The sequence below is a fragment of the Macrosteles quadrilineatus genome, unplaced genomic scaffold, assembly GCF_028750875.1.
Source record: "Macrosteles quadrilineatus isolate MER2022 unplaced genomic scaffold, UCM_ALF_1.0 Scaffold_3__2_contigs__length_128488019, whole genome shotgun sequence".
NCBI lineage: Eukaryota > Metazoa > Arthropoda > Insecta > Hemiptera > Cicadellidae > Macrosteles > Macrosteles quadrilineatus.
The window spans coordinates 68,745,268-68,806,215 of record NW_026542596.1 but is presented as its reverse complement, the minus strand read 5'-3'; the positions used below and the strand labels follow the sequence as shown (position 1 = coordinate 68,806,215).

Below are 60,948 nucleotides of genomic sequence, written 5' to 3'. Positions count from 1 at the left end.
TAAAACTCACCGTGCATGTTTTCTTTTCACAATGTTCTTAACAAATTTCATATCAGCTTGGAAAACGGGTCGAACAGTTAACTCGAAGCGCACAGTTCAAATGTCAAATGGAAAAGAAAACCTTGATTTTTCTGGATGTGTTCGAGTGTAATTTCCTTAATGACTCTCGGCGTTGGAGGTTAAAAACTAAACATTTCTCAGGGGAACACGATTAATGTTCTCGTTGCAGTCGGGAATACAGACGTGTTTAAAGGAAGCAGCTTAGTGCAGAGGAGTTGGAATATTATACAATGTTTTGTTTCTAGTGTGGGTTGTTGTCTGGCTGGTAGGGGGTTGTTGGGTTGTTGGGGTGGTTGTTGGGAGAACATACCCTCAGTCCGTGCCCGTCCCTCCTCAGGTATGAACTCAAGTGGTCCAAGTTGTTTTCAACTCACGTGATTGTAATCATGCTGTTTGGCATCACGTTTATAGTACAATGTAAGTGTTTGTTATCAGATTAAACTTATATTATTGGTATTATATGTAACTTAGGAGTAATTTATTGTGACAGGATTTACTCGAGTATCTCATTTTAAACTTAGTTCTAATATACAATCTACTTTTATGTAGTAGTTTTTTGTAGTTTAATCCATCTAAATTTTTATATTCAAACATTTGTATCAAAAGGATACAAAGACACAATGTCTTTAAACTTGTGATGAATAACTCTTTTTGGAAAAAATAACTTGAAATATGTTGAAATCGATTTGTCAGATTATAAGTATATGTTGATATCAGCCATTTAAAATAAACGTTATCAGCATTCTGACACATATTTTCTCCCATAAGTTTGTCAACAATCTTTATCATGTGTAAGCGGTGAGAGTAAATATGATATTTTATAGTTTAAAATCACTGAAGTTGCAATAACTTTTTAACCGTAATATTGTTACAGCAATGGATTGTTGTACTATTTTTTGTAGAATTATAAGGACCATAACATATTAATTTTGATCAAAACCAGCCTTTCCCAAAAAATCGTTTTTTAATTTTATTTTATGGTTTTTTTATGGGAAAATAACAAATAAATAAGTTACAACTACTTTTGAACCGTAATTTTTTACGGAAGTGGGATTTTTACCGTTTTGTTTAGAATTTAAAGGACTATAACATACTAAAGTTTTAAGAAAATCGTTCTGGATATTTTTGAGAAAATCCGAGTTTTCGTTATTTTATGGGGTTTTATGGGAAAATAACATAACTTATAATAACTTGTGAACCGTAATTTTTACAGAAATGAAATATGTACCATTTTGTTTAAAATGTAAAGGGCTACAACATACTAAAATTTTATCAAAATCGTTCGGGCCATTTTTGAGAAAACCCGATTTTCCGTAATTTTATGGGTTTTATAGGAAAATCAACATTGAAAATTAAAATTTCAAAAAAGTGAAAAAAAACTCCTGGAGATACCATGGATTAAAACCTAAACAACAAAAATCATCGAAATCGGGCCACAGGTGTAGTCCCTAGCTCTGTACACATCCAGACAAACACACACAGACATCACTTTGAAAACCACTTTTTTGGGTTCAGGGGGACCCAAAACAAATATATCCACTCAAAACTCAAACTCGAAAATTTTTACGAAACAATACTTTTTCCATATTATGGTGTAGGTGGAGAAAGTAAAAATATACTGGGAAATACAATTAATGTCTGATTTGTTGTAGGCTTCAGTAGGCTGTATTCTTTGACTTTGCATTTGTATAATTTACCTGTAAATACTTAAATTAGGCAAAAAAAAACTCATCTCAGTATTGATAATTAAGAGTTTATATTTAATATCAGTAGGTTACCTTAACAATTTATGCCTCTAAACAATTTTAATTGCCCTTCTAACAAATTGCTTGCAAAGCATACTTGACAAACATAAAAACACATTCTTTAGTATGAATTAATGGAATGATTTGTATACACTGTGATATACTGTGATTTACTGTATATACAGCAAAGGCCATTTTACAATAGTGTGTTGAAATCAGTACGAACTGGTAACTTAACAAAAATTGAAATAGCTTGGCATTAATAATAATTGTGTGAAATAGTGTTTCATTGAATAAATATACAAAGATATTTGTCTAACATTAGTTGATCATTCATAAAACATTCAAAAGAGGTATTGTTAGGTGATAAAGAACTGATGAATAACCAAAAACAAATTAATTCAACCTGTTGAAGCTAGTGGAAGTGGAAGTAACCAAATCGTATGAACAGCATAATAACTCACTGTATTTGTTTGAAACAAAACATTAAAAGGAAACAGGTTACAATGGCTTGTGGTATTGTATGTTTAATTAGTCTGGTAGAAATACAGAGATGCTTTTGTTTACTTTAGCTCTTGCAAAATTACAAACACAACTCGGTTTATTCTTTATGTGTAAAGCGTACTTCATTTGCGGTAAGCAATAATAGGTAATAGGTAATAAGGTAATAGGTAATATTTGTAAACCTTTCTTTGTAATAAGGTAGAGAGTATATTCAATGGAGAGAATTGGCCTCAACTTATTTGTTATTTTACTGCCATAATGCAAACTTAATGTATGCTTTATGTAATTTAATTCATTATGATATTTCTTTTCATTTTTCTCTTCAACAATTATACTAACTTTACCGCTTTACTTGTTACTTTTAAAATATTAGGTGCAGATCACGTTCCTTGAAAATAAAATGTTCTTTAAGGAAAGAGAAGTTATTTGGTGCTAACTTATTTTATTTTTAAAGTTGTTTAATTTAACTAGCTGTATTTATTTATTTATTTTATTTATAATCTACTGTATAATATAATATGTTAAATCATTATTTGAATGAGTTTTTTTACAAAATTAATTACATATCATGTACTCCTCTCATGTACAAAACAATAATAGACAAACTTTAATCAATATGTAAATTGGCAGGACACAATCTTCTTGAAAGCAATCCACTTTTAACATACAAAACATGCACTTGAATAATTGCTCAACCCACTCTGAAAAGAAAATTCTAACCATTCAATTTCTACTTCACAAAACAATATTTTTTGTATCAGAATTTAAAATTGTATAAAAACGGTATAGCATAAAATGGACATTTTCTAAATAGTATTGTTCTAAGTAAAATATCCCTTATAATTCATAAATCATTACATCTTAACAAATTATTTATGATGAATGCTCCTTAGACTCGGTAAACTAACTACCTGATTTTTTACTATCTATAAATATTCAATGAGTGTTTCAATCTTCTTTAAGGTAGAATGAAAGCAATTTAAATGCAATTAAAAGTTATAAATTGTAATTAATATTGAAGTAGTTGACCCTACCAGTTTGCACTGTATCTGTTTTCTTGACAGAAATTCTTACTTTTCGCAATAATAAGACAAATAGTGAGATTATATCTTGTTAAATAAAATATTCAAACAAATTTCATAGTAGGATATAAAAGTAAAGTAAAAAGGAAATGTCAATTATAGTCTATCCAATGTGTTTAAGGTGACACAGTACTCTCTATCCCGCCCATGTTAAAATGACAGTTTTTAGATACACATAACTTTTAAAAATATTAACCTATCAACTTGAAATTTTTGTACGAAGTTTAAATACATTATTACCAACAATAATATGAAGCAAAAAATGTTTTTGAGCAAAATTAAATTGTTAGTATGATTTTAAAAATTTTATAAAATATTTTGTAATTTTTAACATAAAATATTTTTTTATTTCAAAGGTTTTTGGTTGTCATGGAAACTGATTCGTATTATTGTTCCTTATCATATGAGGAACACACACACCAATTTTTATTGAAATTGGATAATAATTGAGGAAGAAAAGTGTACCTGACTAAAAACCACTTGACTTTCGGAAAACGACAAAAGTACCCCCTGTCACGGGTAGTAGTAGGACCCTTGGGCTTGCTAAAGTAAGAGTGTATAAAAGTCGCTGAAAAGCTTAAACAAATTTTTCCTTCCATAATATTTGGTATGTTCGTGTTCAGGAAAGTGTGTTCTACAAAACTAAATAATAAAAAATGTTTAAAAAAATTTAATATTTGACGGCGTACCCTCTGCGTCTTGATTAGTAGTAGGACCTTGGACATGCTAAATTAGGCTGCAATAGTTTTTAAAAGTAGCTGAAAATTAAAAAAAAAATTTCTTCCTTAATTTTTATTATCTACGTGATCAGAAAAGTCTGTTCTACAAAACTAAATAATAAAATTTTTTTTTTAAATTTTATATTTGAGTACTGTGTTACCTTAATGTTTAATACCACGGGAATTAAATGATTCTAATCTTCAATATCAATTTTAAGGGCGGAATGCCAAGTGTAGAATTTTTTAAATGGCTATCATGTTACATCTCTGGGTTCATATGTTATGTGGTCAGACAATTATATGTATTTTAAATAAATTTACATTAATACTCAAATTGTTAAGTATAGTGAAAGTCATGTTAGCGCTATTATTTTTTATTTGTGTTTCAATCCCCTGTGTGTAATTGATGTTCCCAGAAAAAATATTGTTTACCACACAAGAAAATACTTTTCTGTTGGACTTAAACTAATAATTAATAGGTAAGTAAAACTTTACATTACAATACAGTATAACAAATTTTCTTTTCCATTTTAGGGTATGAAGATAAAGTTCTATGACACGGTTTGTTGTATTTTAGTCTTAAATAACAGAATTATGTTTCATAGGAGAATTTTTCTTAGGACTCTTGTAGGACATACGAGGTCTGTTAAAAAACATTCAACCTTGTTCAGGAAAAACATAATTCATTGATCAATTCGTTTTAACATGTGAGGTCCTTCAAAATAGACCTCTTGGGACTTCACACGCTTATTCCAGCGATCCTGCCACTTTTGGAAACAAGCCTGGAATTCTTCATTCTTATAAACTTCAGACGATCTGAATCTGCATCTGTTTCAGTACTTCATGTGGCAGACGCTGTCACTAATGACTCAGAAGTACAATGCAAGGATCGCTCTTATCTAGACAATTGTCTAAAGAAACTTCCCCCAATACTGGAGAAATCTGAGATGAGAGGCATCCCTAGCTCTAAAAAAGATGTCGATTCTTCGTGCAGGTAATTTATTTATACAGGGTGTCCCGTAAGTAAACAGCCAAACTACGGGAAATAGTTCTATGGGTCAAAATAAAGAGAAAATCAAGAATAACATTTTTTTCAAAATCGCTTCGTTAACCAGATATTCGCCATTATCTTTAAAGTTTTTCAACCGATCATTATGAAACTTGGTATGTATGTTAAGGTAATAAAGACCCATGTTAAAAAAAATCATCTTGATTCATCTTAACATTGAAAAATGGTGGCCATTTTAATTTTTCAAACCAAATTACTAAAAATTAAAATGGCCGCCGTTTTGAAATTTTATGATGAATCAAGTTGATTTTTTTTTTCTAACATGGGTCTCTATTACCTTAATATACATACCAAGTTTCATAATGATCGGTTGAAAAACTTTAAAGATAAAAATGTTAATGTGAAGAAAACAAAATGGCGAATATCTGGTTAACGAAGCAATTTTGAAAAAATTTTATTCTTGATTTTCTCTTTATTTTGACACATAGAACTATTTTCTGGAGTTTGGCTGTTTACTTACGGGACACCCTGTATATCCTAGCATAGGTAAATAAACTTTTGGATAATGTAGTAGATATGCCATCTATATGACCAGATGTAGCCAATTTTTTGTTCTGTATCTAAAATTAAACTTCCTAAAAACTTATAAATATCACATATATTTGTCTCAGCTCTGTCTCATCAAACAACACACAAACATAGAACACGAAAAAAATTCAGGTATAAACTATGTCTCAAACACCTCTGGTGGCCAATTACAATGAATTGCTTGAAATGTCTTATATTTCAGTGCTTTCAAGCTGGGGATGGGCTGTATGGATGCCTTCGCACAGAAATGTCTCTCCACTGCAGACAGACAGACTTTAGAAGCACATGTAATAGGAGCCAAACACACATTCAAATTCCTCTGTGATGACCCAGTTTTTCAAGCAGGTATAGTTTATATTCTGTTACCATTTTTTTAAAGAAAAATAAAAGAAATTAAATTTAAAAATTATGCAGCTGTAATTGTTTTGCATAACAACTTTGGTTCGTTAAGTATTTGAATGAGTATCCAACAAAAATATAGGGTTTTACATTAATAAGTATCCAACAAAAATGTAGGGGTTTACACATATAAAACTTGTTTTGGAAATAAATATGAATCCAGTGCAATACCCAGTTACTTTTTAAGATTATTTTTAGATCAGTTATTAGGTCACAAAGCTATTATTATCATCATTATCATGATCTTCAAAAATGGACTCTATGTGAGGGTGCAAATCCCAAATGAAACTACAGTACCTCTATTTGGCATTTGCAGGTCCGCTAGATAATAATCTTTAAAATGACACCTCATAATAGTAAAAATCTGTTAAGTAGGACGGCTTGAAAAGGAAAGTAGCAGAGACAAATCTTATTGTATTGAGTATATAGAGAGATTCTGTGTACTATGTTTTATGTATTAATTCTTATAGTAAATTATGATCACTGCTACTGCTTAAAACTGGAACCTGAAACAAAGGTGTTCTTTGAAAATAGTCTTCATACACTAAATAGATGCTATAAAAAAATAGGTACTTTATTTGTTACTTTTTTCCAAAATTTGAACAATTTTTGACAACATTACAATGAAATCATAAACCAATTTCTTCAAACAATTTCAAACATTCCTAGTGTTAAACCTTTACAATATTCTAAATGCTTTGACAGTATGTACAAGTTATTGTAAAATTAAATAGCCAAATGATTAATTAATTTGTTATTTTATTTTATTTATTTATTTCATGTTAGAATGAAAAATATAAAAAAATATTGTTCCTAGAAAAAGAAATCTCTCAATTATATGACTATGATAATAGTTTTTCTATTACTTCAAACATGCTGAGATCCTAATCCATATTGAAGTTTGCCATTTAGTCTATTGTGTCAACATAATTTAATGATAATGTTTCCAACATTTGTAGAATACCTCCAATATACATCATGCTACAAAGGCATCAGCAAAGACTGGGACAACTGTGCCAATAGATTTGTCAGCCTTGTCAGAGAAGAAGTGGCAAGGAAGAACACCACGATGGAAACTCGACTCCTGGAACTATGCTGGTGAGTAGTAAATGAACACTCTGGTGCTAAATGACACAAAATCCAGGGTTTTACACAGATATGTTTTGTAGATACAAGGACAAGAGGATGACATCTCTTAATAGTTCTACTAATTCAAATAAAAACCTCTTTCTAAGAAATTAATTTACTTGTAGAATAATGGAACTTTAAGAATCTATAAGTAACAACAATTTGAATATTAACAAGAACAAAACGCTCAAAATAAATAAGATTCTAATAAACACTAGCCGTTACCCACAGGCTTCACCCCGTTTGACTTGATCATAAGTATTAACAAAACTATTGATTGGTTAAGTTAAGCTGAAATAAACAAAACAGAATACAGCAATACAAACAAATAATGCACATTTGATTTTAATAAGGTAATAAATTGAAAGAATCTATACTTATTTAATACGCAAGCAGATTTTTTGTGACAATTACTCCTCCGAAACTACTGAACCGATTGTCATGTTTTTGGTGTCATGGAAAGAGCGTAACGTGAAGTTGTGCAGGAAACTTTCTTTTTGGGGAAATAATGAGAGAGTGAGGCCATGGAGCCCTTTAAAGTTTTGTATTTCTTCATAAGATTAACATTGGAAACAAAAATTGTTATGAAACTCCAGCTGTTGTCAGAAATCAAAAGTGAGAAGAAGAGCATATGTTAATTGTAAACAGTCAATAAGTTTGCTAATTTAACAGTTTGCTACAAACTTGCTGACTTGGTTGAAATTTGTTTTAAAATAACGCCTGTAATACTTAGCAATTGCTCGAATTCGAGCAACAGGGACACTAGTAACATACAAATGAGTACAGCTGAGGTATTTTTATGACAATTTATGAAATAATGGATAGTTTTGTTACGGATTTATATATGGATGACCTTACCAACCCCCTTTTTCCAAATTATTTTAAGTTCGTAAAAAGTGTCTATTAATGTAATCTATGTTGTAATATATGCTTTATTCTTCCTTTTTCTTGCAAAAATGTTACCTTCAACCACTTTTCACTCTTCAGTTGGGGGTTGTTTCTTCAATCACATGCTTTTGCCAATTGATAACGGAGGTAGTTCTGTGGTGCCACTATAATCAATTGTCTATTATACCGAATATTTTTCATTCCAAGACCTGCGGTTTGCATATTAAGAGATAATTGCGTCCCCCTTCCTCAGAGGAATTTTTCTTGCCTTTACCCCCCTGGACCCGGGCCCACCGAGCCTTTAATAAAGTGGCCCTGTTCATTCTCATAGATCCTGAACATATTTTGGAACCTGTATCTTTAGAAAGTTCTTATTTATAGATAGTCTGCTTTATGTTCTTCGGTTCATGATGAGTTGAGCAGGGCTAAAGTCAATTCCTCCTTGCAAAGTGGATTCCTGAGTTCTGATAAAGCTTGTTGAAAGTCCAGCCCATCTTGATGTGATTTTCTCAGAAGATTCATGAATATTGTTACTGCTGACTCTGCTTTGCCCACCAAGAGTATCAAAATGTGTGATCAGAAATACAATGCACAAAGAATCCACCTATTCAATCCACGTTTACCCAAAACGCCCACCTTTTATGGTAGAAACCTTCCACCAAGCTCTGCCGACATTATAACTAGACTAGACCTGACTTAGACAAGAGTTAAACCCTCCATCTAAAGTGTAACTTCCTGGTTATGGATGCAATGCCTTAGACCACTCAGCCATCGACCAACCAGCCAATGTCAGCTTAGTTGTTATTATCTTCAAGGTTGCAGCATAGTCAGGTATAGTTTACTATGTTATGTTGTAATTGCAAAAATTCAGTCATTTGTATGTGAATATTGTGAATGTTTAATTATGTCACTTGATAGCCAATATATTGGACTTAAATCATAAGGTATTTACCACTCAGTTTTTACAGCGATAAAATATTTTTCAGGAAACACCAATGTATCGTCTGCGCTTTCTTATCATGCTTTACTGTATTGAATTTCTCATCCTTTTTTTGGAAGGAGATGATAATAGTTTGAACTGATACAGCGCAAGACATGGATTCCTCAAGTGCGTCTACGTTGCCAGTCGTCTCAAATGCCGCAAGGAAGAAGCTTTGTTCATCAAGAAGATCGCTGATACTTTATCCAACATGAGAGTGTACTCAAAACATTGCCGCAACATTGACGTATCATACTGTAGCAACGCGACAACATCACATGAGATATTTATTTTTCTTATTGAATTAGTTTTGTGCTGGACGCTCATGGTTGTTATTAAATGATTTTTACTTTGTTCAAAGTGGTGTAGATATTTGTAAATAGTTTTAGAAGCCAATAAGAGTTTGTGTAGTAGAGGGTCCATATTTTTTGTAACTATCAAACTTCAATGTGACAAATTTCACCTTTCAAAATGTACGTATGAATTTTCACTCGAAATAAGCTTACAAACAAGAATTTTTTTTTATTTTCAAGACTTATGTAAGGTACAAAAAATTTCCAAAGCGGACTGCAGCTTTTTTCTACTTAAGGTAACGTATTATGTAGTCTGTCATCTATTATGAAGTAAAAGTGAAGGTGATATCAATCAATGACACAAATTATACAAATCTAAAAACCTGACACCTTATTTTTTTACCAAAAGAACTGTCTAAAAATGGTTATATAAAATTTAATGAGAGGCATATCTCAACTTGATACAAAATGGACCCCCTTAAAAAGTTATGTATATTTTATAATAATGTGTGACCTAAAATGTTTACTGGGTTTCTGCTGTCCATTAGAGATCTTTAATATACAGCATCATTCAACCAACACTGATATTCAAGCATTTGGACTGTCCCAAAATACACCATTTTGAGCAATACCCAAGTATATCTTGACTATAAAAACTAGAGTTATATGTCCAAGGTTTGTGTTTCTACAATAATTAATTTTATAACTATTCACTTGTGCAATCACACATCAATCAAAATTGTGTCATTTCGTACCAACATAGATTACTCTGGCTTTTGCTGTTTTATACATATAATAAGGCTCTAAAATGAAGTGTGATCTATTTTTAAATTGTATAACAAATATTTTAAGGAATTTTAAAAAGTCATTATTCTGTTAAAACACGATTTATAAAGTCTTTTTCTTGTAGATCCATTTAATTGTAACACATTTTGTAAATTGTTCAACTCAGTTTATGTAAAGGAAATATTTGGGGGGGGGATGAATTGTGCTAGTTACTAAAAAATACATTTAATTCTCATACAAAAGTTGTACTGGTAAAACATAAACCTTATTTTAAATTAAAATACAGGCAGTGTAATTAAAACAAACTAAATCAAGTCAGAAATGACTACCTTACATTCTCAAAAATGTATAACAAGTTCCAAGTAAGCAGGGAAATAGTTTTATGCAAGTTTTATCTACAATTACCTTTAAAAAAAAAAGTTTGAAAAGATGATTTAGTTAAAATGCTTGAATTATTCAAGTATTTTATAGTTAAATTGAATTATTAGTTTTACTTTTTTGGAAAAAGAATTCATCTGGATCAAGGAAGGATTTTGGGAAACTAAAATAGATGTTTGGTAGTCATTACGATAGAACTGGTTTAAAATGTTACCAAAGAGATAGATTGCATTTCAAACAGGAAACAAACCAATAAAGTGGAGTAAACAGAAATGTTCAACCACAAACTTAAAAGACATTATGATTATCCTGTGAAAAAATATGATATTTTCATTTATATGATTACAAATTAAATAACAACTGGCAATCTAACGTTTATTTAATCAAAATTTAATTAATCGTCGAACCTCGATTAAATTTAATAAATAATGTTTTTACTTTCACTTTGATGAGTACGTTCACACCTCCATCTTATCTAATTTTATCTACTCATATAACTAAAAAATAAACACAGCTTACAAAATATTATATGACTTGAATTCTACACAATTGAAGCAAAAGGTACTAAGTAATCTAATGTAATAATAAATCTAATAAATATGCACAAAAACATATACAGTACTAAACAAATGTGTCTGCAAAATTAGTTAAGTAAGCTAAATATGTAATTTTAACTATACCAGTAATAATATTAACTGTTGAATTAAACAACGTGAATTTGAGCTTAACATTTTTTTCAAAAATAATATATAGAATATATTAATTTCCTTTTTTTTTAAATCCAAGAGTCAATTTTTCTTCCTTTTTCACAAATTATTAGAATGGTTTCCTGATATTACTAAATAATTTTAGAATTGTAAAAAATTTGAGTTTAACATTGTTTCTATAATTATAGTTTAATTGTGTTTGGTAACCTCTTAGTCTATACCGGTACTTGGAAAGATCAGTTCTTTATCCTGAGTTGTTTTTTTCTCAGGTATAATTTGTTCATTTCCTCAAATCATTTTTCTTGAATGGCTGAATCAAGTAAGATGGTTAGTCAAAATAGCTAATAAAACCATAACCAAAGTTGATCCTCCTATCAGCCCCGACACTCCACTTGCGCACGTCAGACCATCTTGTCTAATGTCGACCTGGATGTTGTCAGGATAACGGCAGTTGTCATCTGTGGGAGGAAATTTGCCATAAAACAAATAAAAATACCAATCTTGGATACTATGCTACTTAAAATATTTTGGTTGTTGATTTTTTTCTGCATTTCAATTGAGTAAATAATACTGTAAATAATAATGAATTTACAATAATTTAAATAGTTTAAAATAAATAATTTATAAATTTGCAAATTTGTAAATTAATTCTTAATTTTGTACCGTCTTTTATCAAGGGACAAACCAATGTTAAATCTGGTTGTTCTTGATCGTTTGGCTTGATTGGTCGTGACCAACAAATTAAATTAGCCTAAGACAAAGAATCACAAATCAGAATCACAAAAAGAATCGTGGACAAAGATTCACTTCTATCATTCTACCACTAATTGTAATAACAATGATTATTATTATCATTATCAATTGAGTTGAGTTGAGTTGTCTATGTGGGTGTATTAACCCAAATATGAGTGAAGGATGAGTGTAGAATGGAATGAAATTTTTGAATACAAATATTTTGTATGATTTTATGTACGCCATTATCTTGGGTGTGAGACGTAAAAACTAATTCCAAAATACTAACCTGTGCAAGAATTTATTGCAGACGAAGTTGTTGGTACAACTGCAACGGAAAAGTAAATTGGTGAACAGCCTGCAATGTTGGTACCACTGCAAGCTCCATTGATGGTGATCTGATAAGCATCCGATGTTATTTGGCGACAAATGTCACTCTGTGAGTTGTTGCCAGGAAGTACGTTAACTCGAGATTGACAAATGTTCAACGTTCTACCAGTAGAACTGGATATCTGCAAAATACGGTTCATTTTGCATTTGAATTTCATACAAAGTAACAAAAGTACTGGTACACAAATGAGAAGAAACATTTTGCAAATGTGAAAGAACTAAAGGGACTGTGCACACCGTCGCTTACCACGTCTTCGGAATATGTCGCTGACGTAGCTCTTAATGTAAATACTTTTTCATTGGAACTCCCTGCTACTCAGTAACATACTTAATAATTATTAGTAAAAACAGTAAACTCAATTTGAATTCCATGAAATCCTTAAATCATGGTTTTGTCAAAAAAAAAAGGTGTCTTTGTACTCTGTTTATCTAAAAATATAAAGGATAGTTAAGAGCTACAGGCTTAAGCTTACCAACAATGGTACCTAGTATTTACTTAGTTGTAATCAATTTTGTATTTAGAGTATTACCTATTCAAGTTCATGTATAGTGACATTAATTAAATTGAATAAAGCATGTTTTTACTTTGACTTTGATGAGTACGTCCACACCTCCGTATTAATACACGAGTAAGGGAAGCAAAGTTTCTGCCGGTACGCCAGCAAGCTATAAGCGTCGCTCTCGTCACTGAATAGGAGTACACACATGCCCACTAGTGCCTTGGGCTGTCAACGTCACCTTCCCTCATAATTCATTAGGTCGTCCATTAGGTGGTGGAATTTGCGAAATTGATTTCTTCTTCGGTTAATTGGTATTATGGGTGAATCCATTTAAATCTTTGGGATGCTGAATATAAAAGCAAAATTTGGCATAACTATCACTGCCATCCATGGAATAGCATAGTAAATGAACAGTCCATGAGCGACGTTGAAATACCAGAAGAATGAAGATATCTGGCCACGTCGGTGTGATCAGTGCTTTAGAATGCAGTGTTATGGTGTTTCCAATCAGCAGAGCAAAGTGATCACATGAGATCTACTATCAGGTGAGTTGCCGATGTACTCTGGTCGTCCAGCCTGGAGGCTATAGGTTGAAATCCTGCTGATTGTCAATGTCAGTGTGTTACGTTAAATGTTTTAAGAACAGGACCCTTTTGCATAAGGCCTACGTTGGGCTGTAGGTTCAGGTTCGACTATCAAAAAAAATGGTATGTCCCTTTTTTAGGTTTTTTAGGATATGTATCTGTATTGGAGATCTGACCAAAAATCTATAATACTTAATTGATTTAGTGTTTGCAAATTAATTAAGAATTTGATCTTTAACAATATTCAAGAGATGATGCTGTAAAACTTCCTTAGATATTCTCCTGTTATATTGACATAAGTAAGACTACTACGGGAATTTTTTTCATCTTGAAAAATTACGCATATTCCAGCTTTGTTTACCAATGTTGGCAACAGTGTTCTCTTGTAACATTGCAACCCCTGTATATGGGGGTTGAGCCTATCAAGTGAAGCAAATAAGTGAGACAGTACAAGCCAAGAATAAACCATACTGATATTTTAATATTAATGGCATAAGGACATTGCTGCGGAATGAGCCACTAGCTACTGATCTGAAGCTATGGATTATTGACTAAATTTCAAACCAAAAAAAATTCTTATATTTCTGTGTCTGCCACACTTACTCTGATTGTTCCACTACTTGTGCCGTAGAAGTAGTTAGGATGTATTCTGTAGTATTGGACTCCTCCTACAGGCTCAATATACGTTCTCAACACAAGGTTAGATGTTGAAGTTCCCGATCCGTAGAATGACATGCAAGTTGGATTGATCAATCTCCTCGGCACTAGAAATTTGAAACATGTTCAAATAACAACTCCAGTTGATCTAGTTATGAGAGGATATATTGGGCGGGGCAATGAGACCACCAATATTTTTATTGCCTCTGTCACATGATAAATAATACAACAATGAACGAACAGCTGTGCTTATATATAAACTCAAATAAACTATGTCATTTTAGTAAACATAGTGCTAAGGAGTCATGGAACTGTGCTTTTGCTGTGGACGCTTTTGCAAATAGTGATTTTTTTCAATTGCTCAGAGATTGTTTGTATCAAATTTCCACATTTGTCCAAAGCTGCTGTTCCAGATCAGAAAACTATAGGAAACTGAGAACATTATTTATCTTCAATCCAAAAAAGAAGAAATACAGTGGAAGCCGCAAAATTGTTCAAAACAGTCGACCAACCAATAATGGCCACACTCAGAAATGTTTTTTTATAGTTGTTTGATCTTATGATTTGGAGACATAGGTACTTTGGCCAGCTCAATCTCAAATTATCCCAATAATTGGGCTATTTAAAGTTCAAAGTTCATAAAAGTTGTCCAAACAGAGATTTGCTTGAACTGATGGAAAGAATCGCCAAGGAAATACAAGCGATTCCTTAAGAAATTATGTAACAAATATTGTATGGATATTTCAAAGCAACTTGAGGAATGTTAAGTGATTCAAAGATGTCCCAAAAAACAACGACATTGTTTTTTAGAAATAAAGAGAGAATTACTATAAAATTAAAATGACATATGATAAACTTGATTTGGATGTAATATTAATGTTTTCCTACAGTTACCTAACAATGTACATGTTCTCTCACTGATTTGAGAAAGCAAAGTGGCCAATTCGCTCATCAGTGAGACAATGTTAACATTGTCCCACTCTAATTACTTTGTCTCACTCCAGATTTGCAACGTGAAGGCACGAAATAGTGAGCGCATAACATGCAGGCAACGTTGTATGCGCGCGAAATACGTTGGCAGCACTGGCTGCAAATCAGCTGGTCAGCTGTTGTACTGTTGTATTTGTCACTTCACATTAAATGTTATATTAAAAGTTCACTTCTGTGTAAAAATAGGTTATGTTTCTTCACCAATTTATTAGTTTTATAGTAACTGTAGGAAAAGTATAATGTGCCACTCGAGTTCAAAGTACAATTGCCTCACTCGAGAAACCATTCCTCACTCGCGGAATGGTCACCTACGGCTCGTGAGTAAGGATTTCTCTCGAGTGAGTCAATTGTTCACTTTTCTCACTAGTTGCACAAATAACTATTATAGGGTTCATAGAATTACATTTGTACTATTTAATTGTGGTGTTTGCATTGCCTCACTGTGTACCTTCGATCTGAAAGTAGCTCTAAATTGTATTTAATTATTATTCAACCGATAAGAATTACCTTGTTTCAAGCGAGCAACAACAGCGTCAACGGATGTCGGAATATCAGTCAGAGTAAGTGTGAGAATGTCCTTAGAAGAATCTTGTACATATGAAGCAAATTTGTCCTTGGATCCTGGGTTTAAAAACATCCATCTTGCATCTGCCAACAATCACTTAATATAAGTATGTGTATTGATTATTCTGGAATGTAACTTTTGATCATTTAAATTTCCCACATGTATCCCTCTGTATATATAATGAACTTTTATTGTTAGCAAACTTACCCAAGTATTTGTTATATAAAGCCCTGTTAGTTATACTGGAATTTTCAACGTGTGCTTTAATCAAAAGCTTACTACAAGCCAAAAAACTTTTTTAGTTTTGTCAACATGTTTCCAACAGTCTTTCACTGTTTTTAGCAGAAATTCTTTTGCAAATATTTGGAAACGTGATATATTTACAGCACTTTTTAAAGTCACGTTACCAAAGTTACTGTACTGCAGTGCTGCCAGCTGTCCTTGACCTGATTTTGTTGGAGGTCTGTTCCCATGTTTCCCTAACCAAAGGTGGCAAAACTGCCGTACTGTGTGCATTATTTAGTTTACCAACCTGGCACAGAGTTTCTGAGGTCGGCCAGCCTGTTGTAGATGTAGTTCTTGTCGTTGTCGTTGACAGTGGCTGATGTGGAAGGTACAATCAACACAACACTGGCAGGTCCACCCGGAGTGTTGAGTTGTTTGTCCCAGTCTAGCCGCAGCCGCAACATGTCTCCGACGTCTCGTACAATACGTGCCAAATCAAACCCTCTCTGACCTGGGTGCAAAGTATAAGTATTAAGAGGGCTCCACCCGCTGGCTAGTTACCACGTAAACATGGTCCTACAAAAAAGAACCTCGTGACATTATTAAAGTGTTTATCGAGTTTAAATAAACTGTAAAATATTCACAAAGATCCAAACTAGGTATGTCCTGGTAACTGAAACTTCGTAATGGTTTCTTTAAGTATTTAGAAAATCTGTAAATTAGTCTTTTTCACATGTGATTTAAAATTCTAAATAATAGTTGAACATTGATTTATCCCCATCCATTGCAAGCTCTGATATGTTAAGAGCACAAAAAGTACACAATCATTGGAATCAAATTAGTTTTAGAGTGTTGAGAGCTTGTACCATAGAGGCTTAAAAACATTAGCATGTTTAGCTGCCATTTTGAATTGACCGGGTAGAACCCTCTTAAATTGGAAACTTAATTCAGTGAGTTTGCTACTGTGAAATTATTGTAACAATATACCAACAAATTTTCAGGGTCAGAGGTTATAGTGTCTGCCTTCATATATCAAGGTTGTTGGTTCAATCCCAAGTGAGGTTGATTCTTGTCTCAGATTCCAATAATTTTGATTTAGCTACCAAATTATTAAGATACTTTCTAAAGTTGACGTTTGTAATGACAAGATCAGGGTTTGGACTTTTGCCTTGCACAAAAATGTTAAAGCTCCCAGTAATAGTGAAACAATTAAAAGTATCTGAACAGGTATTCGGATTTATTAAAAACTAAAAGAGTGAGATAAAATTCTCCAAGATTAAAATAATATAACATTTAAATAACATGTATTTCACTACTTACTACTCATGTAGTAGTTGTTCCTGGTAAAGTTAGCATACATCTGAAGGACATCGTTGGTGCTGTTGACAGCTACAGAAGCATCTTTAGCATTGATTATAGAAATATTTCCTGTAAAACGACTCACTTCCAACTTTTCTGCAAGCTGGCTGAAAACAAAATTTTAATTAAATTTTTACTTTGATATTTTAGTTTTTACTTGGAAATTGTTCATAGACACAATGTTTCAGTATGTATTTTCCAATTTTGATTAAATTTGGATGAAAAGTACTAAACTGTTACACGGAGTATATTAAATTGGCTATTCATTGCATGTTGGATTGATGTATTCATAAATTTGAAAAATTCTCTTTTTAGCATTAAATTATTTGAAATTCAATTTTAGTGTCCCTTGAAGGATCTAACAAAACCACTCATTTACTCAATGCTATTTATATTGTGAATAGACAAAGGTATACATTACCAAGGTGTACCTTTCCTTTAATTGGAAATGTGTTTAAATAAACTATTTCATTTACTGCTGGGATATGCAAATTTTAGAAAACATATATAAGACAAATTTATGCTCTGGTGTTAAAAAGACAAATTTAAATGTGTTTAATAAGGAAAAATACTTTCAACATGACAATATGTTTAGAATTGCAAAAGATTGTATTTTAATATGTATTTGAAGTTAGCAATGTGTTTTCGTCCACTGCAACACACAAATTATGTTTTCCTACAGCATAGTTGGGAAAGTTAGTCAAAATTTCTAACTAGTTAGAAGTTAGAAGTTAGTCCCATGAAAAGTAACTGATAGAAGTTACTAGTTAGTTGGTTTAAAAAGTAACTGATAGAAGTTATAAGTTAGTTGAAAAACTAACTGATAGAAAATAAAGTTAGTTTTCGACATTCGTAGAAGATAGCTGTTTGTTGGACAGAACAGTTGTTTTAAAGGATTTAATATGTAATGAAATAATGACACATCTTTGGTTACTAATTGTGTTTTAATTAAATACTAGAATGATTTTAGCACAGGCTCGGTAATATCAGTACAGTCATTTTTTCGTTTGCGACCCTTTTTTTCAATTTTTTCATTGAAATCCAAAATCTTAGAAGGATGTGTGGCCTAAAAAACAATTTGAATAGTTAACACTAAGTAACAGTACAGTACACTATGTTTTCATAGCAATGATAATTATACCCTAAAATGGAAGCCAAATATTGTTAATCGCAGCATAAAATAATTGATGAAATCTGACTTGTTAGTCAATTTAAACAAATCTTGAAAAATCCCACAATTGCAAGTATTGCAACATGTTATTAATAAATACTTTTGCTACAAAAATTACTATCGGGGAAATAAATATGTGTACTCGAGTTTGAGCCAAAATATCTCTGAGATGAATTACCCGATTTTGTTGAAACAAAATTAAATATAAGGTTCATTAATAACATATATGTGCATTTACAAAATTGTATTCGCAGTAGTTTTTATGTTGCCGTTAATTTTTAAAACGTATGCTTACATCGTTAATAAGACACTGAAAATTTCGTTCAAAATACCATAGTGTTTGCCGTGACACAAGTAATAACACCAATAACACCAATATGACAGATTTTAGATTTATAATGCGAACAAAGGTGGATTTTAAACAGATTTACATTTGTAAACAAAAATTTCTCCCGTGACTGGCAGCGGGCCGGGTCGCCTGATATTTGTACCATATTTCCCAGCCGGGCGGGAGCGCGTGCGCCACTGCGACGTTGCCGATGTGCGTGTATATTTATAGTTAACTTACTGTTTTATGATGTAACATAAATTTACTAACAAAATATTCACTAGAACCATGAAACAAATACGTCACAATAAGTTAACTTCAAATATACACGATGATATTTTGAACGTAATTTTCAGTGCCTTATTAACGCGTTAGCATACGTTTTAAAAATTAACAGTAGTATAAAAACTACTGTGAATACATTTTTTTAATGCATGGAAATGTTAACAATGAACCTACCAATAACCCATAAAAATTTCAGAAAGATTGGCTCAGTGGTTTGTTTAAAAATACATTTTTAACTTCAGTGTTAGTGCAAAGTTACTTAAAACCCGGTACTTTTTAGGATCTTTCAACTAACTATATACATTTTTCTGGTGAACGGAAATTTTTTAATTGACACCACGTAAAATTTATTTAAACCAGCTTATACTTAACTTTTGTTTCAACAAAATCGGATCAATAATCTCTGAGAGATTTAGGCTCAAACTCGAGGGCACATATTTATTTCCCCGACAAAGGTGATACAAATCTTGTCATCACTCTGTATTCAATAGTTCAAAAACAAATAGTGATCATCTCACCTTTCCTGACATAAACATTACTTTCGATACACAAACATAAGTTACAGCTGAAGTTCCCGGTTAGGTTAAACTCAAAACACAGTTTGTTGACGTTCAATTAGTTGAATGTTACTGTAAAATTAATTGTACAGCCGTATTGTGTTTAACTTAGAAACAATTAATGTATTACGAAATATCAGATACTTTTTAAAGGCTGATGAAGTAGTTTTCCCAGTGTGATAAAAGTATAGTTAACTCCTAGTTTTGAAAGTGACCTATTTGTGGCGAGATAGTGTTTATAAGAGCATGGGAAAAGCATTGAGAAAAACACTATAACTGTACTTAAAAATATAAATTATATTCATTAAACAAATTTATAATCCCTTAAAGTTAACAACGAGACCATCATACTTTTTCTCCACTTACCTACCTTAATATGCGCTCTCAAATTCGAGGCACTTGTGACTGATGCTTTAATTATTTTTGTTTTGGGTAAACACAATAAACATTTCAACGCTAGTCGAACGTTTTCATTTTTTTCAACATGTTGGAATATTGTTCAAAGAAAAAACAACAGAAACAAAGAATTGTTGGAATATGTCACTTACTGTCGGGGAAATAAATATGTGCACTCGAGTTTGAGCCTAAATATCTCTGAGATGAATTATCCGATTTTGTTGAAACAAAAATGAAATGTAAGCTTGTTTAAATTAATTTTACGTGGTAACAATTTAAAAATTTTCCGTTAACCAGAAAAATTTTTATAGTTGAAAGATCGTAAAAAGTACCGGTTTTTAAGGAACTCTGCACTAACACTGAAGTTTAAAAATTAATTGTGAACAAACCACTGAGCCAATCTTTCTGAAATTTTTATGGCTTATTGGTAGGTTTATTGTTAACATTTCCATGCATTTTAAAATTTTTACTCACAATAGTTTTTATGCTGCTGTTAATTTTTAAAACCTATGCTAACATCGTTAGTAAGACGCTAAAAATTTCGTTCAAAATACCATCGTGTTTGTCGTGACACAAGAAATAACACCAATATGATAGATTTATAATGCGAACAAAGGTGTTTTTTAAACAGATTTATATTTGTAAACAAAAATTTCTCCCGCGTCTGGCAGCGGGCCGCCTGGTGTTTGTACGATATTTCCCAGCCGGGCGGGAGCGCAGCGAATCTGCGACGTTGCCGATGTGTACCTGACCACCACACTGACATTGCATCGGTATTCACGGCAAACAACTGTGAAAATCAATATTTACTTGTAGTTTATATATTTAGTAGTTTTAAATTTACATAAATTTACTAACAATCAATTCCCATCAGCGTTTTCTCATGAGGGCTTTGGACCTCCAATGGCAGCTTTAAAATTGATTTTTTTTTCTTTTTATATTTTTATATTTTTTTTGTGTTTTGTATTTTTGTTTTTTTTTTGTATTTTTTTATTTGTATGTACATGTCTTTCTCAATTTTCCAAGTCCGAAATATTTCCCTCGATGTCAAAATCGTAGTCTGTGTCAGAGTCCGAGTCAGAATCGTTTTGAAGGTCAACAATAATCGGCTGCGCCAGCGGAACTTCGTCTGATAGATGATCCTTTTCCCAATATTTGTCTTCAATGTTCTGAGCATGACGTATACATTTTTTCCACAGGTCCGGTGTAACAGTTTGCAAAACTTCCTTGCACAAATCTCTTGTAACAGTGATACTATTTCCTTTCTCTGCAGCATTTCTTCTATTAATCTTGGCTATATTATTTTTAACATAGGCCCAAATAAGCTCTATAGCATTTAGCTCACAATGCGCTACCGGGAGCCATATCAATTTTATACCAGGGTTGGTATCTTCAATGATGTTTTCAAGTATTTTCTTGGGGATTCCGAAGTGAGGCTTCGCATGTTCAATCAATGCAGCTTTTGTTAGTTGAGCGTAATCAGTTGAATGAGGGGGTAAACTAATGTTTCTTTTTTGCAGCCAACTAATGATGTCTTTTTTTAACCATGACATTGTAGGATTTTTAGTTTCCGGGTCTATTTGCTTGTGGTACGGAGCTTGGTCTATTACTATAGCAGACTTGTTTGGCATGAGTCCCACAACACGTTTAAACCATTCGTGAAAGTGTTTTGAATTCATCTCGTTGTGGTAATCGGAGGTCCCCTTCTTTCCTACAAAACATAGCTCGCCGCCGGGAAGAAATCCGTCTTCGCTGCCGATGTGTAGTATGATGACTCGTTGACCTGATCCAGTTGGAGTCTTGAAGCCCCCTCGCCAATGTATTTGTTTCATGACTAGTTAATTAGAATATTTTGTTAGTAAATTAATGTAAATTTCAAACTAAATATTGATATACACAGTTGTTTGCCGTGAGTGAATACCGATGCAATGTCAGTGTGGTGGCCACTGGCCAGGTACACATCGGCAACGTCGCAGATTCGCTGCGCTCCCGCCCGGCTGGGAAATATCGTACAAACACCAGGCGGCCCGCTGCCAGACGCGGGAGAAATTTTTGTTTACAAATATAAATCTGTTTAAAAAACACCTTTGTTCGCATTATAAATCTATCATATTGGTGTTATTTCTTGTGTCACGACAAACACGATGGTATTTTGAACGAAATTTTTAGCGTCTTACTAACGATGTTAGCATAGGTTTTAAAAATTAACAGCAGCATAAAAACTATTGTGAGTAAAAATTTTAAAATGCATGGAAATGTTAACAATAAACCTACCAATAAGCCATAAAAATTTCAGAAAGATTGGCTCAGTGGTTTGTTCACAATTAATTTTTAAACTTCAGTGTTAGTGCAGAGTTCCTTAAAAACCGGTACTTTTTACGATCTTTCAACTATAAAAATTTTTCTGGTTAACGGAAAATTTTTAAATTGTTACCACGTAAAATGAATTTAAACAAGCTTACATTTCATTTTTGTTTCAACAAAATCGGATAATTCATCTCAGAGATATTTAGGCTCAAACTCGAGTGCACATATTTATTTCCCCGACAGTAAGTTTGGCCACTTAATATCACACTCGCCCGCCATTGGAAACCAATATTATTAATCTACTGTACTTAATCAACACTGTTCACCTTAATAACTATTGTATAACAAATTTTTTACTATCACTAAAATATGTATACCGACAAGACAACCAAAAACACTTGGGCGAAAACAAATGAACTAACACCTGTCACGGTCAACGGTCAGATAAGATAATGAACTTCGACTCGACTGAAGTGAAGACATTGTTTTGACACTTGAGATTACATATCAATCGCCAAACAAACACCCCCCTTCCCACCCTTCGGTGCTTGGGGTGTTGTTATTGGCTGCCATTGTCCCGCCCCCTGGGTCCGCTGCATACCAAAGCGACTGGACTTTGACTTTCTCTTTTCCCACCCCCCACGTTGTTTGTCACAAGGGCGCTGACCTCTCACGTACGCTCGCAACCCTCACTGAACACGTCAAATAAATAACCCGTAGGCTATTGGAAACACTTTCGCCTGACCAAAAACTTAAGAGTCTTCCTTAGTGGAAGCCATGTTGGATTTCTTCCCCATAAGAACAATGTTAACTTTGGGTCCAAATATCTCATCAGCAAATTGTCATATAATTATGGATAAGGAGTTAAATTTAAGGAATTGCGGTCCTCTAGAGATTGACGTTTTTTATTTCACAATTTTTAATTTTTATAATGAATAATTGATTATTAATTAGCTTACAATTAAGCTAATTATTGAAAGGAAATGAAAATGGATTTTAGAAATTCAAAAACCTCAGTCACGAGTCTATTATGTTAAAAATACAAATTATAAATTTCAAAGCTATATCTTAACAAATAACGCCGTTACGTGTCCACAAATGATGTAATGTTTAACATTGTTCTTATGGGGAAGAAATCCAACATGGCTTCCACTAAGGAAGACTCTTAACGATTTAAAACCAGCGAATATATTATCTATTCGCTGGCTATAAAACTAACTGAGTAGAAGTTATTTCGAGCTCTTTTTAAAAAGTATCGACTAAAATAGAAGTTAGCCGAAAAAACGAACGAATAGCGCTATTCGTTAATATTTCTATTCGTTTTTCCCAAGTATGTCCTACAGTCACCCGACAAAGTTGGCTTCCTTGTACTGTTTATGGTACAGAAAGCTGCTAATTGCTGCATATTTATACTTTGCCGTACGGTTTATACTTTGCCGTACGGTTTATACTTTGCCGCACATCAGGATTCCAACGAAACAACACAAAACAGCGTGGTTCTATTATGCACGTAATCCGTGTACGCTTGGAAATAGGTTGGCAACACTTAAAGATAATAATACTATAAGCAGCTGATTGACTATTATAACTACGATTTAACCTGTCATTTCGTGTTTATAGTTTCGGTATTTCTGAACTTTCTGGACTTTTCTTTTAAACGTTTTTAAAACATTCCTACGATCTTAATAAACAAGAAAATATCTTTAAAGCATTTTTTTAAGGCGCGGAAACCACTTCAAATTACAAAAACATACGGAACTATATTCTCAAAACGCGGAGCACATTTCTTGCCGAGGAAAAATAGCGGAGTGATACGGACCACGGGTACTACTTTCTCTAAGGCACCATTTGTGTTGCCAGCTGAGCCTAAAAACGTGTCGTATAGTGTTTGAAAGACTAATTATTTATATGTTTTATAGTGACTGTAGGAAAAATATAATGTGTAACACGAGTGAAAAAGGCCTTTGCTGCACTCGAAATCATTCCTCTCGTCAACATTGCTCTCGTGTGCAGCAAAGTGCCACTTTCACCACTAGTTACACAAATAACTATTATCTACAGTCACCTAACAAAGTAGGCTTCCTTGCACTGATTATAGTACAGAAAGTTGCTAATTGCTGCATTTACTTACTTTTGCCGCACTCTTTTTTCCGCACTCCAGTATTCCAACCAAACAACACAAAAAAGTGTGGAAAACTGGAGTGCGGCAAAAAAATGAGTGTGGAAAAAGTAAAATGAGTGCGGCAAAAGTAAATAAATGCAGCAATTAGCTACTTTCTGTGCTATAATCAGTGCAAGGAAGCCCACTTTGTCAGGTAACTGTAGGAAAACAACATTAATGTTTATGATTTATAAACTTTCAAAAGAACAGAGAATGGAGCCAATAAAACCATTGTTAATAAAATACTGATGTGCACGCTTACCTAGCTATTCTGATGGCATCTAGATAGTCATAAGTGTAATCTATGACCAGGTACAGATGAACAGCTGGAGAGACAATATTTGACACAGTTCCTGGACTTTGACCTCCTGTGTAAGATGTGGATCCAAAAGAGCACTGGTTGTCCACCATTGAAGCTGCGGATTCATGATAAAGAAATGTGCATATTTCAAGGCAAGGTTAGAAAGTAATCCATCCTGTTTTCTCTTAATAGGGTGCATAGGAAAAATGGAAATAAATACTGTAATTTGTCAACACAAGTCCTTTGAGAATTTTACCAGCTATCAAGATTCAAGTTTCTTTATTTGGTCATCGAACAATTGCAATTAATTATATTAGAGCACGTCAAAAATAAAAGATGAAATCATTTAATTTAATCAATATCAACAATTATCTCTTACTGAGCAGTCTATGCTGGCTTTGATGGTAATCCCTTCCAAGAAACCTCTTGTCAGCAGAACAATCAGGACATACATTTAATGTCATGCCCAAACCCTCTAACAGTTTGGCAATATGTAGAGATCAGTGAATACTTTTTTACATACAACAAAACCCAAAGTTAAAAAATAATGCTAAACAGTTGAGTTGCATCACACTTCTGTGCCTTTTGTTCAATCGCCAATAGCAGTGGGAAAAAATGGAAAATTTACTATAACCTTAATCTGGGTTACTATCCAGAATACTTTTAAATTCATCCTGAATCAAATTAAAATTGTATAAGTACTTACAAAAATATGTAGTAAATTTCTGTACGGCTGCAGAGTTGAAGTTTTGTAGCCCTGTGTTATCAACATTGACTGCAGAGGGTAGTTCTAGCTCCAGGACTCCGGAAAATGCAAATGACTGAAAAAGTAAGCTGAGATAATAATTAGTCAGAATAAACACTTCTTTAATTGTTGTAACATTTTTGCACTAAAGCTGTGTTTACAAGAAGCCATTGGAGGTCAGGCTGCTTGACTCAGGTAACTTGAATACACTTTAGGCAGGTAACCTGCCCGGCCTCGTGTAAACATGGCTTTAGATTGTCACCACTTACCACTGCAATTGCTTTTGCTTACCACAGATTTGGAGCACTGCTTTACCACATCCAAAATTTTTTCTGAAGTTATATTCGTGCCAAAGTATAGAAAGAAGAGGTACAGATACAGGCTTTAATTATCACAAACCAACTGCATCCTTGAGACAAATTCATTTCTTTCTTTGTTTTCGTGTTTCAAGAGCAAACCTAAACTGCAGTAAACGTCTTTATCCCTCCACCATGTGATATATTTCCCTAATTGTTTTGTTAGCAGATTGAAGACTCAATTAAAGGCAGAAATCAGTGACATCCTGGGACCTCCCTTTCTTGCTCTAATGAGGTTTGTTTAAAGTGTAATTTTATGCTTTTACACGGTATATTTCATCATTAAACCTATTTCTAATGAATGCTTTCAAATTGTATTGCTTTACTACTTTTTATTGTATTGTGGTAACTTATGAGAGCAAGGAGGTTTTTTGTAAGGAGGTATGGTAGCCCTGGAAAGGTTGTAGTTCTGGCACCACAAATTATATAAATCATTAACTCTATGAGTACAATTGTTTGAAATTATTTTTCTACATTTTTTGTAGACAGAATAACCCAGATTTAAAACCATATTCATTCAACGTTTTTTTTAAATTTTAATTTCTGCAAATGCATTAGCAAATTTTGTTAAATATAATTTCCCACCTGTTGCATGATATCGTCCACAGAGAACATGCTCTGGAAGAGAGACACTCTCTGACAAGCTCTGATGTTAGTGTTGAGAACTCCTCTCTCTGAGTAGAACATGTCAATCAGCTGCGATAACTTGAGCCTCCCTCCTCCTCCTACCAGGCTGTTCCAAGACTGAGCATTGACACCCAACATCAAACCTGCAACCGAGTTTACGATGCTAATTGAAACAGTCCAAGAAGTTAAAATGGTGCTTTTACTTCCTAAATAAAAGGCGTGTATGCTGTTTGTCATCAATAAACACACATCGACAAAATGACGTTGATTTTTAAAAACAGAGGAAATGAAAGCTAGGCCAACTACTTTAATTCACTAGACAAACTAACTCAGGTTGCACAGCAGACATAATGCTATTCAGAGTAGTTCTTAATGTTAATGTTATGAGTCGGTGTGTGTGTTTATTAATGAAGATGTATGTTGGACTAGATCGACTAATTTGATGTTTAATTTTACAATGAGTCTTATGACAGAAGAGTATTAGCATAGACAAAAATAATTAAATATGGACTGTCAGCCGTGCTGTGGTTACCATAGGTTCTGGTGCTCACCGCCAGGAGCGCCATGTAGTTAAGTGGCGTGTACGCCGTAACTAAATGGCGCTCCCAGCGGTTTGCGCCAGAACCTATGGTAACCACAACACAGCTGACGGTCTATATTTAATTCTTTTGTCTATGGTAGTAGTTGTCGGAACACTTCATAAGAGGACGGACGAGGTTCATAACATGTTATATATTTGAAAATAAAGCTATCCTGAAAGTCAAAACCATAGTTCAACAAAAAATTTAGATGACTTTGATACTCGTGTTTAACATCTTTATTGTAAAAATATCTAAAGCCTCTACAGAATAGGTGTCTGTAGGTGTGTAGGTAGGAGTCTAAGAATGTTGTATGTTTACCGTCAACAGCGCCGCGTATGTCAGTGTCTGTGAGAGCGTCCTTGTTGTCTTCTTGTAGGAAGTAATATCTCGGCAACACTGAGTCGTTCCAACCTCCGTTGAGACCAATCCTCATCTGACTAGAGCTGAGTGGTCCTTGCAACAATGCCACCTCTCCTATCTCACCTGTCAATCATTATCATAAACATTACTTTGAGACGGTGGCGCACATCTGAATGCAAGCTGAGTGTAAAATGAGTTGACCAGTGTAGCTTTGTAACTCACTACGATCAGCTGTTTCCTTAGCCAGGATGAACACTTAACATTTAAGTCTCTTTACTCACCTGATAATGTGGCTGCCCAGATGTTACTGATGTTTGGATTGTTGTCAGAAACTCCGTAGAGTCGGGGAAACTTGTAGTTTGTGCCTCGAAGAGAATTGGCTTTAGCCACAAGGATCAAGTTCCTACGACTAACAGACTGTGATTGAAGTCCAGCTGCGATTCCTCCCACTATCAACCCAAACTTGACTGCTCCGAACCTTAAAACAGTGCAATTACAGGGTAAAGATTATGAACTTAGACTTATAATTTAAATTAATTTTTTAACTTAGACTAAACTCCGATAAGTCTGTTTTCATGCAATTCCTAACTCTCAATAAGATCCCTGAATCCGTCTCGTTGAATAAGTTCGAGATAGAAGAGTGCTCTGTTGTGAAATTTTTAGGTCTAACTGTGGATAAAATGTTGTCATGGTCCAATCATGTATCACAGCTTTGTTGCAAGTTGAACCGCATCTGCCATGCACTTAGGACGTTGCAACCTCTTCTTGACTGGGAAATGTTAGTTGCAGTCTACTATGGTTGTTTTTTCTCAGTCATGACTTATGGTATTGAAGTCTGGGGTGGTTCTTCCCATGGTTATAAGGTCTTTACCGTACAAAAAAGGGCAGTGCGTATCCTCAATTGCTTACCACCACTCCATTCATGCAGAGGAGTCTTCCGGAAGAACAACATTTTAACTTTGCCTTCTATATTCATCTACAGAGCAATAATGTCTGCAGTAAATCATCTGAAGGATATTCCATCGGTTGGTCAATTTCATAGATACCCCACTAGGCATTGAGGAGATCTTCGTACTCCATGTTATCGTCTGACCCTTTCTGAAAGGAATGCAAATTTTTCGGGCCCATTTTTCTTTAATATAGGCTTCCTGAAGAAGTAAAGCAGTGCAGTTCAAGGTTGGGTTCTAATGGTTTTGGGAAACTACTGAAAAATTATTTGGTGGAAGGTGAGTTTTACAGTACCGAAGAATTCCTGTCTGCCTGATCTCATTCAACATGGAATTTTTATTTGACTTATTTGTTTAAATCTTTAGAATAAAATAGATTTAACTAATTATTTTTCGTTTTGATTTAAATGCTACTAGACCATATAATGTATTTGACGATTGAGATGTACATTGTATAATTTGTACCCAATTCATGAATAAAACATGTCTATGTCTATGTCTATGTCTAACTTACTGTGGCTTATTGAAAGCCATCAAGTATCTTTTAATTACTAATAACAATGACATTTGCAGATTTTATGCAGATTATGATACCATTCAACTCAAAGCACAACGAAAATACTTTTAATCAGAGCATAGACTAACCAACACAACGGACTTCTCATCCCATTGTAAAATTTGAAACTTGTTTTTCATGTCTAGTTAATGTTGGTAACAATGGGCACTATAGTGTTGACGAAATTTAGTTTCTACTGTATTATAGTACGGTTAATTTCATGATTTGTGCATTAATTTTTGGTTATACTGTATAATTAGAGGACGAGTTATTGTTTATGATTAGGATAGTTTTGTATATAACATGGTTTTATATATAACTGAAATAACACAAAACAAATTGTAAATAAAAACACGATCCTATTGGCACCGGAGGGAACTAACAATATAATATTTTCTTCAGCTGATCCATAAGGATGACAAATCTACTAAGAGATTATGTTTATAATCTATGATCAGAGGCTATTGGAGGTAAGGGGTTAGTCTCCTTCTCACTTTATAATTAATGTTTTATTTATTCATAATTCAACCCCATGACTTTCGGTTGTTTTTCCCTACTACTAATGTGAATTGTCTAATGGCCACTTCTTTCAACAAAGCTAAGCTAAGACAATGGCAAAGGTGATCATCTAAGATATATAACACAAATTTAATTTTAATCTATACTTATTTAATACGCAAGCAGTTTTTTTGTGACAATTACTCCTCCGAAACTACTGAACCGATTGACATGTTTTTGGTGTCATTGGAAAGAGCATAACGTGAAGTTGTGAAGTTGTTTCTTTTTAGGGAAATAATTATAGAGTGAGGCCCTGGGGCCCTTTAAAGTTTCGTATTTCTCCATAAGATTAACATGGGGAAAAAATTGTTATGAAACTCCAACTGATGTCAGAAATTAAAAGTGAGAAGAAGAACATATGTTAAATGTAAACCGTCAATAAGTTTGCTAATTTAACAGTTTGCTACAAACATTTACTGACTTATAACACTAAAAAACAAGATCAGCTTTTGAAATATGATAAGATATTTGCAAAAAATTTTGATTGTATCGATCTGTTATGTACATCTTGAGTATTTTCATAATCTTTGAGTCGAATATTTTAAAGTCATCAGAAATTATTTCTGTTATTTGTTTTAACATAACGTCTGTAATACTTAGCAATTGCTCGAATTCGAGCAACCGGTACACTAGTAATACATTGTTTTATCAAACTAATACAATTTTAAACTAGGTATTTTTTTCAACTGTAACTTTTTTCACTAAACTACTGATGAGGCCAGTTAATAGACATTGTTATCAAAATGGAAAAGATTATTAATAACATTGGTACCTACAAGTTCAAAAATAAGCCCAACAGTATCAAATTCAGTCTTTTACTGAACATCATGGATCATTAGTTCATTAATAATCTAAAAATATTCCAGATTTTCATCAATCAACAAGGAAACGATCCTACAAGCAAGATCCCATAAGGATCCTATGCTATATCATTCAACAGTCAATGAAACTTTTTTCGTTTTTGTTTTTGATACCATACCTTGTCTTCACAACACCAGTTTCTAGAGGACATGAAAGCCCATTGTAGGCTCCTCCAAGCCATCTGCTGGACATCTGCTGTCTGAAACAATATAAATATAAGTGGCTGAAAAGTAACTTGCACCCCATCTTAACTTTTCAACTATTTCAGATATATGAAATCGGTTTGCGACAACCTTCTTAGTTATGAGAAGCTACAATAATGATGGCTAATTTTGAAAATTTTGCTCTTACCAGTGGGGGTGGGGGGTAGCTCAAAACTTTCAAATATGAAGTATTTTCAGACAGTTTCAGACAACAAAAAGCCAGAAGCATCAAACACAGAAACACTAATTCTACTTGAACTAAAGGCCCTAAAAGAAAAACAGAATAATATGGAGTCAAAAATGAAGAAATTAGAAGATAAAATAACAGTAGAAGATTCCCAGCACCTAATAACTGAGAAAAAGGAGACTCCTTGCAAGCCAATTAACACACCAAGACGAGTTTCATATAATAAAAACAAATTGGCAACTACTAAGAAAACCCATTTCAGTGTTTCCTTGCAAATAGCAAAAAGCAAGTTGAGGAAAGAAGCACCAGAACACCAAAGTCAACCACAACAAACACAAAATCAAAATATTAAAGAACCCAAGGCCATCAAAATTCCAAAAGGAGTTTGCTCTACTTTCAAGGGCACTATATCTCCCCCAAACAAATCAACTAAACCAAAGAACACAGGGAAACCCCCGATCACCGCCAAACTTCTTAAGCCGGGAGAGACCATTGAAGACTTCTTTTGGAAAAATATAGACCTATATAAAAAGAATATTCTGTCACACACCAAGCGACTAAACATGACCGAGATGGACTGCCTCTCTTCTCAAGGAGAACAGAAACATGAGCAGCTGCAGGAACCCAATTCAAGTCAACAATCCAATCACTCTACAGTGTCCCATACTATAACCCCTTTTTTAGAAACAAACAGCCTGAAAAAAGCAAAAGAAAAATCTGCAAATCTCCAAATAATTCTTGTGTAGCAATAATGCACCAAAATATTAGAGGACTTGCTATGAAGACGAACAGACTACACCATATTCTCAATGACACAAAACCAAGCATTCTAGTCTTGACTGAACACGGACTGAAAAAAACAGAGCTAGAAGCTACAAAAATTCCCGGCTACTCTTTAATTACTTACTTTAGTAGAGAAGAACATAAACTTGGAGGTGTTGCAATATATTCCAAGGAATCCCTTGCTGATACAGTATCAGCTATTAACATATCAACACATGCCAGGAGTTAATTTTCGAAGCAGCAATGATTCGCATGCAGGAGACAACAAAGAAAAAGGATATCTACATTCTGGGAATCTATAGACCACCAATTGAAAATGCAAGAATTGCCCTTGACCTCCTATCAGACACGCTAGAACTACAAGAAGTACACAAGAAAAACCTCATACTCATCGGTGACATAAATATCGACAGGCCCACCCAAGATTCCAAAAACACCATGCTGGAAGAAGAGTTAACCACACAAAACATCTGGAGATTTGCTCTAGAGGCCACCAGAATAACCCATGACACAGCCACTTCAATAGACTGTATATGCTCAAACATACCATATGCGTATATTACTGGACAAGTTGTGCATACTGGTCTATCTGACCACACTGCGCAGCTGTGCCTGCTGAAAACACACCAAGAAGACACTTCCCAAAGATTTGTAATGAAAAGAAGCCTAAACAACACAAACCTAAACAATCTGAAGGCTCAACTCCATCTACAAAATTGGGAACATGTTTACTCTTCACCCAATCTTGAAACCTCCTACAACAAATTTCATAATATTCTTCAAACAGCACTGGATTATACATGCCCCTTAAAGAAAACTAAAATTAGTACAAACAAAAAACATATGAAGTACTACGATCCTGAAGCAAAATACCTTAAAGAGAACTTTTTGAAAGCTCTGCAAAATTTTGAGTTAACGAAGAGAAATGAAGACAAATTAGAAATGATTAATAGAAAAAGGATATACGACATGAAACTAAGAAACCTAAAAATGTCCTCAACAGCTAGCTTCATAGAACAAGCTGACAACAAACCAAAAGCACTATGGCAAGTTATAAACAAGGAAAGGAAAGGAAAATGTGAAGAGAAAACCCTTACAGAATTAGAAATAAATGGCAAACTCACAAACAACACAAAAGAAATGGCCGAACACTTCAACACATTCTTCTCAAATATAGCAGAAAATACCCTTGACCAAAACAGAGCAATCGTTATAGACCCTGAAACAGTGCTGAATGGAGAGGAACCAGTCTGCCCAATACACCTTACCCTAACTTCAACATCCTATAAAGAAGTTAAAACGATAATAAACTCCCTAAAAGCCAAAACATCAAGTGGAATAGATGAGTTTTCCTCTAAGATGATAAAGCACTGCTCTCAAGAACTCATCTCTCCTCTGGTTTATCTTATAAATAAATCATTTAAAGAAGGCAAATTCCCATCCGCCATAAAAGTCAGTAAAATATACCCCAAACATAAAAAAGGACCAACTGAAAATGCTCAAAACTACAGGCCCATCTCTCTCATCTCCAGTTTCTCTAAAATCATAGAAAAAATTGCTCTGGCTAGATTAATGGCACATCTTAATCATAACAAACTCTTAACTGACAACCAACATGGCTTTCGGAAGAATAAATCTACATCCTCAGCTATAACAGCACTAATTGAGTACGTCCTAGACCAGATAGAAAACGAACAATATACATTTCCGCCATCTTCCTTGATTACAGTCAGGCTTTTGACTGCCTGGGCCACGACCTGATATGCAAGAAACTCGAAAGACTCGGTATAAGAAACTCTGCGCTAGAATGGTTCAAAAGCTACCTAACGGGACGTTCACAAGTCGTGGAACTGAAAAACTCATCAAATGAAGTCACAGAAAGTTTCAAATCTTCAAAAAGCAAGCTGACGAGAGGAGTTCCACAAGGCTCTGTATTAGGCCCGATTCTATTCATCTTATTGACTAATGACTTCCCCAAACAAATTGAGAGTGAAAATGATGTTGCAATCATGTATGCAGATGACACAACCATTTTGATCAAGGACAACACAGCCCAAAGCCTTTACCTTAATTCAAAATCGATCTTAACACGTAGAGTGCGGCCATTCCCGATCGGGTACGGCGCTTGGTCCCCGTACGGTGCGTCCGTACCCCATCGGGAACGCTCGGTAATGCCTTTTGTATATCTTCGTTTTTGCTCTAGCGTCGGCCGAAAGCGGACCTATACCACGTTAGCGTGTAGTATGTGACTTGCATTTTGTTGTGGTGTAGGTTGGTAGTAAATTTCCCCGTAAAATCCCCGTCTGGCAATCTCAAAAGTCTTCTTTTTGTCCCGTCTTTTTCCCTCCATTTGGCAATACAATTCCAATGGGACCGGCTACGTTCCAAGCAGTGCTGCTATCTGTGGGTGTTTAGCGAACTACGTCGACTCTCGTTGTAAAGCAGGACATCCCCTCACGTTATTTGCTATTCGTCGGACCGAAATTGGAAAGCCAATCACACGCGGCAATCGGGTTTACTCGACGCTGAGGGCTGCGCCGCACTGGGGATACGCCCGCTATTTGACGTGCCGCAGCGAACGTGTTAAATAAAGCTATCCTCTACTCAAAGAACAATGACTTAGCAATAAACCCCACAAAAACTACAACTCTGAATTTCAGTAAGAAAAAAGACATAGTCCCTCAATTAGAGGATGTAACAATAGAAAACCACACAAAATTTCTCGGTTTTATCCTTGATAACAAACTAACATGGAAAGAGCACATCAACCACTTAAGCAAAAAAATCAGTACTGGAATATATGTCGTCAGAAGAATAAACTACATAGGCGGACTCTCCAAGGCCAAAACAGCTTACTTCGCACTGGTAGAGTCGCATCTTAGATATGGCTTGACAGTGTGGGGAGGAACTTCAACAAAAAATATGAATCGAATTCTTGTCCTTCAAAAGAAAGCCATAAGAGCCCTCGCCAACCTTGTCCCACCACAGACTTGCAGACTAGCATTCGCAAACCTAGGAATCCTCACAGTGGTGTCTCTCTACATACTTGAATCTATAAAGTATGTGAATGAAATAAACCCCCCAAGAAACCGAGACCTGCACCACTACAACACCCGTCATGGCTCCAAATTTGCGATACCAGTTCACCGAACAACTCTTTGGGAGAAAAAACCTTCCTACACCGGCTGCAAGCTGAGGAACCAACTACCTGACTACCTGAGAGACCTGACTGGCAACAAGCTACACCAGGAGTTGAAGAAGTGGCTAATCGAAAGACCCTTCTACTCAATAAAGGAATTTTATGAAAATTAACATGTACAATTCACTACTGTATTGACACTATTGTAATTCTTGACGAATTAACAATAAAGAATATTGTATTGTATTGTATTGTATTGTTGATTTTGGTATGATTTTACAGGTCTTGACAAAACTAAACAATTAACATAAAGAAAATAGAAATCAAACAACTTGGCACAACATCAACAACAAAATGGCAGCTAAAATTGATTAAGACAATGGTTATTAAAAGTAATTTTTAACTTTAAATTTAATTAAAAGTTAAATTTAACTTTTAATTTTTAACTACATACAGGGTAATCTTATGAAGAAGTTACTATTTTCTTATTAATATGGTATAACACACTAGACGTTTTGAAAACTCTATCAACTTGAAATTCTACAGTTATAACAGACATGTTTAAAAAAAGCTTTTTTCTCATTTCATTCTGATTAATTAGAACATAAAGTCCAAGTAACAAAACAAAGAAATTTGAAAATAGTACCATGTAGGTACATGTGTAGGCTTAGTACCCATACATACCAAATTTCATCAAAATCCAACCACTATTGTCTGTAGCCCTGCACATATCCAGACACTCAGCTGTCACTCCACAAAAAGCTTTTTTGGGTTCTGTGTTATCAATCAAAAATATTTCCACCCAAGACGCAAACTCAAAAATGTTGACAAATAGGCTATACTTTCTCCATAAGAGACAAGAAAGTAAAAAGCTGATTTTCTCAACCGGACATCCTAATAGCTACTATGTGAGCATTATACTTTATGACATACTCTTTATGATGTCCTGCCAGTATCTCCACCTCCTCCTGGTAGGTTCTAGTGTCCCGAGGGATGCGGCTGTTCCATACGTTGGGACGGACGTAGTTTGGCCGCACGTAGTTGGTCAGCTGATTACATGTTACACTCTCGTCCCCTCTCTCATTACGATCAACTGACGAACTCAACATCAGGTGAAGGGCACACTGCAGATGTCAATAGTGTGAATGTCTATTCTCATAGTTTAACAGCTATTTTTCAGAATAACTCTCGTCTTAATACTATCTTCTGATATAAAATGCACAATACATCATCATATTAAACTACTTACAATAGCAAAAAACACAAAATATTGATAACAAGTTTGAAAGCTGCACAGGAATGACATTTAAAGCTATCTGTGAGATTGCAAACCCTCTCAATGATGTTTTTTTCTTCATATTTTCTTATTCTGTAATCATCTAAACATTTTAATACTTCTTCTTTGAAATTGTTCCTTGCCATTAGACATCGCTCTGTTACCTGATATGGACTCTAATCTCCATAAAATCCATATGAAAAAATTAAATGTGTAAATGATTTTTGCTATTACTGTTTTTTTTGTTTTATTTTTAATATTGAGTAAATGAGAGATATTTTCATTCAATGTTAAAAAATAAGTTGTGAATAACTAATAAAACTTGACACTCTAAAATAGAAGTGAAAAATACCTTTTCTTCAGTCCTTAGAGCTGTATCTGGAAAAGTATTGCCACTTGAAGGTATCAACCCATCCATAAGGATTTTGTACCGGTAAAATTGGTTTCCTGAAGGTCCATAAGGTACAACATAAGGGGATGGTGCAATGTCCGGATTCCTCTCAATACCATCGAGGCGATAACTGGAAATGTGTAAAAGTTACAATAAAATTTACTAACATATTTAGAAAGATTATAGGCATATTATTTCTTTATTTTTGTAGAAATAGTAAAATATTATTAGTGTCATAACCTCCTCCAGTATGAACATTTAGGTCATACAGTAACTGGCTGGGTAGCTGAGGTACTCGCCGAATGATCAAAAGGACGCCGTTTTGATCCTGAGAAAAGTCAGTAGCTTTTTGAAACTTCAAAACTGGACCCAAAACTGTCTTTGACCATTGGGCTTTAAATAAATGATCTTGGCTAATGAAAGAGCTGATCTTATAGTCATAGTAGTAAAGCTACAGATCATCATCACACTTCATACTTCACTAATATTTGGGTTAAAATACGCACCTAGTTGGTCCGGACTATATAAACACTATAGTCAATGGTGGCGTCCACATCTCAATTGGTAGTAGGGTGACAAAATGGTATGAGAGTAGATAAATATATAAGGTTTTCAATATTGTTATTGATGAATTAAATTGTTATAGATTTTACTCCCTTGTCTTGTAGTAACTCTCCTTTTCATATCTTACTATTACTCCTTATCATACACCGAGTTACTACTTAAAGATATTGATAGTCATACAGTTCTCATTGCTTTGAAAATTTGATTAGATAAAGTTTAAAAAAAAGTATTGAAATTAAATTACTGTATGTAAAGTAGTCCACTGATCTGTTTATTGACTAAAATAAACCAAAATGATGTGGTTTTAAGTTTGAAAATAATAAAAAAACCAAAGATCAACATTGAATTATTACATCAATTTTTGTACCAGTAATGTTTCATTTTCCAATTAAACCTTTAGGAAAATAAACTATATTATTTTTCTTATGTATTAATTCTTTGAGACCGTGTCATACATTTTGGTGTGTATTTAAAGCATACTAGAGGTCGTCCAGTGGTCGAAACTCGACCAAAAATATATAATGTACAGACTTCTCTATTTTCACCCAACACTGTAAATAAAACATGTGATTGGCATTTCTTCTATTTGTTTTGATTTTCTGTTTATATTTCGTTGTTATTTCGTCACCAGCATGACAACCCATAAAGCCCATGTTAATTTTATTCAAATTTCAAATTCATTTTTTGTGCTTATTTCTGAGCCTATTTTAATTTTTAAAGGGTTTCTGCACACCTACAGAAAAATATCTTTCTAACGGTATGCGTAGATTTTCCCTGCGATGCACACGAGCTGAGAAAAAAGGTTTTAAAGAAACATGCTTGCCTATTAATATATAGACGAGAGGTCGTCCAGTGGTCGAAACTCGACCAAAAATATGTAATGTACTCACTTATCTATTTTCACCCCACACTGTAAATAAAACATGTGATTGGAGTTTCCTCCATTTGTTTTGATTTTCTGTTTATATTTCGTTGTTATTTCGTAACCAGCATAGCAACGCATAAGATCCATGTTAATTTTTCAAATTTTTAAACTCATTTTTTGTGCTTATCTTTGAGCCTATTTAAATTTATAAAGGGATTCTGCACACCTACAGGAAAATAGCTTTCCAACGGTATGCGTAGATTTTCCCTACGATTCACACGAGCTGAGAAAAAAGGTTTTAAAGAAACATGCTTGCCTATTAATATATAGATAGATAGATTATAAAAATGCAGAAATATTGTAGAATGGAGTGTGATGCCTTGTGTAGCTTTGGTGCTGAATAAACTCAGCTGTTTTATGATCGAATCTCGACCATTTATTGACAGCCCGTTCAAACCATAAAAAAGACTTTTCTCAGGAATGAATTTATGGATTCTGATTACTTGAGGTTTAGCAAGCTGTTGCTGTTTCCACATTGATCTCCTCACATATCTAGTCTAGGTACCATGACACTGCCTGTTCTACCTGGTCATGATCTGTGTGGAGAGAGTCCTCATGTCCAAGAATGTCCCAGGTAGAGTCTCCAGTTTACGGATGATTGCCAGGAGAGTGTTTAGTGTCATCGGTGGGAGGTTTTCTCGTGTAAGTAACGTAGAGTTGCGGTAACAATCTACTAAACTGTCCGGAATGACAGCTTGTAGTCCACTCTGGTCTGTCTGTCCATGGGTTAACTGAGGAGCTTAAAATAAAACTTGAAGTTAAAGGATGCTTTGAAGTAAACCATTGTGCTAAATATACAATAGTTGTAATGTTCTCCACCCTTTGCAGAGCTACAGGGGGTGGTATAAGTGTAAACATACTAGTAACTAAGTTATAGTTGAATTGTATTTATGAAGTTGTCTATACGGTATTAAACATATTTTGAAATCTGGTTAACCCTCCAGTACACGCGCCGCGGACTCAGAGTAAGCACATTTGAAAAAGCGCGCCGAAATAAGTGAATCTGCGAGCGAATGACATGACGTGCCATCTACCTTCCCCCACTACCTAAGGACAATGGTGGTATTTTGACCGTCTTAGCGCCAGTTGGCCTTGAGCTACCAGAGTGTAAAGTTAGGTGGGTCATGTTTCAAGAGGATGAAGAACGAGGCCAGCGATTGACTGATTGGTTTTCAACAAGAAATTTTCAATTTAAAATAGTTTTAATTATTTTGAAATTTATCTATATTTATTCTCCTATATTTGGATTATTTGAAATTTTGATGCTATATGAACTTTATTAGGTATGTAAAAGAGCGTTCCCAGTAAGAAGTAAGATGCGGAATGCCTGTCCGCACTCGTGTACTGGTGTTACTAATAGCCGTGCGTCTACTGGAGGGTTAAGAATTATTACATGACTTTGCAAGTTTAAGTTGGTACGAGAAGTGCAGCCATGTCTGGTCTGGGGATTGCTTAAAACATAGAGTGCTACAATGTTAAACTTAACAAAATCTTATCAAATTACTCTTGATCGTAGGTCAGTTCATCTTAATTGTCACTGCTGACTTTGTCCATCTCCCCTTAGTTTTTTCATTCAAAAGTGAATGGTAAAAGTTAAAATGTTTATTGATGTGGTACAACAAGCATACCGTACCAATGTAAACCACTATCAAACCCTTTATGTACCTAACACACCAAAATTGAACCATTTACCTGAGAGTATTGCTGCAAAGAGGAGAAGACTGTAGAAGGTCATTATCAAATCTGTATTGACCAGTGATGAAAAGATTGATGACCGCTTGCTGGTACAAGATCAGGTCCTGTTTGCTCCTAAACAAGTTGTGTTATAATTTAATTTGTTAATCAATGTCAACAAGTGCTCATTGGTAATTAACTAAACTTAATTTTTGTATTTATGATCATTTTAGTGCTGAGCAGTAAGTAATTGTTTTGATAATTATTTATGATTAAATCTCAGAAAACTAACTTCTGACTCACAGTTACAAGTACAAAATAAACCTTTGGACTGCAACAATGTATAATCGTGAATATACTGAAACAACTGAAACTGTACCTGATAATCTGTAACCTTCTGAAGGGCTACCTACTAACTCCTGTGATCTTAATAACAAATTGATAACTAGTTTAATAAGCTAAAGATATAAACTTTTTTAATATCCAGAAGCAATTTACAATGAACTGGAATAGCTATTTGTGTATTAAGAGCTCAAATTACGTCATCGCTGGTTGAGAACTGTAGATTACCGCACAAAGCTTTAGCTGAGTGCAGAGTGCGGCTGTACATTTGTGCAAGTGGGAATGACTAAAGCGGAAATGAGTTAGTTTGCGTATTGTTGTCAGGTATGGCAATGTATTCATTTCCATGCAGTGGTAAGAAATACGTGGCATATTTCACTACTAGACACAAAAGTGACCCATTTCGGGACAAGAAAGTGATTTTCGAGGCAGAAAACAATCTACAGTATCGAGCCTCGAGCCTTGGAATGGAAATGTTGTGACAACTAGTGAACAATTCTTTTTCATCACAGTGCAAATAATCACCCTAGGCCTCTTTGTTTTTAACAATAAAATATTATTCCATAGTTAATTAATTATGTAACTCTTTTTAAAGCAGCATAGGTATTTTTTTTTTTATCAGCTACCCAGTGGTGGACCTTGACAAGGAGGGAGCTAAGGGGGGTAAAAGAGTGGGGCCTGGGGGTCCTCCTCCAGAAAATGTTGTAATTATGTAGCTGATTGGTGACTTTTTTTAGCCCTTTTTAACACCTAGAACTGTGTACAAAACTCGTTGTTACTGTATGTTTTATAATTAAATGTATATTTAAATATTAACAGGGTCCAGTGAGAGGGGGGGGGGGCTTTAGCCCCTGTAGCCACCTCCCCCCCTTTGGTATCATCACTGCTTGTACCTATACAAAAACGCTCCTGTTTGAGCTAAACTGGAACTTTTTTAATTTGGACGGGCTAATTATTGTTTGGGACACAAAAAATCATGAGTTAGATAGATTGGAAATTAAATATTTTTTCCTACAGTCACCCGACAAAGTTGGCTTCCTTGTACTGTTTATAGTACAGAAAGCTGCTAATTGCTGCATATTTATACTTTGCCGTACGGTTTATACTTTGCCGTACGGTTTATACTTTGCCGCACATCAGGATTCCAACGAAACAACACAAAACAGCGTGGTTCCATTATGCACGTAATCCGTGTACGCTTGGAAATAGGTTGGCAACACTTAAAGATAATTATACTATGAGCAGCTGATTGACTATTATAACTACGATTTAACCTGTCATTTCGTGTTTATAGTTTCGGTATTTCTGAACTTTCTGGACTTTTCTTTTAAACGTTTTTAAAAACTTCCTACGATCTTAATAAACAAGAAAATACCTTTAAGCATTTTTTTTAGGCGCGGAAACCACTTCAAATTACAAAAACATGCGGAACTATATTCTCAAAACGCGGAGCACATTTCTATAAAAAATAGCGGAGTAAAAATAGCGGAGTGATATGGACCGCGGGTACTACCTTCTCTAGGCCACCATTGTGTTGCCAGCTGAACCTAAAAACGTGTTGCATAGTGTTTGAAAGACTAATTATTTATATGCTTTATAGTGACTGTAGGAAAAATATAATGTGTAACACGAGTGAAAAAGGCCTTTGCTGCACTCGAGATCATTCCACACTCGCCTGCGGCTCGTGCGTAAACATTGCTCTCGTGTGCAGCAAAGTGCCACTTTCACCACTAGTTACACAAATAACTATTGTAAATCTCAGACCATAAGGTGTAGTAGACTAAGGCGTAGAGTGACTCTTTTTGACCTCAGCCCAAGTTTCATAGATTTCACCTTTTGCTTTTTTGGTGAACTACCTAAATTTTTTGTCATATTGCACCAATGTCATATTGCAAACTATGTTACAAAACAAACGTACTACAAAAGCTACAATACCAAAAAGCAGCTGTTTAGTAAGTACTTCAATTAGTAAATTATGTTTGTTACACTAAATAATTGTGTTTTTGTTCATTTTGGCAGAACGGAGTTCAAGTACCTCTTTTCAGAAAATTACAAATATTTACATCAATAGTTTCTAATCACATTAAATAGGTTATACAGGGTGCGGCAGAAAGAACTCCCCTATTAGGAAAGCTAATAAAAACAAAACCAAGTAAGATATGACATTTTTATTGCTATTAACCAAAAACACACATTATGCCATTTTAAAAAATATAAAATTATAGTGCTTTAAATAAAATGTCGTTTTAATAATCGATAATTTAAAATTATCGTGTTTTAAATAAAATGTCATTTAAATGGCGGCCTCCAGTGTTAACACATTGGTTCAAACGTTCCCGGTAGTTGTCCATTGCCTTTCGGGTCATGTCGGGTGAGATGGCTGCAACTTCATGCCTTATTCTTTCCTTGAGGGCTTCCAAACTTTGAGGGCGGAACGTTTGAACCAATGTGTTAACACTGGAGGCCGCCATTTAAATTACATTTTATTTAAAACACGATAATTTTAAATTATCGATTATTAAAACGACATTTTATTTAAAGCACTATAATTTTATATTTTTTAAAATGGCATAATGTGTGTTTTTGGTTAATAGCAATAAAAATGTCATATCTTACTTGGTTTTGTTTTTATTAGCTTTCCTAATAGGGGAGTTCTTTCTGCCGCACCCTTTAGTTCCGGCACTTCATTTTTTTACAAATCGAGCACTGCATTTTACTATTGATATGTAGAACTATTGAAAGGAATGCAACAATAAGCTACAACGGATTAAAACAATCGATAAGGTAAAACACGTTTTACTACCTAGGGAGGAAAAGAGGTACCTACAGTACTTAAGTTCCTCAACGCATGTATTAAAAAACAACAAATTGTTTTTGTTTCGATTTGGTTCATCCAAGCAGATCAATAAATGGCAGGTGCTATCTCACAGTGTACCTATATCAAACATAGATAACACTCCCATCCAAGAGTAATGGTGGGTTAAGTGTTGACTCAACTTATGACCTCTATTTACCTAAGTTGTGTGTGGCGAGAGTTATAAAGTTATATTGCTAAATAATTTTTAGCTTCTAAAATATAAAGCCCCTCAAAGTTTTCCCCGTGTTTCTTATGAATAAAATATTGGAATTGGACTGTGATATCTCTAAAACAGTTTTGGTTTAGTAAAATGTCACAAACTGTCAAAATAACAGAAAGTGGTTGTTTTGTCAATTTTAGATTAAAGTTTTGTGTGAAATATATTTCATACCTACAGTACATAATAATATATTGACTATTGGATACAGAAGTAGACAGCCCATAAAAAAAATAGGATTGCTAAGGTAAGACTGCATAATATCAATTGTATACAAGCAATTCAAAGTCTAAAATGATTAGTTGAGAAATTAGCAATTTAGTATTAGATCAGTACAATCTGTCAGCGGCTCACATCAACTATGACAATTTTGATTTTAAAACTAGCAACAACTTTAACATGGGGATGGAATGTCTTGCAGTTTGGTTATGTTATGATTAACATTTCAGAAAGAAATATTATATATACAGTATATATTTATATGTATTTGATTTTTTTTAGCCAATTGGGGAATAGAAAACTCTTTCTTTAACGTTGGTTGTGTCAGTTTCATTCGTATGTAGTACTACTTGTTAGTAAAGACTTTTATCTTTATCAGTAGTAAGATTATAAAAAATTGTATCATACCTGTAAACAATGTCTGAATACGCACCACTCTTATTTTCAGTTTTGGCAGTATGAAATCTCTTAATAGAAACACAAATCACTTTTTAGCACTCCAAACCCTTACTAAACATAATTGTAAACTTTTACTTCAGTTAAACTACAATAACCACCGGATGTATCAAAATATAGGGAAAACGGCTAAACAGTAAAACTATGTGTTAAGTTCGACATGACTCTGAGTTTAACAATGAAGAGACATGAGTGAATGTGTTTTGAAGAGAAGTGGAAGGGAGAGGTGTGCCCCATACAAAACAATGCTTGGCTAGTGAAGACAATAGCTGCAACTAACTGATGGTAAAACACTGCACTCAGCTAGACAAAATCCATCCTGTTGGCTTCACACTGCAATCCGAAGGCAACATTTCTCCAACTTTGATGAATGCCTCTGACGAGACTGATGAATGACTGCAGCCAGGCAACAACATAATGCAAAACAATGTGCAAAATGCAAATGTTTACGAACTGTTCAAACCTGAAATCCATCTACTCTTTAGACAAATTGTCCAAGTCCGCAGTAGGGTGTGTATTCACTTTCGTCAACAGGTGTTGGACCTTATAGTGGTGTTTGAAACCAAAGAAAAATAATGACAGAACGTGACTTATACTTGATGGGGGCAAACAAATTTTCTTTAAAAACGTTTTTGTTTACTATGAGAAAAATAATAGTCCCATAGGGGTGGTAACTGGCTCGAATAGTATCGAAAGAAGTAAAAGACCTCAAAATTGGTCTTGAGTGTGTAGTGTCAGCTGATGTTGCCTTAGCAACCATTATGATTCTTATTGTTATTGGGATTTTTGTATAGGAATGTTAAACGTAGACACTTGTAACTCTTCTATTGAAATACTTATTGTTTGGTCGTAGGATTATTTGAAATGACACGAACAACCACGACCCAAATGGTGACCCCGAAGTGATTTGTTATCTAAAGAGTGTTATTTTATTTAAAGAGTTTTATCCTTTTGTATTTCCTCTAACAACGATGTCATTGGAAGAGCTGCAAACTCAACTCGAACTTAGAACTGCGAATGAAGAACTGTATCAACGGATCTGACAACCCAGCACTTCTCAAAATATTTTGATCGACAGAGTAGCTGCCATTTTGACCTGAAAGACCAAGTCTGTGGTTCTGCCAAGTTGACACACAATTTCTTATAAGTATCTGGAATAACCAACGACGACACGTGAATAACCAAGTTTCATTACGTGATCTCGCAATATTGGACACAGGAATTGCTGCTGAGGTCAAAGACATTATAACAAACTCTCCTCAAGGCGATAAATATGGACACTTAAAGAAGAAACTGATTGAACGCCTCTCTGCATCCGAAGAGCAATGTGTGCAGCGGCTGCTGAGTGCTGAGTGCTGAGTGATGGAGATTGAAGCCTTCCCAATTTTTGAGGCATCTTAGGTCTCTTGCGTGCTCGACTCCCCTTCAGGGCAACATGCTTCGTCAAATGTGGCTAAGACGACTCCCTCCTCATTCACAAGCCATATGGAACTTGAGCATCTTAAAACTTGAACTTCTTTAATCTTGAATCCTTAGACAAACTGGCCGAACTTGTGGATAAGATCGTGGAAGTGGCTGATATTCCTTCGACACCTGGTATTTGTGCAGTCTCTTCAGGTAACGCTTCTTTATTAAACGCAATAGAATCCCTCTCTAAACAAGTTCAAGCATCCAAAAGTCTTGAGTTGAACTAACTCGATGGAGACCTTAATGTACTGTAGACAACACGTGTAGTTTATGTCTTTAAGGCAAAGAGGTGGGCTATTGTTTCTGGCCACTACAAACTCTTGGCAGTTGAAAAATGCTACAAAAAAAACTACTTGCTTTTTTATGTAAGAAAAATCTTGCTATAATATGTACCGCGTTTAGGGTATTTGTGGACCCAGGCCAAATTAACCCCAGAAACCTCCGTCCCTCACGTGAAGTGGGTGCAACTTCTCAGCAATCGCGGTGATATTGTGAAGTTCTCCGACGATTGTTGAAAGATTATTAATTTTGTAAAATATCCAATTATTAAATGGAAGTTATATAACAGATGAACAATATAATGTTGGAGGAAATGAAAGTATTTTATTCCCTCCACCATACCTCTCTGATTCTCTTCCACATTTAAGCCTCTTATCAACCATGTTTACTGAATCCTTAGTAAACCACTTACCTAATACCATTGACTATAGTCAAAGCTAATCTACACTGTTACTTACATTTCAAAATCCTCGTCTACACAAAATTGTATTAGCTAAAGTATTTTGTTTTAAAATAAAAATTGTCTCTTACCTTTGTAAGTTTGGTGCAGTTTCAGGGCTTGTCCCACGTCCCACTTACTGTACCACACCTAGACTGACAAAGTGACTTATCTCTTATCATCCCGAGATAAGATAAGGTACAGCAGATTACCTTCATGATTCACTGGTGAAGAACCAATCACCTGTTTGTTTGAACAATCAAATTATTTTATTTAATCATACTTCATTCAATGTTAATCATTTTTCATAACAATATTGTGTTATGGGGAAGCTAAAAGATTTCTAAATATATGAAGGTGACTTGACATTTGGTTTGTTAAGTTTTCTTTAATATCTCATATTGTTATTCTCATAGAAGTAGTGTAAATTTTTATAGGATTACAAGTGCTGTATTTTACAGATTCCTGGAATTTGTATTATTCATATTCATATAAGCAAATTTCCCGTTGACTGTTAACAAAAGTTCCGTAATTTTTTACATCAAAAAAAATTTTTCAACCCCTCTAACAGGGTAGGGGGTAGGGGGAGACTTATTTTTTTCAAATAACAACCCCTATTGAGTGACCCCTCATTTTGAAGGATTTGTCAAAAGAAACACAATGACGCAAACCCGAGGTGGATATCTCACCCCTAGCCAAAATGGCAGGTATTCCAAGATTTTATTGACTGTATGTGAAAAAGCACAAATTTCACAAATATGGAAACAAATCTGTATTTTTAAAACCGTAATAATTAGAAATATTCTGTTTGTGGAATTGATTGTTAACATAGGCTCAGCAATTTTTTTAAATCAACAGTATTTTTTAACCCCTTTAACAGGGTAGGGGATGGGGGTGATTTATTTTTTAAATAACAACCCCTATTGAGTGACTCCTCATTTTGAAGTTTGTCAAAAGAAAAACAATTATGCAAACCCAGGGCCGTCCCTAGGGTTGGCGGCGGCCTGGAGCAAATGTGGTTTGGCGCCCCCCCCCCCCCCCAGTAATAGTCACATTCACATATTTTAATACTATGCTAATACAAATAGCCGCTGCGCGGCGCCCGGGGCAGCTTGCGGTTGCCCCCCCCTTCGGACGGCCCTGTGCAAACCCGAGGTAGATATTTCATCCCTACCTAAATGGCGGGTATTCCAAAATTTGATTTATGTGAAAAAGCACCCATTTTGGAATACCCGCCATTTTGGGGGTGAGATATTCACCTCCGATTTGGTCATTGTGTTTCTTTTGACAAGCCCTTCAAAATGAGAGGTCACTCATTAGGGGTTGCTATTTGAAAAAAATAAGTCACCCTCTAACCCCAACCTGTTAGGGGATTATACAATTTGTTTGGTGTAAAAAATAGCGGAACAGAATCAATGCTACAAACAGAGTATTAGCGAATTTCCCTATAGGGAAGTAGCTATTACCGTAGGTCTCATGGTAGACCTAAGCCCGGGACCGATTTACTTTTTCATTTTGATGTCCCCAGAGGCCAAAAAGACCATTCGTTCAAATTTTTATATATATATATATATATACTAGCTGACCCGGCGAACTTCGTATCGCCTAAGTTATAGGTTTCCCCTAAGACAGACCGATGGAAAGAAAGTACCGTTACGTTTAATTTTCAAGATGATCTCGTTCGCATCGCTCAATCACGTCCTGGTTGAAGTTCGTTCGCTACGCTCACTCACCTTTGGGTTGGAGCTCGTTCGCTACGCTCACTCACCTTTAGGTTGGAGCTCGTTCGCTGCGCTCACTTGCCTTCAGGTTAGCTCGTTCGCTACGCTCACTCGCCTCCAGGTTGAAGTTCGTTCGCTACGCTCACTCACCTTTTGGTTGCAAATTAGCTGTTGTCATAAATGTAAAAGAAATAATAGTGCTGCACCCTGTTGGTAATCCTTGTAACTTTAATGCTATTGAACATCATAGAACAGAACCAACTTGTTTAATTGAAACAGCTGTTAAGATTCATTAATTCCATTTCTCATAAGGTTAACATGGGAAACTCCAGAGCCACTGGGGCGGAGCCCTTTTAAGAATTTCGAAACGGGAAATAGTTTACGTCCGATTCGCATACCTACAGAATTTACACACCAAATTTCATAACGATCGGTGAAGTCGTTCCGGAGGAGTTTGCAGACAAACACTGTGACACGAGAATTTTATATATTAGATATACCGGGTGTCCCACGAAGGGGTTTAAACGTTTGATTTTATATTACAAGCCCATTCATGCACCGAACTTTTTGAAACTTTACACAGTTTACAAAGTAGGTTCTAAAAATATTCTGGAAAAATTTCAACTCACTAACCTTAGTAGAAACAAAATGGTGGCATATTGACAAATTTACCAATGTGCTTTCTATAAAAACTACTTTCATGATTTATTATTAGTTATTTATTTATTATTATTATTATTATTTATTAGTTATTTGATTTATTTTTAGTTTTCCATTAGGCTATGTTCTAGTTTTTTTTATTTAAAAGTCATATTGCCCTGGAAAGTGACAATAAAAATATTTTTTAAAACCAAAAATACATTTTTTAATGTTTTTAAAGTAACGTTTTTCAATATGCCGCCATTTTGTTTCTACTAAGGTTAAAGAGTTGAAATTTTTCCAGAATATTTTTAGAACCTACTTTGTAAACTGTGTAAAGTTTCAAAAAGTTCGGTGCATGAATGGGCGCGTAATATAAAATCAAACGTTTAATTTAAACCCTTTCGTGGGACACCCTATATATATATGTGTGTGTCCATCCGCACGATAACTTGAGTAAACTTTGCCAGATTTTGATAAAATTTGTTTTGAAGGTGTAAGGCGGGATAAACTTGAATGAGTTCACGAACCAGCATGATCGGACTATGGGAACTGGGGTTTATGGGGGGTGTTATGGGGTAAAAATAGGTTTTTCCCATTTTTGACCCTAAAAACACAAAATTTCACAATTTCATTTTAAACCATTTTGTAGAGCTTAAAAAAAAACAAATAATTTAGTATATTGAAGCGTTATTATGCGCCTAATTGTTACGGAGAAAATTCAAAAAAATTGTAATTTTAAAATTCCCATGTTATTCTTATGGAGAATAAGTCAACTGTTGTAGTTTGCTTGTTTATGAACATATTTTGATCAAATTTGGAAAATACATTAATTTCTTACTAAACCACAGTACCTTTTATTATTTTACATTAAAAAAAACTTTTTTACCCTCCCTGTTGCAGCAAACCTAAGTACTCATTAAATTAATTCTGTTTAAATAGGGAATAAATGTGATATTTTTAAGGAGACATTTTAGTTAAAATCCAATCAGGCAGATGGAGATTCGCTAAGTCTGCAGGTTTGCTGCGGCGGGGGTATTTTGTAATATTACATGTCATTCATTCATCATTAACATTAATTTCTCTATTATTTTGTATATTTTCTCTCATAATGTCTGTTAATGCCCCTGATAATGTATTATCAGTTATTTAATATGTTTCTCCTTGTTAATGTGTTATTTTATCAAATTTTGTTCAATGTTATATAATATCCCATCACCCCACAGAAACATCATCCTATTTCATGTTACAATAAAATATTTATGCAAATTCTCTCCATACCTATTAAGTACTCATCAAAAACCAACAATAATCATTTATTTAGAATAATATATAATTGTAAGAAAATTGCAATATAGTAATAACATCTTAAATATAGTATTATTTTTCAAAATTATCCAAAGAAAATCAAAATTACTGTGGCAAGTGTCATTCATGTAAATTTAACCAGCTGTGCATCATTGCAACAATGGACATGGACTTCCTGAGCTTCTACCATTGCCTCTCCCCAGATCCTGCCAACTCTTCACAGTGTGAACATCATTCTATTGGAAATTGTGTTTGATTTAAACTAAAATTTATAATCCCAAAGTAAAACCTATATTTTAAATTTCTCATCATCCAAAAGTATTGGACAAGTGCATTGAAGAGTACAAATTTATAAGAAGACAAACACTCCAAATTTGGTAACCATCATCCATCTTATTTAACTAAGGACAAATTTAATCTTCATTGGATATTTAATCAGTATAGCCTACTAGGCCCAATTAACTCAACTCATCAAGATATATACATATTTCAAATTGAACTTTTATTCAAAATTTAATCTTCAAATTCTATTTTATTTCATTAAATTCAGTGAAACCATTTGGAATCTTTCTTTGGACATTAACATTATTAGCCTATATTAATAGCATCATGAACCTAGCTTAACTTATTTCAGAACAATAACTAAATTAAATTATTTGCATTTTAAAGAAGCCTAATATATCATTCGAACCGGCACGACCACCCCTCCCTGGATTAAGAGCTCATAGCCTATTTAAATATTAATTAGTGTACTTTAGAAGAAACCAGCCCAATATAAGCCTAGAATCTTTTGATCCACTTTGGAACCCCCACCATTTTGAAAATTTACCATTGTTAACTTACCCTGTAACTAAATTCAACCAATAACTTATCTTATATTTGTATTTCATTAATAAATTTTATATTGTAACTTACCAAATCTATTTATTCTTAATATAATTCATAATTATAAGATTAAGACAAAGACTTACCTTATTAGACAGAAACAAAACACAAATTAGGAATTATCTTTATTAAGAAATAAAAATGACTTTCAGTTCAATGTGGGCTAACTTAGTAGCCAAAGGAATTTTGTAGGCCTAAGTTAATGAATAGCCTATAGAAAGCTTTATGGTGCGTAGCAATTTTTATCTATTTCGGTTTTAATAATACAGATTTGTTTCAAGACTTGATTATAGCATTGATTATATACTTATGGTAAACATTTTTGTGAGATGATCATAAAAATAAAAACTTGCACTATTTGTTTGAAATTCACACCTTAAGATGGTTGTTGTGGAAATGTCCGACTGATATAATCTTTCGAATAAGAGGTATGATTAGTTTTTGTACATGAGCATTTACCGGTACAAAAAGTATTATTGAAACTTGAAAATTGTCACAAAAATTGTATTTGGCAATTCTATTTAAACAAAATCCTTTTTATAATAAGGTTCTTTTGTCTATTAGTGATTTGATTTCAAACAAAAGCTGAAGGTTTTTTGTCCCCTTTCACATGTTGATGTTATACTAGGTTATTTTCTAAATTCTCTGGATCCATTTCTGAATTTTTTCCGGACTTTTCTTAGGGTTTGTTCTTTGTGAGATTTTCCTGGTATGTAGTCTTTTTTCTTCACAATAAATACACCAGCTGCTGGTCCGTGGTCGAGGCTGAGAACAGCTGTTAGTGTGAGCTGGTCGGTCTCTCCCTCTCTCTCAGTGACGTCTACAAATAAACACAACACGGGAGGCTGAGGGTACCACATGTCGTGATGGATATTTTAGGCTTCTTCCTCTTGAATAACAGAAAAACACCGCTTTTTACACGTTTCCGCTCTGGATTGAACGATTCACAGATTGAAACTAGTTTGAGATTGTAACAATGCGTCATCTGATGTTTATGGCCAGTTATGAATTGTAATATTCGTATTACTGTACCACAAAAGTAAAAAATATCTATCACGGTCTAGACAGATAGTAAATTCATCGGTCGTTTTAACTCGTAGATTATGTAATTGATAAAATGACATGTTATATTCATACATACAGTACGTGTTAGGGTCAAGGGGAAAGTGATTGATATGAAATTTTAGTTTCGATTGTATATTTTCAGTGTTAAAAGAAAAGAAAATCGAAAAACATAAGTGCTGGGCTAAACACTAAATTAAAATGTTTACTAGAGATGAACTGTTTGGCTGAAATGTAGCCAAATATTCACTTTTCTAGTAGGATAAATAAATGCACCGTGAGTATTATGTTAATCGTGCGAACTCACTTCAAGACTTCTCTTTGCAACGATTATCAAAAACGCGTGTGTGACACGAGTCATTCATATTAATAGGTGCAAAAAATCTATCAATCTATCATACTACAAATTCTAGCTAGGAACAAAAATTTTTGCAGTGTGCTAACATTTTTTTAATGTTATCGCAAACGTAATTTGTTGGTAGTTGATATCGAAACCTTTGACTCTGAGAGAAATACAGTGATACAATAAAAACTGTCTCGCACATAACAATCTTTTATAAAATTAATCAGTGACAATAATTAAAATTTCTGTGATTGGGAATTATTAGGTGTATATAACTAATAGCAAATCATATCTATACAATATTACAGTAAAGCATGTTTCTTTAAAACATTGTTTTCTCAGCTTGTGTGTATCGCAGAGAAAATCTACGCATACTGAGAAAGATATTTTCCTGTAGGTGCAGAATCCCTTTATAAATTAAAATAGGTTAAAAAATAAGCACAAAAATGAATTTTAAATATAAAAAAAATAACATCGGCCTTATGGGTTGCCATGTTTGTGACGAAATAACAAAAAAATATAAACAGAAAATCAAACGAATGGAAGAAATTCCAATCCCATGTTTTTACGTGCGATGAAAATGGAGAATCCTGTACATTAGGTACATTTTGGTCAAGTTTTCGACCGCTGGACGACCTCTAGTATAATTAATTAGAGTGATTCAGTATGTGCACATATGCAAAAGCATTTATCTATTATTTTTAGATTACTTTCTATTCGAAATACCGTACTTTGTTGGTGTTCGGAGACAATGTGGACTATTATTCATTAGTTGCTTGTGTCAAACATAAATTTAGTTAACAAGCGCCGAGTACATTCTCATGTATGTATAGTGTAGTCACCAAAACTTGTTGACACATGTCTCTGTTTTAACTGAACAATCAGTCGTTGGCACTGAATCTTCAAGTAAAATAGAAGCAAAGTTAAATAAATCGGCGATTTTGTTAATTTATACTAACTGTAGATAATATTATTAATCCCATTACACTCTACATCTGTGGTACTGAAAGTGATATTAGTTAAGTATTGTTTTATTGGTTTCTATCGTTTTGTAAGACGATTTATTTCCCATACTAGAGACTATACTTAATGAATTTCATTACACTCATTATTCATAATTTACAATATGTTTACAAAATTATAGTTTGGGCTATCGGTTATTGACAAAAATTCAGGATTCCATAAAAAAACGACAACTGTATGATTAATTCGCGACAGAAATAGATAGAAAATTGCAAAATAATACTTAAAAATCTATTAATGAACAAAATTACTTCAAGTTCAAGCTAGTATTCGTGAGTTCAAGTTACCAGGTGACAAAGCATGTTCTTTCGATTATAAAGGCAGTTATCATATTTTTCCATTACAGGCGAATATATGCAGACTTTTATTTAAAACTGAATAAAGTTAACATGAATGTATAAAAATGACTTTAAATATTGGCACTTTCAAGACTTAGTTACCTTAGGTGGAAAACACATAACTATATATGCTGTACATAAATAGAAGAATATTTCAGGCTGTGTATGTGGTTTTGAGAAATTATAATTAAGAATGAGAATCAGCGATGTTTTATTTTCATTCTTTCATTCACAGAAAATAAGACAAAGGAAAGGGAGGGGCGGAAGTACAGGAAATACCACGAGAATCATGAGATTTGTGCAAAGTGCCGCATTCTATAGGACGTTCAGTCAACTACAGTTTCCTACAGTCGCCGCTGCACTTCGCTGTACTATAATTATTATACTTCCAGGCGGATAATGGACATATGCAACAGAATCAACTTATTAAGTTGCATCACCATAAATATAAACTAGAACTGCATCTGAAAACAGGCAGAATATTCTAAAAACGCTGAATAAAATATTAGAATTGATTACTACATATGGATAGTGTGCAGTTCATAAGTTCATAAAAGTGTTCACACGTTGTTCAAAATAATTGGAATAAACAAATATTTATAGCAACATGGCAATATTGACTAATTTTTGCAAATAATGTCTTCACGAGTTGATGAATTTGATCATTTTAATAATTTCTGAGTTCCTAAATAATATAATATCTTTATTGGTTGAAAAATAAAATTACTGTATGAAGGTTTTATTTAATTCTTTATTTAGCAAACACAAATGTAGCCATCATCAATGGTAACATTTTTTATGAGAATAATATTCGCTTATTGAATTATAAATCAAAATATTACCCTGCACAAAACCGTTTACAAATTCAAGAGGAATTCTCGTAATCAAACTAAGATATTCTTAGACTCAAAATTAATATTGTTAATCAGCAGTCAGTAAGTTAACTGCAGTGACTGTTGCCTCCAAACACCGCATTGCCAATGTTGGAGGGGCTATCGTAGATTACGCACTCTTTGATCCCTCTGTCTACTCGTTATGTTGCTAGTTAGCTAGTTTAGTTATACAGTATAGCCAATAATAATGGGGACACCATATATCCATATAGGTGCGTATTTAACTCAAATATGAGTGAATGATGAGAGTAGAATGTAGTGTGATGTTTCATGTACTGTAGCTCTGTAACTAACTAAGCAATCACCTAAACACCATTGGTTGGGTGTTGTTGCTTCAGCAAAAGACTAATAATCTAAAACAGCTGGGTTCAGTTAGAATGAATAAAATAGGCTACCGGTAATAACTTTCCTCAGAAACGAACCGGCTATAATATGTTTCTCAACATATCTCTTACTATTCCTTTACAGACTATTCTTAGTACAAACACATTTTTTTTTACTTTTTGGAGGATCTTGTTTTTATTCTGGAGACCAGTATCTATACTTCTAAAAGTCTAACCTATAAGTTTACTTAAAAACCTAAGCTCTATTTAAGAAAACACTCAATTTGCATATGACAGTCCTAGTAAGTAGCTAGGCTATCACAGCGAGAAATATACTTCGGAAAGTATTGGGCAGACTGGCAGACCAACATTTTATATTTACAACATTATTAAAATAATGCTGAGACACTACAAATAAATGATTTATTTGTTGTAGATTGTCTTGTGTTTAAAACATGAACTTAGTAAGTTTGCATTTTCAGCCAAACGAAGATACTTAAATATTGTTCTTCGACGTGAAATGAGAAGAGAGGTGTTCACCGCCCTTCCCTTGTAACGAGTAGACTATGTCCTGTGTATAGACTATAGAGGTCGAATTAGTCACACAAGTTATTGGCCTTCATAACAATTTGTTACCCATGACAGATGCTATACTCAGGTGTTCACATTACAGGATTTACATAGGGCTACAAAGTTAAAATTTTATTTTTTACTTCAAATTGGAACAAATCTATCCAATGACAACACAAAAATGAGTCATAAAACTGTTTCAGTGCATCTTTTGCATCGCAAACAGTGTATTCTATTTATTTTGATTTACATATTGATCTCTAATGATACGTGAGCTGGTGTCTATAATTACATACTGATCTCTAATGATACGTGAGCTTGTGTCTATAATTACATACTGATCTCTAATGATACGTGAGCTTGTGTCTATAATTACATATTGATCTCTAATTATACTTGAGCTGGTGTCTATAATTACATATTGATCTCTAATGATACGTGAGCTTGTGTCTATAATTACATGTTGATCTCTAATGATACGTGAGCTGGTGTCTATAATTACATATTGATCTCTAATGATACATGAGCTGGTGTCTATAATTACATATTGATCTCTAATGATACGTGAGCTGGTGTCTATAATTACATATTGATCTCTAATGATACGTGAGCTTGTGTCTATAATTACATATTGATCTCTAATGATACGTGAGCTTGTGTCTATAATTACATATTTATCTCTAATGATACGTGAGCTGGTGTCCATAATTACATATTGATCTCTAATGATATGTACTTGTGTCTATCATTACATATTGATCTGTAATGATACGAAAATACCTACTTTGTATGGTCGCCATTTCATTGAAAAGTATGAAAAGTTTTAAAGTACTTGTGTCTATCAACACTTATTGATCTCTAATGATACGTGAGCTGGTGTCTATCATTACATATTAATCTCTAATGATACGTGCGTGTGTATGTCAATACACATTGACCTCTTTTGATGTGTATTTTTGCTATTCTTGTATCGATCCAAATCATAGATAATAACTTTTACCAATTCAATCATTTATCTAGTCAGTGGTCTCTCAAGATAGGTAGAGTTTCATTTCCTATGCAGTCTACACCTAGATTCCTTGTAGAAGACTCCCTGATGTGCCGATATCCACATCATTAGTTCTACTTTCTCCGATCATAATCGTGGTAATTGTAATCAATCCGATGAATGAGCTTCCCATCGCGCTACAGCTGTGACGTAAGTGTTACATGACTCCACCAACAACAAGCAATGGAGATAAGATAGTCACGGGTTGGTGATATCAAATGGGACAATCTCGGACAGAGCTTAGCGAAATTCATAACGATCGGTTGAAATTATAAATGTTGTTACAATGTGGACACATTCTTTGTTGAACCTTTGTGTTTAATGAGGGGTGTAATGCTGTACAAATCCAGATCCCACAAACACCATTCAGGTGTATTAGCAGATTTATCCTATAGGGAATAAGCGATTGCCGTTGGTCCTATGGCATGACCAGGTCCGATTTAATTTGCTAGAAGTATATCGATACATTACAATCTCTATATAAATGGTGTCTATAATTACACATTGATCTCTAAAAATACGTACTTGTGTCTATGGCTACACAATGTATTGTTCTCTAATGATTCGTACTGGTGTCTATCGTTATATGTTGATCTCTAATTATGCGTGGTGGTATCTATCTTTACATATTGATCTCCAAAAATCTACAAAATGGTGTCTATTATTATATTTTGATCTCTAATGATACGTACTGGTAAATACGCATCAAAACCGAAATTAAATATGGTTCCTATTTTATATAAGTTTGTGAACCTATAACCAAGATTAGGCATTTTGTCAGGTATGTATACTAATTGTGTAATTAATATGTATTGTTGAAAATTACACAATTAGTATAGGTACTTACCTGTCAAAATGCCTAATCTTGGTTACCTAATGCTAAGATTCGCAAATAAATTAATTGCTGAAGGAGTACATTCGTTGTTCTACTTCGAACTACTGTGTGCCTGAATTATATACTCTAACGTACTATATCAAATCAAATCGCTCTATATAAAAACTATTGACTATTTCAAAAAAGGATAGTGTATGATATAATAGCAAGAGATTGACTAATAGATTTCCTTAGAAATGGAACTAGAGCATATGGAAAACATTAGACTGGAATGAGGAGAGTAGCGTCAATCAATCTTGTGGTTAACAACTTCCTTGCTCCTGAAATGGCAGACTTATCAGTTCTGAATGATTGCCTACTTCCTCTGAGTGAGTTTCTAGACCTAAATGTTGATTTCACTCATATATCCAACAATACTCAGCAACATAAAAAAAGAAAACAGACGGTGGTTTAACACAAGTTAAAAACCAATCGTTTTGATAGGGATTTTATTACGACCAACTGACAACTTTGGATATCGTTTGAGGGTTTACAAAATGCAAGCTAACTAAAAATTAGTTTACCCAATTTGGGTAACCAAATAAATAAATAATAAATGAAAACGTCTTTATTAGCCAGCGTTTTTCTGATACATAGGTACAAGTTTTTCAGAACAACTTTTGTCATTAAACTACTGTAGTCTACTTACAACTAAACTTTTGTATCTTTTAAAAACTTTTTAAACTTAATGTTAAAGGTATTGTTGGATGCAACGTTTTTTAAGCTCTCGAGGAAATCACATATGGCGATTATTTGTAAGGGTACAAGACGATTTACCCATTTTAATACTGCTTTCCCACTACACAAATGATAGGCCTATAGCTTGGAAATATTTGTTATTTTAGTCTGTAAATAGCCTAAGTCAATGGTTGTTGACTTGTTTATCTCAGAAATAACCAACAAAGCGTATTCCAGCGAGATAAGGTAAAGCTAAACGTTAAGCTAAACGTTGTTTGATTCTCACAGTATAATGTTTTTTTTTTCTTTTTCTGATTTTCAATTTTCAGAACAAAAATGCAACTTTCCTTTACTTTCTACAAATGATGATATAAATTCCGAAATCCAAACAATATGATTCAGTCAGCCTTGAGCAAACATTTCACATAGTTAATGCTCCGGGATTTGTAAACATTAACACTAAAATAGGGAATGATTCACAGGCCAATGTACACTGTATTATTGTATTTTTGTATTTCATTGAACCTCAGATTATGTCTTATATTTTTTTAGGTATTCATTGAATATGTGACGCATACAATTGTATGAAAACAGCTTGACTTGTCCATTCATGTAAAAATGACAAATAAACGTCTTATGTCTTATGTTTTAATAGTTCTATAACTCTGTAGTTTACATCACGTAAGTAGTAACCATTTTGCAAATCAATTTAAATTTAATATTATTTTTCTGTTTTATATCAATTGTTTGACTATTTCATAATAACTACTCTATAGCTAATATAAATAATCAAGACAATAAAACTGTGAAGTGTCAGGCAAACAGATTTAATGTTTTTCTTAAAAAAAAAACATAGCATTTTATTTTCCTAGGACATCAACTGAAAAATCGTTTCAAGCGACAGAATTATTTTTAACGTTTGACCATTTTTCGGTAAGCTAGTTATAATATTTTAATTGTAATCTACTAATTAAAACTAATATTTGAGGTTCTTGAGAATCAAAAATTCAATCAATTCTAAAATTGATACTGATCAGTTCTAATTTAAATACTATTGCGAATGTAACTGTAATAAGTATAGGCCTAGACATTCCATTAATCGTATGAATGATGTTTCTCCTAGCTTTCATAAAAAATAACGTAATTATAATTGAAACAAAACAAAATTATAAGTTATTAAAACTTGTGACGGAGTTCAACTGAAACACAGATATCTAATTTTAAGCAAGTATTTGTGATTCGGACTCCATCACAGTCCGCATCATTATTTTTCTTGGATATCAAACAAACCAAATTAATAACTCTTCAGGAAAGTCTAATATTCATCACATGTTAGACACTGCTACCGGCTACCGCGAACCCAAATTTAGAAAGTTTCTCGGCGAACTTGAGTGAATCATCGTCTGAGAAGTGTTCAAGTGACGTCACTAATCAATGTTCGCGGGAAAGTTGATGATTCTGGCGGGAAACCTAGTTACAGCGTATCATTGTATCGTGAGCGTGGCATGTAGCGTAGAGGTCAGGAAACATGTGATTAGAACTCATCTTCCTTGACCCGACCTCGGGATAGCCATAGCGTCATTAGACCATGAGATCTGCGGCAGAAGTCCTGTAAGATGGGCAGGGAAACTTGCTGTGAAACCTAAATATGTGTGGTTATGGAGCTAATCGTTTTTTTTCTACACCGCCACGGCTGTTGGCGTTTTAAAAAGTGTTTATTAATAATACTAAATTGGGTGTATTTAAAGTGTTTCCAACATTTAGTTGGTTTACGAAACAACAATGTTCATTTATAATATAAATTATTATATCAATATGAAACAGTCAAATTTGTGGTCATTGTTAAAAGCCATTAACCAAATGGAAATATAGGAATATTGCATATTTCACATCAAAATGAAACTCAGTGTGTGTAGATTTGCCGAAAAGTATTTCTATAAACGAAATTTCCAAAGGGCTACATGCTTTTAAATGGTTTAAACATTATTTAATTAATAATCAACATTTGGTCGATGCAATAAGTTGCCGTCAGTTTATTTATTTGAAAGGAGTTTTAATGGTTCGTTATTCGGATTGTGAAAAAGTGTGAGATAATTTTTAAGACGTTAATGTTTATAGTTAAATAAATGTAGTTAGCATTTGGCAGAATTTTGCTTATGGTTTTCTTTGTAATTTATATAATAAGGTAAGTCTAAAACTGTAGTTTAAATGCCTGTGTGGTTGGTAATCCTTGTTTTTGAGGCAACTAAGTCTAAAGCAATTAATTCCAGGACGTAACTAGTAGAAGTTGTTTCAGGTTCATGACCAATATTCTGTTCTAGCATTGACTATGTACCATAAATGGTAAGTTATGGTATATTGTCAATGGTTCTAGTCACATAGCCACTGGTCACCTTGAATGTTTTATGTTAACAGTCAAATACGCCTCGTGACAAAAGTATGCTTGTGATTTGTACATGGCATTTAAGTTGTTGATATTTTTCAAGTCATAATTTTCTCAGTGTTTTAGCTCAACCTTGCGGTGACCTCCGCTCAAACAAGATACGAAGAGGTAGGAAATGTGTTGACTTCCCTCGCCTTACACTGGCGGAAACCATCTGTCATTGTCGAATCTTAGAGCATTGAATATATAATACTATTCAATGGTAAGAGGCAAAATAGTAATTTGGATCTTTCCGTTTTCATTCATATTATGTAGGTCTACCTGTCGGACCATTTTAAGGTTATTTGCATAACTTTCCGAAATAGTAAGTAAGTGTCGGCCTTGGATTGTATTAATGCTGTATTACTTATTGCCTAAGGAACACTTTTAAACCAAACCATAGGATTTCTTTGTCATCTCCAACAATTTGGATGGTGAACATATTCCAACAATTACCATTATCGTTGCTTTAAGATTTGAAGCTGAACAAGAACAGTGAACATGAATTTAATGCGAGTGCAGAATGGAGTGAGATGATTTGTGTAGCTTTGGTCCTGACTCAGACCAGTTGTTTCTGTAGTCCGGACATTTTATATTCAACCAATGATCAAGGATAGCTTGGTCCAGTTTCGAACCATCGTTACTGACTCAAGTTCCGTCAAGTATTGTGTTGCGCATGCGCTGTACACGGAGTGGTGATGACGTGTGCATGAAGCTGCGCTGTGCCCGGTCGCGGTGTTATGCAGTCGGAACTGTGAACTGTCGCTAGTGACTCAGCCGAGGCCGAGGTTACAGGCCAAACCAGTTCCTTATTGCGCATGCTCTGATCGGTTACACTTACACACTCTCATCAAATTGCTATCTTGGAACAGTATGTTATTGTATCATCCGTCAAATCTGCAGATAAAACAATGGTAAAAAAAGGATAATTACGGCTAGTATGGATTACACCAGAATCTGTTTTTGTTTGATGTGATGATTAACAATAACGAGTTTTTAGGTTTTTAGGTTTTTAGGTTTTATTAGGCTCTTTAAAAGT

At 34.0% G+C, this 60,948-nt stretch overlaps 2 protein-coding genes across 2 annotated transcripts; one reads left to right on the top strand and one right to left on the bottom strand.

The window, feature by feature from the left end:
• The first annotated feature begins 385 nt into the window (after positions 1-385).
• On the top strand, positions 386-9,663 carry LOC128988359 (uncharacterized). Its single transcript, XM_054409582.1, has 5 exons — positions 386-477; positions 4,948-5,104; positions 5,910-6,052; positions 7,066-7,204; positions 9,210-9,663. Exons 1-5 carry the CDS (start codon positions 447-449, stop codon positions 9,442-9,444), a joined length of 705 nt encoding a protein of 234 aa, XP_054265557.1. The 5' UTR covers positions 386-446; the 3' UTR covers positions 9,445-9,663.
• A 726-nt stretch (positions 9,664-10,389) lies between these two features.
• Positions 10,390-45,958, bottom strand: LOC128989676 (uncharacterized). The gene is made up of 17 exons (XM_054411657.1): positions 45,878-45,958; positions 39,525-39,643; positions 38,358-38,571; positions 36,305-36,473; positions 35,610-35,800; positions 30,483-30,563; positions 27,724-27,920; positions 27,401-27,565; positions 26,460-26,644; positions 25,480-25,594; positions 24,735-24,888; positions 17,229-17,374; positions 16,216-16,419; positions 15,626-15,766; positions 14,075-14,235; positions 12,287-12,509; positions 10,390-11,723 (listed from the first exon to the last, which is right to left on the bottom strand). Exons 2-17 carry the CDS (start codon positions 39,565-39,567, stop codon positions 11,581-11,583), a joined length of 2,532 nt encoding a protein of 843 aa, XP_054267632.1. The 5' UTR covers positions 39,568-39,643; positions 45,878-45,958; the 3' UTR covers positions 10,390-11,580.
• Between the last annotated feature and the right edge of the window lie 14,990 nt (positions 45,959-60,948).

Excerpts from the sequence above, each read along its gene's own strand:
- LOC128988359 (XM_054409582.1), top strand. The coding sequence starts at position 447 with ATGCTGTTTGGCATCACGTTTATAGTACAAT. Across the intron at positions 5,105-5,909 it reads GATGTCGATTCTTCGTGCAG|TGCTTTCAAGCTGGGGATGG; the intron begins GTAATTTATTTA and ends CTTATATTTCAG. Across the intron at positions 7,205-9,209 it reads CGACTCCTGGAACTATGCTG|CGCAAGACATGGATTCCTCA; the intron begins GTGAGTAGTAAA and ends GAACTGATACAG.
- LOC128989676 (XM_054411657.1), bottom strand. The coding sequence starts at position 39,567 with ATGACCTTCTACAGTCTTCTCCTCTTTGCAGCAATACTCTCAG. Across the intron at positions 16,420-17,228 it reads GAACAACTACTACATGAGTA|GTCAGAGAGGGTTTGATTTG; the intron begins GTAAGTAGTGAA and ends CTTTGCACCCAG. Across the intron at positions 11,724-12,286 it reads TGCAATAAATTCTTGCACAG|ATGACAACTGCCGTTATCCT; the intron begins GTTAGTATTTTG and ends TTCCTCCCACAG.